The sequence below is a fragment of the Triturus cristatus genome, chromosome 3_2 (genome assembly GCF_964204655.1).
Source record: "Triturus cristatus chromosome 3_2, aTriCri1.1, whole genome shotgun sequence".
NCBI lineage: Eukaryota > Metazoa > Chordata > Amphibia > Caudata > Salamandridae > Triturus > Triturus cristatus.
The window spans coordinates 287,594,969-287,667,057 of record NC_140584.1 but is presented as its reverse complement, the minus strand read 5'-3'; positions in this window follow the sequence as shown (position 1 = coordinate 287,667,057).

Genomic DNA, 72,089 nt, shown 5'->3' with positions numbered 1-72,089 from the left:
GGGAGGGGCTGCATCCTTATGTATTCAATAGGACACTACATTCCTCTCTAAACCTAAAAGAAGGGTCAACGAGTTCAACCTGTGGAAACAAAACGACACAAACCAGATACCACAGAATCTATCAGTCTCTAGAGTCAATCGGCAGGACAGCAGTGGACGCATGGACTGATGAAGCTGGCTGCAACAGGATATCTGTGCTTGCATTCATAATTTACCCTGGTGTGAGACATGACATGAACACTGATTCAGAGAAGTCTGAGACCTTCTGGTGCCATACTGGATAGAGTCATGTCCGTAAAGTATAAACAGGGCCACTGAAATTTTGTGGCAGGAGAGGGCCAAATTATGTGGCAAGAAACGGAAAATTATGCAGCATAATACACCACATTTTGTAATTTTTTGTTGCACTTAATTAGTATCAGTTTAATTCCCAAATATAGCAATAAGCAACAGAAAAGTGACAAATCCAGCTTTGCAAACAGCCTTCCACTGTGCGCAACCAATGTCACTGCATTTTTAGTAACTTTTGAACTGTTTGGGCTAGAAACAATGTTTTTTACTAAAATCTGCAGAATATGTGGCAGATGATGGTTTATGTGGTAAACGTGGCAAAGCAATAATTATTTGAAATTTGCCATGGCCGTACAATCGCATAGTTCAAGTGGCCCTGAGTATAAAGTTGGTCCACTCTACTGATTCTGAGGATAGTTTGTGGTTGGCGTCAAATATACAAAACAGGTGCAACAGGATCGTTATTGGAGTACATTGCTCAGTTTGCTTTGGTGGTGTTGCTTGACTCACAGAAGACAGTCTTGTTGAGATTAAAAAAGATCATCCGTGACCTTCTCTGGTACTGCTGTGAGCCCCTACTTCTTCTGAGTACCCGTCAGGAGAGCAGTGTCAAGTCCATCTTTCATTTGTGGAGACCCCTTGGATTGGTCACCACAGGACTGCATGTGGTCTGCACGGGCCTGAATGTGTGCCTGGTCCGGGGCGCTGCAAGACAGTTGAGGAGCCACTGCCTAGTCATTCATGCGGCCCTACGGGTAGATGGGTCATGGTCAAGGTGTGCTACAGACAACAGTGTTAGGATGTAGCTGAGATAAGCAGATAGTTGCAGAATGATTGGTGCTTCTGAGTGTCAGGAGTGCATCTTGACTTTCAACAGTGACATCGGACCTCACGCTGGTTGCAAGATGCTCCACAGATAGTAGCGATGATGCCCTTTAAAGGGGCTGACTTGATGGAGTTGCCAGTAGGGCGAACCTGTACGACAGGTTTCGATGACTTGCCTTCCAGGTTACAGGAATATTTCCTTGGTTCGTCAACAGTTGGAGTAATGGTGACCAGATGGCCTTCTTAGCATTGTGAGTTGCTATGCTCTATGTCCTCTAGTTGTGCAAGGCACCTATTTCTCTTGGTGTGCATGCCATGGTTTGCTAGTCAGCTGGTGACTGTGCCTGGATGTTTGTGCTGGGAAGCTTGGGACAGAGACTTGGTTCAATCATGCATGCAGCTTACTCTTGGTTCTCGTGCTGGACTGTCACTTGGTTATTATAGCTTCACATCAGTGGCTTGCTTGTGTGGGTAGATGCACTCAGTCAGTGGCACAAGTCTGTTCAAGTGTGCCTTTCAGGCCTGGCCACTCTTGATCTTCTCTCCTCTGGGCTTGGTTGGTCATCAGGTTTCCAGTGTGAACCGAATAGTCACATTCCTTTCCTTTCATTCTTCTTGGTGCTCGGCACGTACATTCTCGACTACACCGGTGGGACTTCGATTTGCTTGCGTTTCTTCTTTCTATTCTGGGTGCTCCGTGTGCACTCTCTTCTTGAACCGGCAACAGGGCCTCTCAATGGTCAGCTGGCTTTGTGGTCAGGCCAACAGGCCTTGGGATACTTGGTTCAAGATTTGGGGCGATGGGGGCAGGCAAAGCTACTCTCTTATTCTCACGGACGGGTCCTCCGCTAAGGCAGAGGAGCATCACCCCACTGCTCTCAGAGCAGTAGAAAAATGAAAAGTAAAATGATAATAACAACATTATTATCATTTTATTTTTGGAAGCTACAGGGCTAGGTTGGGGGGGGGGGGTGAGGCTGGTGTCATAGAGAGGAGGAGTGGATTTTGCACAATAAGTGCGCATGATGGTTTGGCCAGCCGCCTTGGGCCAGCCAAACAGTCATGCACACTTTGCATGATCTCCACCGGCTTTATTGCACAGCAGTGGTGTTGTGAACCCCCGCTTTGACAGCTTAAGCAGGGGTGGTGTTGGCAATTATAGTCATTTATGACCCTGTCCTGGTGCAGCTTTGCAGACCAAAGCTTAAAAAAAAAATCTAAAGTAAAGGAAGACAATAAACAACTCAGTAATCAGGAGTTAACCACAGCAAAGAAATTAAAAGAAAAAAAGAGGGAATGAAAGAGAGTGGGAGAGAGGTTTGGAAGGAAGAGCAAAAGGAAGCACGTATAAAAATAAAGAAGGAACTGTGGATGAACTAATTAATGCAAGGGTGAAAGGACTGAGGGATGGAAGGGGTAAACAAGATTTATATGGGTGGGTGAAAGAAAGTGTATGTAATGATGAAAGGCTGGATGAATGGGTGGATGGATGAATAGACGCCTGGTTGGAAGGATGAAAGGATGAATTGGTGAATTGATAAAAGGAGGGTGAATTGGTAGATGTATGAAAATGAATGGATGAATGAATGGGTACAAGTATGGATAAATGGTTGGAAGTGAGAGTAGAAGGATGGATGCAAAAATGTAATGATGAGAGGGTAGATAGATGGAATGGTGAAAGGATGGATAGATGGATGAAAGCATGACAGGCTTAAGGGATGGAGAAATAGATGGACAGAAGGCTGGATTAACTGACCTCATCTTGAGTGGTTAGAGTTTACTCGCTTTGCTCACCTGACGGTGTTCGAGTAATGGATAAAAGTGGGGGTATTTTAATTTTGTAGCTACTCCCTTGCTACAGCCTGGGTGGAGAACATGCACAGGCTCCCACTCCCTGCCTGAGTGCCGAACCACAGCGCTCAGACCAATCACTACACCGCTGTGATGGTGAGAGCAGCATTATGATTGACTTAGAGGAGTGTGTGTGCTTCCTGCTTCCGGACTCGGAGTCAGGAAGAGAAGCAGAGAGACGACGTCGGAGAAGCGGAGGTGACGGTAAGTGTTTTTTAAAAATATTTTGTCGTTTTCAAGCTCCTCGCCACTCCCATTCCCTACATGCCACCACTGCTTATTCTTTTCTTCATCAAGCCACATCTTGCATGTTCCCACCTTAGGGATCTTTTTAGAGTCCCCACTCCCTAGACAGTGGGGAGCTTTGCTTCTGCCTCCCCTTCTCTGGATGGCGATGTGCTTGCGCCTTGAGGCCATGCAGTCATCAATTGTGGTTAGTGTGGGTCTGGCACAATGTGCCTTGAGGGTACAGGTAGATGGGGCCCCAGTGTCTGAACCAGAGTTTCCGGTGCGTGTACTTCCGTCCTCGTTTCAGTCTGGGCTCACATTCTCTGGGTCTCTTCCTTCCTGGGGTCATGCCCGCCAGGCTTTCTCGGAGAATCTGTGTGTCATCTCAGGGGGACGTGGTCGAGGGAAGGTGCTCGAGTCAGGCTCTTTGTTGGGTAGCAGCTGGTGATGCCTCCCTCTCTACATCGGGGGCTGAAGCAGAGTCGGAGTGCTGTTCTCCACTGGCGTAATGAAAATTGAGGCCCCCCCTTGCAAGGTACGGGAGGGGCCCCCTCTGAACTCAATCAGGGGCTCTCTGGCCAGAGTACAGTGCTGAGGGGGCCCCTTGGCGCTTGGGGCCCCCCGCACCGCAGGGGATGCGGGGGCCTTTGTTATGCCACTGCTGTTCTCCCATTGTGCCGCTTGGCTCCTCCAATCCCATGAGGCAATGGGCTTTGAGAATTTTCTTGGTAGAGCCATCCGTGGGTGCCCGGTGGTGGGGCTAATCAATGACATGGCATCCATGCCATGCAGTCATTCAGTGTCTGTGCACCCTCAGATGGCGCTCTGGGTGCAGCACCATGCAGAGCCTATCCATCTGTGGTGTCAGACCCTAGGTCAAAGTTTCTGGAGCAGGTCAGCTGTGGTCTGTGATTTGCCTGGGTGCTGTTGCAGGCTTTTCCACTCTTTTTCACTTGTATGTCTTGGCTGACTATCACCAACATGTTACTGTCCCCCCATGCCTATGCTACTTTGCTTCATGGCATGCGTGTCTCATTTGGTCTCTCCAATCCCTCTTTCTTGTCCAGCAGTGTTTCTGGGGGCACACCTAGTGTATAGCGTTAACAGGCAACCGTGATTGATTTTAGCCAAGTGCAAAATCACTAACAGGTGGAAGGCACCGAACGACCCCAGCATAACTAGATGGAAGCAAGAATTGGAGAAATAGGCAGGCTGCGAGAGCAGAATGCTTCTCAGGAATGCTAGAAGGGGTCTGGGTAACCTCGAGACAGCCAGGGCATGGGAGGCACTAGTAGTGGAGGTGGGGAGTGCTGACCGGGGATCTGGATCTACTACCCCAACATTGCCCTCACAACAGGGGAGACCTATGGGAAGGGACCAAGAAGGAGCGCTAGAGCTAGAACCCGGGGAAGCAAATCCTTAAAATAACAGATTAGTTCTAGATTGGAAGTAACCTCCGAAAAATGAATAACTACACAATAAATAGCATGAGGTGTGACAGCTTAGCTTACTCAGGATAATTTGACAACCTGCAGTGGGGGAGCGAGAGGGGGGAGTTTGGAGAAGTTGGGAGGTTGGAAATAAGACTGATTGTATGGGCTCTATGATATTGAGGGATTGCAACAAGCAGTCTGTAACATGTAATAAATGTTTGAAACCCCATGTTTGAATGTAAAGCACATTGTAAGATATATAAAAGGCAGCCACAGGCGCGCAATAAGGGAAATAAAATATGATTTCAAAAAAACAGGCAACTGTGATGGCGGCCCAGCAGCTGTCCTCTTGCTCCTCTCTTTATTAGGTCGAGCCTAGCGCAGCGTGCATGCGCTGCCCTGTGGGTAGGCTTCTTGTAAGCACTCCAAACTTCCCACAGACTTCTCCTTGTGATTTTGTGAACTCCCACACATTTTATTGGCCATTGCGTGGGGCTTTAAAAAATGAAAGCACGCAAATGGCCAAAGGCGAGTGTATGTCCCACCTCTCTTCCAAAAGTTAACTCCCACGGCCTAAGGCTCTCGGGAGCGAGACACGGCGCGCTGCATTCCTCATCGTGGATCAGGTTACTGCGGCCTCGCTTTTTATTCCAGCTGTCTTCTTTGTGCAGGTCCCTACCCTCTCAACCGTGTTTTTTGTCCCTTTACAGAGCGGTCGCTTTCGCTTTAGCGGCTGCGCTTGTTTCTCTTGTTTAATTAATGAACTTGGGCGCCGCTCTCCCTACCACGGCACCCGGTTTCATGGGATTTTTTAAAGTGACTGCAGTCTGTGGGAGAGCCCTCGTACTCTGTTGGGGGCAATGAATCACGTCAGGTTGCTCATGCAGTGCACTGCAGTCTGTGGGAGAGCCCGGGTGCTCTGCTGGGGCAGTGAATCGCTTCAGGTTGCTCGTGCAGTGCACTGCAGTCTGTGGGAGAGCCCGAGTGCTCTGCCGGGGGCAGTGAATTGCGTGAGGTTGCTTGTGCAGTCTGCAGTCTGTGGGCGAGCCTGGGTGCTCTGCTGGGGGCAGTGAATCGTGTCAGGTTGCTCTTGCAGGATGATCTGGTTGGAGTGGCGGGCTAAGGAGACGGGGACTCCCTCACCGACGGAGACCCCGAGAGCGGACCCGAGGAGGCAGGTAAAGCGTCCACTATGCCGCAGGCAGCAGTCCCTTTAACCCACCTCTTCATTGCAGAGGAGTGGGCACTTTTTAAAATGTTTTCAAAAAACAGTACCGTGGAATGAAACGCACCTCTCTCTCCACCCCGCCCCCTTTTAACCTGCCGCTCCAGGAAGGAGAGGGTCACACAGTGAATAGTCTCAATTCACCACTGGCCCCAGCGCCCCATTGCCATTTATAGCTCATCGATGGGAATCGATTTTTAAAACGCTACCCTGTGTGGTCCGAACCTTAGTGTGGATGCTAATGGGGGCTTTCCTCGCCGCCCTGCTAACTTTTTATTCATTGGCCATGTTTTGGTGTTGGGCCTCTGCTTTATTACAGGAGTTTGCAGGTGGTTCATATTACCGCCTTGATTGGGCCGCCTAGTGATTTAAGCGCTGTTTACGCCACTTGTCCAAACGCACACAGAGTGGGTATTGTTAAGTTGGGGCAACACGTGCACAGTGCCCTGTCACTCACAGAGAATGAATTTGCCTCTTCTGCACACAGGCGACCTACTTTTCTAGACACAGTGGGGAATTATCGGACAGGTGGGGGAAGAACAGGAAGAGGGAAGTGACAGACACTCAGGTAAGTCCTCATGTTATTGTACATGGACGCGCAGCTCACTGTACACTTACTGGAGTTTGTGGAAATATGTTACAAAGGCAAGGGAGGATCTTCAAGTGACCAGGAGGATGCGAACCATTCTCACGTCATCAGCAGCAAACACTTGTCTCCTAGACCAGGCCTCGCGTTATTACTGTTCCAACTCTCGCAGCCTTACACTTGCCGTGACCTCTTGGAAAATCCCCTGGTTTCCCTGTGCTATATCCCACTTTCGTTCTTCTACGCCAAGTGACAACATGACTAACCACTTATACGGTCCCAAAGGTGAGACCTATTGGCTATGCCAATGCTTGTTTTTACTCTTGGCACATAATGAATAGGTGCAGTACTACTGCTCACCAGTAGAGGTAGCATTTGGTGCTGAAGCTTCGCAGGCCTTGATGGATCAGGTAATTGTTCATGGGCCCTGGGCTGTTGGCAGCTTAGTTCAAGTGGACGTGACCTGCAGGATTTACAATCTGTTATTAATAGGCCTGCATGCTCTTTAAGCTACTGAGATGGTGCGCAGCACTCAAATTATTCTGCGTTCTTTTGTGTGGCGCCTTCTGCACCTTGTGTGCAGAGTTTGCTTCTCCTATGTGCCTGCGGTGATATCAGATGGCCATTGGCTCTCTGTGCCAATTGTGGCTTCTCTGTCAAGGTTTACCTTCCACCCAGCTGTGCGTGTGTTGTTACAAGCTACAGCTGCCTCTCTTGAGCTGCAGCAATAGAGCGGGGGTTCATATGAGTTCTCAAGGCAAGCAGGTGCTTCAGAAGGTTTCATACTTTTGCTTGAATGTCTCCCTTTGTCACTCGGTGTGCACGGATTACAAAAAAGGCAGGTCGCCTTCCTCTGGATTATTAGAAACAGTGTACTAGGGTTCCTGTTGTACACCCCGGGTGCCGAAAGGGCCCTGGCTGACCTACCGCATGCCCCACTGACCTAGGTTCATGGCTGCCTTTCAGCCCAGTGAGATGGGCCTTTCCTCCAAGCCTGCCATCCTGGAGAGCAGGCAGGGACGTGAAGCCCACCTGTGTCTGACGTCCGTTGTTGTGGAGCAAGCCCATCAGTGTCCATGTGACTGCCCTGTCCATCCAACCCAGGGAAACAGGTGCTCCTGCAGCAGACTCATGAAGGAGTGCAAAAGTTGGGTTTTGACGGGCGTGTGGCTTCTCCTCCTGCGCAGAAGGTGTGGCTACCTGGTAGATCCTGCCAGTAGGAAATACTTGTCTGGAAGATTAAGTCCTGCACATGTAAGTACACAGCCTGTACACTGAAACTGCAAATGGCTGATTAAATCAGTTACTGCTGTGGTAATTCTAGAGCTAATACATGCCGACGAGTGCTGACTTCCTAGGATGTGTCTATATATCAGATCAAGACCAAGCCTGGCTTGCCCAGCAATCAGCTCTAGATATTCTCGGGCCATTTGCAAATCCCCATGACGGCGATGATACATCTTGACGTGGGTATGAAACTGTCAAGAGGTAAATGGGTGGGGTCCATGCACAAAATTGAAGGATACAACATGGCTGGAAGGTCAGTCATCTATGAGGGTGAATCCCCTCTGTGGGACAGCCACCTAGGCACACCCGGGCCCTGCAGGGCACATTTCCTCCATGGTAGTTCGCCTCGACTGCCTCTCAGTCTGCTGGGAAGGTTTCAGGGTAGAAGGTGGCTCGCTGTTCCGTGGAGTGTGTCACAGCCCTGGCAGCAGCTTTCCCATGTCTGTGGAGTTGAGGAAGATTGACTGCTTCTGCGCCCTCCTATGACAACTGCCCTGTTCCCTCTTGAGATGCGCCAGGATGGGAAATGGGGACAGACTACCCTTCTCCATGTGCAACTCTTGACCGAGGCAGACTGGGCTCAGTGCTTCCTGAATGTGTTGCGCTGATGGGCGGGGAGGACCACACTGGATGCCAGGGGTCTACAGCAACTGCCCCTGACCCCTTGCAAGGTGTGCTGTGACCAGGAAGGGGGAAAGGGACCCCTGTTCCATATGCAACTAATGATTGGTATGTTCTGTGCTCAGTGCTCCCTGACTGTGTCACGCTGCCGGGCGGGCAGGCCCACAGCAGGTGCTTGGTATTTACGGCAATCTCAGTTAACCACCTGACCTATCTTGAAACATGGACCAAGGAGTGTAACCCATGCACAAGTCAGGGGGCAGATTGAAACCCTGTTGCGCAATGAAAGGTATGATCAGCGCACAGTGGATGAGGTGGGATCCTGCCATGGTCTTGAGGCAGGAGACTATCTTGCCAGTCTTGCCCCCTCTGCTGGGAAGGTGGAACATGATAGTGCGTGATAGGGGCTGAAAGATTGTGTACTGTTCCTGGGAAGAGGACGGTCGGCCTCGAATCTGGGGAACCTGGTTCGAGTCTCGGCAATGACGCTGAACATCCTGTGATTCTGGGCAAATAACTTAATCTCCCTGTGCCTAACAAAAATGAATGTGTCCTCATGTAACACAACTGGTACTATGTAGGGCGCTCTGATACCTGATACCAGGTCAAGTTTGCGCTACAATAAAACTCCATTAAAAAAAAAAGCCAAAGCCCAAGGAAACTCTGTTGGAGGTCTGTAGCGGCCCTGACGTGCAAATCGGTCTTTCAACCTGATTACAGAGAAAAACGTATCGAATTATCTAGTAGCTAATTCCTCCTAAGTATCTCTCAGGATAGCTGGCACTCAAAACCCCAGTTTTTATATGGTAAAGCAAATGATTGGAAATCTTAGGGCCAACACGATCTCAACCTAATTTCAAATTTTAAAGAGGGAAGAAACCTGGCTCACTGGAGTGGAGCTGGGCATCGAATGTGTGTGCCTGCTGGGCCACATTTGGTAAGCAGAACTGATGCTGGGTTAAGGCTCCCAATGCCAATGCTCGTCAGACCCCAGAAAGATGTTGGTTGATATAGAAGCAGGACGGTTTCCATGGAAGTTGGAATCTATTAAGGGGTTTGTAACAACTCACTTGTTGATTCAACTGGCCCTGAAAATGTATGGCACTGAAGTGTGGGGCCCATACCCGGCCATTGCTGAGAGCGCAGGGGCTAAGCCATGATGAGAGGAGGGGCACTGCAGTGCACATGAAAGCTTGGGCTGAGGGCCGGGTGGAATTGCCACAAGTGCAAATCTTGACGGTAGTGACAAATATTCAAACGAGAACTTTGAAGTCCGAAGTGGGGAATAGCTCCATGTGTACAGCAGTACAACATGGGTCAGTTGGTCTAAGAGATGGGCGAACGTCATTTGGGAGGGACTGGTGATGATCCCTGTTGCCCTTTGCTGATTGAAAGGGAGGCGTGTCTGGATCCCTAAACCCGGAGTGGTGGGGATGGGTGTCCTTGCAGCATCCAGTACACTAATGCAAATGCTAACAATCCAGCTGGAACTGGCAGGAGCCCTTGGGTGACTTCTCTTTTCTTTGAGATGGATAGGATGCCTTGGAATGAGCGTGCCCTGAGAGAGGGGACTGAGCCTTGAAGAGTGTCATGATTCTGGCAGCATCTGGTGAGCACTTGCTGGCTCTTGAAAATCCAGGGAAGATTGTGTAAATCTTTTGCCGGGTACACCCATGTCCACAGTAGGTTTGCCCCGGTAAACGGCCTCTGTCACGATGGGACAATGTAGATAAGGGAAATTGGCAAGTCAGATCCATAAATTTGGGCCAAGAATTGCCTCTAACATCTGGGTCAATAAGGCTGGGGCTTGTAGCAGGACTAGTCATGCTCTGCGGCTAGATGAGGCGTTGCTTTCTGGGGCGGCGGTGATTCTTGACATGAGCCCATCCTGTGGATCGCCCCAGCTCCCCAGGGCGCAGGGCTAGAATTCTCCCTCAGCTAACTTAGAACTGGTGCAAGCTAGGGGAATCCAACTGTTTAATTAGAAAAAGCATCGCAAAGGCCCAAGGTGGATCTGACGCAATGTGATTTCTGCCCAGTGCTCTGAATGTCAAAGCGAAAAAATTCAATAAAGCAGGAGTAAATAGTGGGAGTAACTATAACTCTATAAACCTCTTCTTGGTCACGATGGCCTTTACCTCTCAGTGGTTTCACTGATATAGCTATCTAGCTCTATGATACGAATCTCCTTGAGAACACATCTATGCAGACAGGCCAAACAAGATATCTACGGTGGTTGTGAGAATGATAGCAAGAAATGGCGAAGCTTACAATCTCAATTCCAGATGAGGTAGTTCCTGAATAATAAAAACCATGTACAAATGGCAAAAGGAAGTGCTTCTTTCACGCAAATCATTAACCTCTTTACTGATTTTGTGAACTTTACACCCAACTCTAAAAACACAGTGAATAACAACAAAATGAATCACAATTTGTCACCATGCTCACCCTATGTATTAATCGATAATGACGAAATTATCTAGCTTCATAATTTACTGAAATTACAGACACACTAAAACTGGAAAAACTGCCAGACGGTTATGAGGTCACTGAGAAACTCAATGACAAGAAAAGTAACTTCACGAAGAAAGTCACGTATTGGAGATATCCCAACCAAAAATAGATTTGCGATCTTTGTGGATACAGAATGGGAAACTTTAAGGATCTTAAAAAACATGTTTCCAACAAACACAGAGCATTCTACCTAAAAACGTATTGCTCAAAATGTGAGAAAAAAGCCAAGTTTCATAACATTGAATGTCACTATGCGAATTTCAAATGTAGAAAAAAAGAGAGCTACAATTCCTATGTAGATTTAGTGATTTAAGATTCACAGCAAAAACTGGAAGTGTCACATCCTTCACGACATGCACACCCAAAAGCACAAAATAATGCTGACCTCTAGGCTCTAGCAAGTAGTAAACCTTCAAAACTGTGGTCAAAAGATGAAATATTACTGCTAACTGAAATAGAAAAAGTTTATGAAAACAAACGGAATATAAATGTACACAAGGATTCCGATGCAAACCCATAATAACTAAACAGAGTAATCATGGGTTTGCATCAGAATGGTGTGCCTATTCGAGGCTGGCGCAACTAGGGGAAATTTTTTATTTCTCCCCTTTACTTCCTCTTTGCATGTGAGCTGCATTCTACAGTACACATACAAAGAGGAATAAGCCTCTAAGAATAGTTTTTGTGCAGGAAGATATCGCTTACTACATAAAACTATTCTGACCACAAGCCAGGCACCCTTTCATCATGGTACAAGGGCCTCTGCGATGGCACAAGACAGACACCAGTGCTACAAGAGTCTAGCAATGTGCCATATTTTAATAGATATGGTGCATTTCTGCCCTCTCTTTGGCAAAATGCAAAGCTGCACATTTTACTGCTGTGTTGTGTAGGATCAAAGTTTAGTAAAGATATCCCCAAATGTATTTGAACATTTGCCATCAGAAGAAGAAGGAAATGGACATCAGTTTAATTAAATGTTATTATGTTTGTGCACTAAAGAGTTTGGCAGGTATTTGTAATTTTAATCAGCCTTTGGCATAACCATTATTGTGACTTAATATTGCAGTGTAAGCATGTGTTATGTCCATAAGGACCTTTTGTTAAAGGCATACCCTTCTTTGCAGATGTTAGTTGTCCAAGTCCAAGTTTGTTGGACACACACTAGACTGCGTTCGTGAACGTGTCATGGAAAAGGATAGGGAAGGAAAGGCTCCAGCAGATGTACATGTTGCTTCTGAATTACTAATGTGTGAAGGTTTTAAATGGGCGGAGCATACGTAATGATGACAAAGAAATTATTAAAGGTATTGTTCAAAGACGTTTGCGGGTGTGCTAGTGCTGAACAACTATCCATTCCTAAACACTGTACAGTGGAGACAATGGTGACCCCTTATCAGGGTTCTCTTGTGAGGCCCCACATTCTGCCCCTTGTTTCCTCTGGCACTGCACATTATTTAATGTAGCAGTGTTCACAAAAATCACAGCTTTGGTGCTTTAGTGAGCACTGCCAGAGTGCAGGTCAGCCCTCCCGGCCTGATCCCCAGGCTCCTGATGACAGGAGGACCAGCAGGGGGTGGAGGAGGTTGAGCATCCATCCATCTACCGAGTGTTGTTTGAAAATACAGCACTCTGTAGGTGGATGTCTGGATTGTGCATTAGAGGGATGTAGTTCAACTACAATCCCTTCACACAGGCACAGTCCATTTTAGTTATCGGACACACTGGGCATGCCACAGACAGCACAGCATATCAGCTAAAATGTGGGTGTCAGAGGGCACTTCAGTGCATCCCTGAGGCCAATGACAAGCCACACAGAGCAGCTGGGGCAGGATACCCCGCACTATCCTAGCGTATTATAGGGCTGTGCTTCCAGTCCTAGCAAGAAGCCAGCAGTCGCCCGTCCATATAGACGAGGGGCCATGCCCCTCACCTTTTGCAGAGGCAAAGAGAATCTCTCAGGCCGAGCAAAGGTCAGCCTGACAGACACTCTTCTTGTTATAGTCAGGCAGCCAGGAGTTCGACATGCACTAAATGTGCAGGCTCCTGACTACCTGCGCTGAACTTTGCTGGGCTGAAGATTTGAGAGCCCTGTGAGCCTGACCTCCTCAGCCTGGCAAAAGTGCCTCAAGGCCCTCCCCCTCATGAGAAAGGGAGGCATCACTGATCACCTCGGATCTGGGCACTTCAGTTTTAAGCCCTACAGTGCCCAGGGCTGAGTGTCAATCAGTGACACCTTGTCACAGAGTTGGGTGGGGTCAGCAATCTCACTGACCCCATCCCACTTGTGACAAGTAAGGGGATGCTGCCTTCTCTCCGTGGCTGACCTTGGTAAGCCACAGAGAGAAGGCAGCAGTCCCAAAACTCCTGGGACCTCCGAAGCTTTCCTCTCGGGAGCAGCAGGGCAGGTACGTTTTCTCTTTTTGAATGTTTTGTGCATGCTTGCATGTTTGTATAAATGTATGGATTTGTTTTGAGTTTTTGAATTGGTGTGCGTGCATGTGTGAGTGAGTGTATATGTGTATGTATGTGTGGCCCGCCCACCCCCTTCCCTGCCAGAATCACCGACCGCCACTGCAAGAAGCTGGTAGAGTGATTGAGGTGGGTCTTCCCCTTTTACAGCAAGATCTTGCTGCTCTGTCTGGCTCCTTGTTGGGAATCCTGGTTTGCTAGTTGCAATGTCTAGAGCCAGATTCCTGCTTTGCTGCTACCATGAAGCCTCCGAGTTGCCAGCAAGGGAATCAAGGCAAGGAAACAAAAATGTTGTTTTTCTGTGCATGTGTGTAAGTGCTTACAAATATCTTTGTAAGTGATCGAAAGTGATTGAAATTGAGTGAAAGTATGTGTCTAAGTGGGTTTGGTAGTGTCACTGAGAGTGAAAGTAAGTGGAAATCTGAGTTTGATAGTGTGCACGAACATGTGAAATGGTGCAGCAGGTGAGCTTGCACCAGGGCCCAGAGTCAATGAATGTGGAAAGTTAGTATTTATAAGTGTTTGTAAGTGAGATTGAGACCCAGTGAGTATAAGTAAGTTTGTGCATAAGTGAGTGGGGGTGAATATGAGTGAGGATGAATAATTGAGTGACTGATTAAGGGGAAAGCGAGTGAATGTGAGAGGGAGTGAGTATGAGTGACAGAGTGTGTTTGTTTTCATGCTTTATGATTATGAATCCGCCTTTGGCCATAACATACTTAATATAAATGTGTTCTTATGGTAGCACCCAATGTAACATACTGATACTGGCCTATTGGAAATAATTCTTGGCAAAAGGAGGGGCACCCAGGGCAAAATGCAGGCCCGACCTTTAAGGGCCTAGGGAAGTAATTCTTGGCATAGGGGAACCTGTGGAAAAATGCTGGTACCTGCATACTGGATGAAGTTCTTGGCATGGGGCACCAATGGCAAAATGCTTGCGCTGGGGCATTGCAGGTAATTCTTGAATAAGGAAGGGCACTCAAGGCAAAATGCAGACCCTGAAATACTGGAAGTATTACTTGACATAAGGGGAGACTTCTACAATATACTGGTGCTGGCATACTGGATGTACTTTTGTGCCTCAGAGAGAGATGCTATGTTATATTGAGGTTCAGGGAGTGCATTGAGGTAAGCAAACCATGATAAAATACTGGAGGTAATTTTGGACATACGGGCCATTCCTGGTATATGGACAGTGTTAGAAATGGGGTCTCTAGTTGGCAGGGGTATATACCCTGGTCCAAGTAGGGACCACCGGTTCCGACAGGGTGTCTCAAAATACCCTAGACCACCCTCTGTTAGCTTGGCGCAGAGCAGGTGGGCTTAACTCAAGAGGCAATGTGTAAAGTATTTGTGTAACACCCACCACAACACAGCGAAACCCCACAAATAGACACTACATCAGTTGGTTATAAAATAAAAATATCTTTATCTCGAGTTTTAGGCAAGGTAAATTAATAAAAACATTCCACAGGAATCATGAGCTCTTAAATGACACTATTTGCTGACAGTGTCTTTGACAGACAATCTTGCAGGTGCAATGAGTCTGTTGGAACAACGTTTGTGAGATTAGTAGTTCAGTCTTAGGTCTGGATGCAAAGAAAACGCGTGCACGGACTCTCCCTGCCCCAGGCGTGGGGACGGTTACGAGAAAAACAGATCAGGCTCAAAATACGGTGGTCCTTTAGTGCTTGTCTCTAGTACGCAGGACCCTTCACTGTATAATCGGGTCTAAACCAAGTAAGGCGCTTTTATCAGCCGTAATACTGCTGTGCCTCTGAATCGGCTGACTCCGTGGTCAGCGCTGCCACACTATGCCCCCGAATGCCTTGAACTGTGGGACATAGCTTTTGTTCGTCAGGCTCCGGTACCGCAACTCTCCATGCACAGACTTTTATACCATTTGGCATTACATTGTTGACCTTTACCATGCATCTTTGTTGTTTTACATATATATTTATGAATCCCTAAAATTACCCTTACCTCTCTTTACCTTTAGCCACCCCTAAACCCTATATTCACCCATTCTCCCTTTACTTCTAGGCATCTCAAAGCCCTAAAATCACACTTACCTCCCATTACCTTTACCTATCCCTGAACCCAAAAATCACCCTTACCTCCCTTTCCCTTTACCCACCCCTAAAATCACCTTTCTTCTGTTCACCTTTACCTAAATTACTTAAAAAAAAAAAATAACATTAAAAGTAAATACTTACCTGGGTGGTAAAGTACTGTATGGTAATGGTACAAATATGTGCTTGATACTTACCCGCGTGGTAAAGGCCTTGTCTGGTAAACAGAGGCGGCTCGCATAGGGCGTGTTGGGGCGATGGGGCGGGGGGGGTAGTAAACTATTACGGAACAGACGCAAGTAATTATTACGTTCCTCCGTTCCGTCGTATGTCTGAGTTTATTACCCCCCAACCTGTCCCTCCCCGCCCACCACCCTGCAGCACGCCCTATGCGAGCCGCCACTGGTGGTAAAGGCTGCATGGTAAAAGCTGTTTTCCCTCTGGCGAGCATTCACTCCTGACCTGAGTTCATCTTAGCAAGCCCAGTCACATTTTTACCACTACCCCAGCACGTATCAAATATGTTTGTGCACTGAAGACCTTTTCTATAACATGGAATGTGACCCAGAGAGGGGATCTGTGGTTTGGAAAGCCACAACATGTGCACCTTCCTCACTGAGGGTCACTACGGTAAAATCACCGCACTGTGCTGACAGTGGTAGCAGCTATAAGATTCTAGCGACAAGACAGGCTTTTGTACTGTCTCTTCCAGGAAGAGTCATGTACTTTTTGAATTGGTCGGGCACTCCTCTGAAACCGGGAAATGGATGACGCATGGGTAGATGTTACTTCTGTGTGCAGAGGATGTGTGTGAGCCATGGTATATGTTACACATGGCAACAGAGGAATCAAATGTTGTTTTCCTGCACCCAAGTGGTACCTAAGATGGAGGGCAGAGAGATCCCCAGACAGCAAAGTAGATTCCAGGGCTCCTCAAGGACACATTCCAGAGATCCTTTGCAGTGGGCTATACTTTTGGGTGTTAAGAAAAGGAGACGGAGTTTGATTTAAGCTTACTGAGTTTCAAATGCTCTTTCTTTGACAACTGTTCAAAGAATGGCTACTCCCCACAATTAACAGGAAGGTAAGTTGTAGGTATTCCTCCAATGGTTTTGCTTCTGCCTAACAGGAGACTGTCAACTTCGGAGTATCTTCCTGTTGACACTTGAAGACAAAGACCATGGGTGGACCAGTCTGAGACGAATAAGCAGTAAGCATTGACAAAGCCAATAGATCAAGCCTTTTAGACTAACTAGCCTTGCCAATTGCTTGCAGCCACGCTGCACTGTATCCCTGGTAATGCTCAGCATGGCTAAAGATTTTTTTTAAAAGCTTTGACGCAAGTACCTACGTCAGACAGCTCGAGACTGCTCAAAAACACATACACTGTCATGGAATGCTTAACACAAAAGAAAAAAGTTTTTGAAAAGCAAGCAGTGGAAGCCGCAAAGCCAACCAATGGGAAAAAATTTAAAAATGCCATACTCCATGACAAAGGCAAACACAAGAGTGACAAACCGGGACATGAATAAGAAGCAGGCAAATGAGAGTGACAAGGAAAGCCAACCCTTGGTAAGTAATGGGTGAGCTACAAGCCCTGGTATGTTCTTGATTAACCACAATGTGTCTTACAACAAAAGGTGCATAAGCTGTTCAGTAGACTTTGAATAAATATATCATGCTAAACACTGAGGCCCTTATTATGATGTCGGGCGGAAAGCCATCTCACAGCTCATCAGGTGCTTTCCGCCTGACATCATGGTTTTCCATCTGACCGCCATATAATGATACTGGCGGTCAGAGGGAAACCCGCGGGTGAATTTCACTCCACTTCCGACGGGCTCACAGAGCCTGTCGGGGATGCAGGCGGAATTGTAATCCCAAATGACAGCGGAGCCAGCCAAGCCCGTTGGGATTACCATGTCGCTTTCTGCCTGCCCTTTCATGGCCGTCCGCCTGCCATGGAAAAGGCAGGTGAAAAGTGACTTTGAGGGCCACTAGCAGGGCCCCCTTCCCCTGGCCCTCCACTATGAGGCCTGGGGAGCACCTATAGTGGCCCCCTAAACATCCCTGCCCCATGTGGCAGACTCTGCATGGTGCCTGCCACACGGTGCAGGAATGTTTAAAAACATAAATTTTGTATTGCAACTTGTGCTGCAGCCCTTTTCCAGCCACCGCACAAGCTGCAATAGAAAAATAGATTTTTCCGACCCCCCATTGGGCATCCTAATACTGCAGGTGAAATCGGCAACTAATAGTCGGGCGGTTCCATTCCCGCTACAGTTTGAAGCTCATCTGACCAACATCGTTATCAGGCCCTGAGTGTTTGAAGTCGGGTCTGGAGGCACACAAACCCTCTGCAGCCTGTATTCATGATGTATGCTCATCTTAAATACCACCAAGAGGTGCTGGGAATTCGTGGAGAGATTTTCCAATCACAGAACACAGTGAAATAATGTCTGCATTTTAATGCTTCCCAAAGTGCTTTCATGCTTCCCAAAGTGCTTTCATGCTTCCCAAAGTGCTGTTTAATGACTGACTTATTATGGAAATAATACAAAATAATACAAAGGACTGCAAGAGGAGTTAAAAAAGTAATGCAACCAAGGGAAGGAAAATTGAAAGCATATGTGAAACCCTTATGCTATTTTTATTGTGGTATAATTAAAAACAAAATCAGAAGAATTGCATTGTAGAGACAGCAAACAGATAATCATGGAGCCTTTTTAGGTCAAAACCTACTGTGCAGATGTCTGATTGCAAAGACATATTGTGGTCATGCTGAAAGCTTCCTTAGGAATGTGTTCCACTCACTGCTTACCATTGGTTTGGTGTTTTGTAAATTACATTTGCTTGCTGTCTTTATGTTTTTTAGGCTGTCCAGCATGCCTTTGCCCCTTTCGTGGAGTATAGCCTGTTTACCACCTCTCTGACTGGCTCCTATTCTTCCACGAGTTCTCCCTTAATGAGAACTTGTATTTTCTTTGTCGGTAGGCACTCCAGAGAACTACATATGTTTTCAATTGTCTCCTATATACTATTTCACAGCAGTAAAGTGATGTATTTCTACAAGGACGTCAATCTCGCATGCCTGTGAGGAACAATGTTCTGTCTACTATCTTGTTTATTTTTGTCATTGCTCTTTACTAATAGCATAACTTAAACAATCCTCTTCCTCAATTTCAGGACCATGCCATAAGCGCTGGAATAGGAGAGTGGGGGTTACTGAAGCACTCCTAAAATAACTATGCTGGTGTTCAGTGGTGAATAAACAATAAACAGGCCATTGCATTTTGTTTTTATCTTGTCACATTTGCTGTGCAAAGACAGAGGTCAGATGTTAGGCTTTGTTTTCCAGGGAGCTTGCTGTTTACGTTTATTTTCCAGACTGCAATGTTAGAGTATTTATGTGATAATCTTGCTGGAGATATGAAAGGAAAGGCTTTAGGATGTTATTTTTGTTCTAGAACACAACAAAATGTAAATGCCTGTAAATTAACTATTCAAACATTTCAGAATATATCAGAATTAGGAAAGCACAAATTAATAAAAATTTTTGTAACTCTAAAGTGTGGTGCAAACAACTATTTTAATATGACTAAAACAAATCAATACTAGGCCTGGGCGGGGTTCGGGGAACTCCACAAAGTGACTGAAATCTCCACCAAGCTACGTGGAGTTCTGCAAGCAACAGAGTGCGTTAGGTCACAACGTTCATGCTGATTTTTAGCTCCAGGTGTTTGTCCCACGTTGGAAAATCAGCACGAATTTCACCATGCGCAGCGCAAGAAGGCGCTGCTTTTTTCTGCCGCTCGAGTAGAACAGCTGGCTGTTCACCACCTGGAGAATGGCTGAATAGACCTCAGAGTAAGAAGTGAGCGTCAATGGGTTTATCAGGTTCTGTGATTAAGACACTACACCTCGTTGGTTTCTTCAAAATTCTGAATTAAACGATACCCGACTGACTAGATTTCGCTAACCCACTATGATAGCAAGATCGATCTCAAAGCTTCATAAATTAACCGCTGAACAATGAGAGCAGTTGTTTGAAACATTCATATTGGAATATAAAAGAAAAATACATCCAGGGGTCAACTTTTAAATCTACTTGTCCTGAAGATGGTCTTATTAATGGAAATGTAAAGACCGAAACGTCGACCTTCACACTGTTTTCTGCAAAATTCTTGATTATTATTGTGAAAAAGTGTGTGAAATACTTTCAGTGAAGGAATCATTAAGTCAATCATCTCCTTCCAATATACTTATAATTGTCTGTATTTTGAGTACGCTTAATTCAATTTGATGATAAAGTTTGATTTCTTTTATATACACCCGTTTCTCTTCCTTTTTCTTTCTTTTCTTATCCCTCGTTCTTCATTCATGCTGATCTAGATGGATATATATATGTATGACTGATGCATAACTATATAAATCAATTGTTTTTCTAATATATATTGTGAAAGCAATTAAGTTCTTAGGTACACAACTATCCTATTCATAATAGAGATTAAAAATCATATAATTAAGTATTCAAACAAATCCCTTGAAGGCACCTCTTTACCCGTGTATCTAAATTTGCCCAAGCCCTCAAGGGTATATTGGGTTGTCCACTATTTTTATCACTATGCCTGAATGAAAGGCAAATGTGCCTTTCAGTTAATCTGCAAGTGTAAAGGATGCTTGGGAGCAGTTCTGGCTCTTTGTGAAGACAAAGGTGTGTTTTTTGAGTGGAAGGGCAATGAGTTAACAACTGGGCTGGGAAGTTCTTGCTTTTAATATTAACTGCATTTACACAGCACTTAGTGCCCCTAACGAGGTGTTGAAGGGACAGTTATGTAAAAAAAGAAAACGGCATTACATACGCTCTGGTATTATTAAAACCTACATTTTGAAAGCACCATTTTATCATAAAACTATTTGCACATTTTGCAGCATTCTATCTTACCCTGTGTGTAATGCAACTATAAAAAATGGACTTACATATTCACAGTGCTTTTCTGTCACAGGCTGTGAGTTCGTAGCGCTAAAAAAATACACATCACTATTCTCCACTGCACCAATCAAGATTTAATTATGTGGTTCTCTGGTTACACACAGACCTCTGCAGTGCATTAACTAATAAAGGTTTCATAACGTACTACAGTGCATTTCCCACTGAGCAATAGCTTTTTTAATTTACTTTTCATTTACGCTGCCCATTATTTTATATGTAGATACCTGATGGTGAAAGACCTAAAAAAAGTACAGAATATTTTGGACTTATTTATGAGAGGCTTGCATCGCCAGAGCATCACTTTTTTTGATGCTCCGGTGGCGCAAGCATCTAAACCATATCTATGAGGCAATGCAAAGTCACACTGCATGGCTTTGCATTGCCTCAAAGATATGGAGTAAGACATAGCAGTGAAAGTCACTGCGTTGCCTTACTCTGCGTCAAGGAGGTGTTCCATGGGCTTTGCGTGGGGATCCCACACAAAGCTCGTGGATTTTGATACTGACCCATATTTACAAATACATGTAAACCTGGGGCAGCTCCAAAAATGGAAGCCTCCCCAGTGGAGGCATAACGAGGAGAAATGTTTTCATTTCTCCTTGTTTTTTTCCTCTTTTCATGTGTGCTGCATTCCGCAGTGCACATAGAAATAGGACAATGCCCCTCAGGATTGTTTTGGTGAAGGAAGGTGCCTCTTCCCATACAAAAACAATCCTGCCTACCTTGGTGCTAGGCAGCAATTTGTGAAGGAAAAAGGACTGGAATGCACCGTATTTCATATATATGGTGCATTTCTGCCCTTTCACATTGGCATAGGGCAGCGCCGCAAGAAGACTTGCGGCGCTGCCCTACGCCAATTCCTCATAAATGAGGCCCTATAATTTTAGCTACATCTTTGGCTACACCCCTACGCTCAATGACCTTTGCTAAACACTGTTTAATATAATTTCCCCACAGTAAAAATTATTTGCTGTGGTAATTGGGGGCTGTTAGAAATGGAGGTCTCTAGTTGGCAATGGTTTGCACCTTTGTTCAAGTAGGGACCCTTCTTTCTAGTCAGGGTAAGAGGGATATGCTACTGAAAGAATAACCCTTGTTCACCCCCTTGGTAGCTTAGCACGAGCAGTGAGGCTTATTTCAGAAGTAGTGTGTAAAGGATTTGCACATAACCAACAGTAATACAGTGAAAACACTACAAAAGGACACCACACCAGTTTAGAAAAATATCCAATACTTTATATATGCAAAACAAGACCAAAACTATATAAATCCAACATACAGTACTTAAAAATATGCACTTTGCGGGGCGCTGGTGTCGGTCAGTCTGGACTGCGGTGTAGGACGGGGCAGTGTGTCGCAAGACGTACGAGCAGTGCCCCCAAGCCACGGTGCGGTCACGGCTGTCGAAGTCAGCGACGCGTCGGTGTGACCAGGGCAGTGAAGTGAAGCGAGGCGGTGCGGAGTGCGGTGCCCACAGGTCACGGTGCAAGCAGCAGCTCGGTGGCCATCGTCAGTGAGACCAGGGTTTCGGTGTGAGATGCAGCGATGCCCTCTGTGGTACCTTCAGGACACAGAGCCAGCGCCGGAGTCAGTGACTGAGTAAGTTGCTTTCCCCCCCTGTGGCAACTGAAACCACGGTTCCAGAGGCGTTATCCAGAGGTTGGTGAAGTCATTGCAGTCCCTGAGACTTCAGAACAGGAGGCAAGCTCTACTTCAAGCCCTTGGAGATAATCAGCAACAAGTGAAGAAAGTTCAGTCCAGTCCTTTCATTGGCCAAGGCAGAAGCAGCAACTGCAGGCCAAACCAACAAAGCAACAACAAAGCAAAGTTGCAGTACTCCTCTTGGCAGCTCTTCCAGCTCTTCTTCTTGGCAGGTTCCTTGATTCCAGCGAGTTCTAAAGTTCTGGCGTCTGGAACCCAATATGTATACTCAGTTTCTCTTTGTGCTTTTGAGCAGAAAGTGCCTGTGCCCAGCCCAAACCAGTTCCATCCTCTCTGGCCCAGCTTCCTGGCAGGAGGTGGAGACAGCATTGCCCAAGGCAGACCAGGCCCATTCAGGTGCAAGGAAATCTCCCACTACTATAAATACAGCCCAGGTCTATTCAGCCTAGCCCTGCCTCATCAAGGAAAGGCAGGACACACCTTGATCCCCCCCAGTGGCTGTCTGATGAGAATACAGATCCCCAAACCCTGTCACTTCAAAGCCAGACAGTCAATCCACAAACCCAGCAGAGGCACACAGGATGGCTAAGCAAGAAAATACATACTTTCTAAAAGTAGTATTTTCAAACACAGTAAATAAATATTATCTTTGCTAAAAGATGCAATTTTATATTTTGAGTTCAGGCATACTAAACCCCATTTCTCTATCTTGTCCCAATGGGAAGATATGTTTATAAGATGTTATAAGTAAAATCCCATTCTATCCTATGGGACAGATAGCCTTTCCATAGTGAAAAACACTGTAATTCACTACCAGGACATGTCACACACACCAGTACATGTCCTACCTTTAATATGCACGGCACCCTGTCCACAGGGGTACCTTGGACCTACCTTAGGGATGACTTACATTTAAGAAAAGTGAAGATTAGGGCCTGGCAAGTGGGTGTACTTGCCAGGTCGACATGGCAGTTACAAACCGTGCAGACACTGCAGTGGCAGGCCTGATAACCCTTTTCAGGGCCGCATGGGTGAGTGACACAATCAGTACTGCAGGCCCACCAGCAGCATTTGATTTACAGGCCGTGGCACCCTCAGTGCACTTTACTAGGGACTTACTGGTAAGTCAAACATGCCAATCATGGAAACACCAATCCATAATACAATTTTCAATAGGAGCACTTGCACTTTAACACTGAAAAGCAGTGAGAAAGTGCGCAGAGACACTGAACCAGCAAAAACAGAGTTAAAACTAGGAGATCAGAAAGGAAAAAAATAGGGGAAACATGCCAAAAGATGCCAGGTTTAACAGGGGCATTTATGGTTGTCAATAGATGTTGATGATGAGGAGAACCAGTTTCTAGAAAATTTTGGCAGAAGGGGTCCTTACGCCTAAAAAGGTTTGGCAAGGGGGTCTCAACATCAAAAAGTTTGAAGACCACTGCTCTACAGTATCTGCTCCACTCTATGCTACTCCACTCTACAACACTCCACACCACTTAACTCCACTCTGTCACTCTACTCTACTCTATGCCACTCCACTCCCCGACACTAGTCCACTCTATGCCACTCCACTGTACAACACTACTCCACTCTATGCCACTCCACTCTATGCCATTCTGCTCTTCACTACGCCACTCCACTCTATGATGCTCTAATCCACTCTACACCACTCTACTCCATTCTACACCAGTTCCCTCTATAGCACTCCACTCCACACCACTTTACTCTATGCCACACAACGCCACTCCAATCTACGCCACTTCAGTTTACAACACTCTACTCTATGCCACTGCATTCTACAACACTCTACTCCACTCCAATCCGCAATGCTCTACTCCACTTCGCTCCACTCCACTTTACTGCATGCTGCTCCAGTCCACCCTACTCAACTCTATGCCACTCATCTCACTCCACTCTACTACACTCTATGCCACTCCACAACACCCTATTCCACTAAACCACACTTCACTCTATGACACTCTACACTGTTCCACTCTACTCCAGAACACTCTACTCTACTCCACTCTACTCTACTCCACAACACTTCACACTACTCTACTTCACTCTGTGGCACTCCATTCTATGAAATTCTACTCCTCTCTACAATACTCTACACCACTCCACTCTGCAACACTCTATGCCACTCCACTCTGTGACACTCTACCCCACCCTACGTCAATCCACACCACTTTACACCACATAGGTGAGACCTATAGGCTTGGCCACTGCATGTTATATTTTACTACACATGATGTAAGCCATAAAAAAATGGGTTAAATGAAAATGTGAAAGTAAACTTCTGCTCTTATTTAAATTCACTCTTGTGGAAACGCACACACATGACGCCTCTCTTGGACCTCAGACAAGAAGTGGAAGGAGGAAATCTGCATCGGGCAGGGTGCCTAAAATGCTCCTCTGCGCACACAGCAAACATGAACACTGGAAAGGCACGTATGACAGCTTACAACTTCCATTAATCAGCCGAAGAACCGTTCCTAGCCCCTCCAAACTCACTGAAGCCACTTCAAGTCACAGAGTATTCCAAGTGTCAAAACTGAAGCTTTTTCAAGTGTTTAATGGAAAGAATGTTGGATGGGGCGGGAAGAAGTAGACATGCGGCAGAGCAGCTCAGAGTACTGGGTGACAGAAGTACATGAAGGAGGCAGCTCAAAAGCACAGACACACACACTCTTTCTCTCTTAACACAAAAGAACAAAATAGTTCCTGAAAAGCTAACTGCGTGAGCTGCGAAGGCAACCAATGAAAAGAGATGTTATGAGGCAATGCTCTATAGGAGGGACAAACACAAGATTGACATGCTGGGACACAAATAAGAAGCAGGCAAATGAGTGACAAGGAAAGGTAAATAATGGGCAGACTCCAAGCCCCTGTATTTTCTTGATGAGCCACAATATGTCTCGCAGCAGACAGCACCTGCGCTGTCTAGTAGGCTTCGACCTGAAAAGCAAAAACTTCCTTAAACCTGTCTCAGAATGGGCTGCCGTTATACATAAAAGGTGCATAATCTGTGGCCTCACACCAGTGACGACCGAAATACTCTCTGTGCTCCAGGGTTGGGGTAATTCCACAAATCAAGCTCAACCTCCCTGCGAATATTACTCACCTCATATGTGTGCCTCTGTCGGTGTGTGCGTACACGCATGTGTGTGTCTTTTCATGGAATGTCATCATGGGCATAGACTATTGCCTGGCAATTGTTACCACAGGATTAACCAGAACCGACCACTCAGATGCTGATGAAAGTTCCCTCCCAGGAAATGAGTGAGCAGTAGGGAAGCTGGAAGCAGATTGGCTAGCACAGGTGTAAAAGCTGATGTCTCCCTTCAAATGTCATATCTGCATGATTACTCACCATGGGTATGTGGTAGTACAATCATAATGAATCTCACTGGCATTACAGACGTGTCTTTCCCAGTTTTTCATGCATCCCTCAAGATTTCACTCTCTTTATGGATTAATGTGAGTGGTTGGGGTTATAGGGCCTGGTGTACGAAATTTGCATTCAGAACAAATGGTGGCAAATTGTACACCGACGTTTAGAGGATGGAAATTAATTTTGCGTACCGACCTATTAATAGGTAGGTTAACAAGTGTTTATAAGCATACAGGTGGATGCACAGAAGGACTAGACCACACTCGCAATGCATGTAATAAGCTGAACACCATGGAACTGTTATAAGAAAGGAGACCACGTGTTCTGCTACAGTACCATGCTTTGTTACGTAATAGATGTTATTAACTTATACTGTGATATGCGATGTTAGATAAGCAAAAACCAGTAAAGAAAGTATAAGAATAATACTAGGTTGGTTCACAAAATCTTCAATCGTAGTGGGACGCAATCTGTTTTACCTCATCAATTTTCATGTGGTAGGTCATAAATCGCGACTCACTATTACTGGATGCCATCACAGGAATAGTGGCCTGCTGGAGTCAGCAGACCAACATGTCTGTGGTGGCATTTTAAATAAAGTCAACTGTTCTTTTTGTAAATGCAACCCGTTTTCCTTAAATCAAACAGGGATACGTTTGAAAAGAAAAGGTTTTTTTTGTGCTTTGTTTGTTTAAGAGTTGGCAGTGTTCCTGTTGAACGCTGCCCTTCTCCCCAACAAACACTTTTTTTAGCATTTCCAAAGTTGAACGGAGCCCAAAAGAAGCCCCTTTCCATTTGCAAATGAGTTAACACCCCATTTGACTTGATGGTACATGTCAATGTTTTGTGACCAGATTTTGGTTGCAAAACATTGATACATACAATAATGAATGGGTATTTGGAAGGGGCACCCTAAACACACCCCATTTAAATAGCATTTGCTATGTGTTTCCAAACCCATTTTGCAATTTGGTAATGTGTTACCAAATCAGGAAATGGGTTTATTTACAGGTAAAGGATGAGCATCTTTGGAGTGCTCAGGGAAGCAGTAATTGATAGATGCTGATTCTCACCTGAAGTGATACTTGACATGATTGCAAACTTAGAGCAGGAGTTTGAATCACCTAAAACCTGCTCCCAGGCTGTCCATGCCCATGTCAAAATATTTTTACTGAACTCCATTTGCTGGCTACTATGCCTTTCCAGATAGTGACTGTTGGCATTGTGCTCATCTCTAAAGCCAATCAATAGTGCTGCTAGTCACTTATACTGAGACGACTCACCAGCATACATGTCAACAGGCCCGATTCCGACGGGAGACTCCAGCCTTTTAAAGCCCAAAATGGCCTATTTTAGCTGTCGCTCACCTGAAATTGCGTCAATAGAGGTCAATGGGAAAAATGAATTCTCTCAATTTTGTTTTCAAAATCTCCCGTTTTACAGGTTTAAAACGTGTATGCAGCAGACAGGTGCACCAGTTTATTGCCATGCCAAAGTCCATGGTAGAAAGGCAACAGGTAGGTGTCAAGGGAATTCAGTGTGTCGAAAGTACTCTTCCTAATGTCGAAGATTGTCCAAACAACAAGTTTATTCCTGGAATCACCCCTTGGTCGCAGCTCCAAAGGGAAGCTTTCACTTAACTGTCTCAGTAAACTGACTGAAAGGCAAAGAGAACCACAGAGCGTGGCGGGTTGGTAATAGGCTGCAATTTCAAAAGTAAACATTGCGCAAGACAAAGAACATGAGAGAAGTCACAGGACAACATGAGATAAAAGAGGCAAGACCTAGGACAAACAAAGAAGCACAAGGTGTGACACAAATGAAAAGGATGACGCCAGTGACTGGTGAACACAGAAGACATACATAGAAGGAACCGCGCAAATGCCTTTACCACGCATGCCTTTACAACGCAATATGCATTGTTAGAGCATGTATGGCAAAGACGTATGCATGGTTAAGACTTTTCAGGTAAGTGTACCCCGATCCCTGCCCCTGCCCTAAAACTGCCCCCCCAAGCTTCCACCCTGAGACCTAAAACGACCTACCTCTCTCCTGAAAACCAACCCCCTCCCCCTAAGACAGAGGTCTTCAAACTTTTTTAGGCCCAGCCCCCCCGGCAATATTTTTTTAGGAGCTGGGCCCCCCCCATCACAAAAATTTCTGGAAGTTGGGATTTAGCATCTTTGACAACCTGTTTAGCCCTGAGGTGTCAGCTGACAAATAATTTTCACAACAGCAAAACAACGTTAGCAGGGTTTGTAAAGTTAAGATTTGTGAGTTGAAAATCTAGCCCACAACCACTGAACTCATTCAACGCCCTCTGATGGGAAACTTTCTTTTGGGGACAACCACCAGAAGGTCAGTGCATGCACCCCCACCTTTCAGGACCACATATAATACCATGCAGCCTGATCTAGCGAACAAGCAGAATGATGCAGACCTGGCAACCACATCATTCTCAGGGCAAGGTCTTTGCTCTGAAAATACATCTCAATCAATTGAAATTCTCACTGCCATATACATTTATTTTGTATTATCATGTGAAAGCAGTATAGATACCATGGGCCCTGGTATAGGCAATGATAATGGCCTCCTTGACTAGAGCTGGAATAGGAAAACACATCAAGTATTGGGGTTTAATGGGCTAAAACTATTTTAAGGCTGTGCAGGAGGCTTCTTGACAGCACCATCACAAATGAACAGGAATGGGTGCAAAACTGCAACAAATGGCCTGAAAATGCCGTATTATGGAAAATACTATGGCAAATGGTTAAATGTAATTTTGCCCCAAGCTCTGAAAATAAATGCCTGCATCACAGCAGATTTTCAGAGGCCAAACTGCTGTTAGCTAAAATGCCAGGACTCACAGAGATAACTCTCAACTGAGACCACTGGACAACAAAGTGCAAGGCCGCTAGGTCATCAGCATTTGCACCGCGCAGTTATGCCTTGTGTAAGACCTCAAAGCTCTCTATTTTTTTTCAGTTTATTTTTATCCAATGGTTCCTTTTTGTCTAGCTATCAGGGTGTTCCTCTGCCTTTTAGAAAGATTCCCAGCAAAGAAAGCATCACCTGGACCTTGAGAAGGTTGACAGAAGCGACTCCAGATTTGTACCTTTTGGTGCGACCCATAATTAGTAGAATGGGAGTGACTCGGTGTCTGCAATCTGAAGGCCAGCACGTGGTAAAGTTTCTGGATATATCTTTCCGAGTCACTAATATTCCTTTCCCTTATGGTGGTGTTTAAACCCACCCAAGTTTAGTGAACCTTTCCCTGTTTCAAGTACGTGTACAGTCCATGGAACGGTTGCATGCCCTACGTGTGTGTGTATTTATGTGTGAAAGAATATCAGCTTGTCTGATAGTGTGAACACCTGTTGTACAAGTATTGTGCTGTGAGGCAAAACTCAATTTAAGTTTGGCAGTGGTAAAATAACAGAATATGGGGGAATAAGGAAATTATACTGCAGGAAAATGTTTAAACTTGACCTACGTCTAGACAGCTGTGCAATGAACAGATGTAAAAGGCAGCAGCTAGGACGCCAAAAGGCACCAGCAAGAAAAGCTAAGGCCAGGGAAGAAGCACCGTTCTCTCTGCAAAGCAGCATGTTTTTATGTTTCATTTTGTATAAAAGTGTAATTCGCTGCCATTTCCTGCCTTTATGCTGCTGTGTCTCAGATTAAAGGAATGTCAAAGTTGAAGCCTCCACATAGTTATTATTTGCTCTGACTGCTGCCTCCAATAGAGAGTCCTGTTTGCGATGGCCATGATTCACGAGAATAAACAGCAGTAAACGTGCGTCACATGTCGGAATGAATGTGGGGAAATCTTTCTGTGAAGCTCGCGCCCCACCTGGGATGTTTTCACGCCCCCCCCTGGGGGGCGCGCCCCACAGTTTGAAGACCTCTGCCCTAAGAACTACCACCCTATCCCTAAAAACTACCCTGATTCCACCCCTGAGCCCTAAAAACGACCCGACCCCCCCCCCCGAGCCCTAAAAACTTCAAGCCCTGAAAACAACACCAACCCCCCAAGCCCTGAAAACTACACCCAACCCTTAAAACCTACCCCCAGGCCCCTAAAACCTGGCCCCAGCCCCACTTACCTCACCATGTCCTCTCCCGATTTCTCCTGCTTGCACCCATTCCGGCAGCTATACCACGCACTGACTTAACCACGCATATGCATGGTTAAGGCAAGCGTGGTAGTGCTTGCATTGTTGGGACATGCATGGCTCTGCCCGTGTTGTTCCGTACGTTTTCCACATAGAAGATAATATTTACACGGCTAAGCATAACATGTTCAATAAAGAATGTACCAAATTAGCATAACATGTTCAACAATTAATGCATGATATTACTTACACAGTGCCATTGCCCACTTCTCTGGGGAATTTGGTGGCATTGTTTGCAACCATGTGGCACTTTAGTCACCCCACCACAGCAAACACTAATTCAAGAACAGAAACCTCTGGCACTCAATCAATGTGCAAGCTGCGTGCCATGCTAAGAGCATCTTCACTGATATGTGCGCTGCCTTTTCTGGAACCACATGCGAAACCTATATATTTCGAGTCACCTCTTGCATGTCAACTGATTGCTGTGGATTTTGGTGAAGTGGCTTCTCAGTAAGTGAAATAAACTCACACTGGCACTACATGTGTATCTGGGGCATAGAATCTCAGACACTGTCACTTATTCCTTCACCACATCACAATAGACACATACATTTAATTATGAAATAATTTGTGTATAGAAGAATGAAGTGTATTTTTAAGGCAATCACTTCTTGACAAATATCTCATGATTTTGTTGCAAGTAGTCTAGGTATGCCTTCTCTCCCCCATTCTCACCCCTTTCCGACTTCCATCTAGACAGCATCAGTAGGGCACAAAGACGTAAACGTTTGGTATTCTTAATTTGGGCTTTAGATGTCTTGAATTTATGGTGGAGGGATGTGCTTTGGATGTCTTGAATTTATGGTGGATGGATGTGCTTTAGATGTCTTGAATGTATGCTGGAGGGATGTGCTTTAGAAGTCTTGAATTTATGGTGGAGGGATGTACTTTAGATGTCTTGAATTTATGGTGGAGGGATGCGCTTTAGATGTCTTGAATTTATGGTGGAGGGATGCGCTATAGATGTCTTGAATTTATGGTGGATGGATGTGCTTTAGATGTCTTGAATGTATGGTGGAGGGATGTGCTTTAGATGTCTTGAATTTATGGTGGAGGGATGCGCTTTGGAGGGATGCGCTTTAGATGTCTTGAATTTATGGTGGAGGGATGCGCTTTAGATGTCTTGAATTTATGGTGGAGGGATGCGCTATAGATGTCTTGAATTTATGGTGGATGGATGTGCTTTAGATGTCTTGAAGGTATGGTGGAGGGATGTGCTTTACAGGTCTTGAATTTATGGTGGAGGGATGTACTTTAGATGTCTTGAATTTATGGTGAAGGGATGTGTTTGGATGTCTTGAATTTATGGTGGAGGGGTGTGCTTTAGATGTCTTGAATTTATGGTGGAGGGAAGTGCTTTAGATGTCTTGAATTTGTGGTGTAGGGTGTGCTACTGTATTCCCCAAAATGTATGTGCATGATTATTGCAACCTGTTACATGCTGCACAACAATGCAATGCAACAGGGCTTAAATGAAGAACTCACCCATGAACTATGGCCCTATCCAGGTTCCTGGAGTGGGACATAGAACAGAGGTCAGGGACTGCATGTATGTGATGAACTAGTGGATTCATTTTTCACCTGAGCTGTGAGTTTGGTTGCTGCATCCCTGTGGATGGACAGTGCCCAGTTAATGACAAATGGTGGACTTTGTCCCCTTCTGCATATACCATCCTGAGGCAATACCATTGGACTAAAATGATGTCACAATCATACAAGCAATTCTCATAGCGATAAGCGTACATTAAGTCATAACATTTGTTATCAGGCATTCTTTTATTATATATTGTAAACACAATCATTATCCCCATACAATATAACACTATTTATACAAACATTTTTAACCATTGAGTGTTGTTGCATATATTGTAAAACAAGTCCATTACAGACTTCTCTTTCTCTGCTATGTCTGTGGAGATCTCAGTGCACGAGGAAGAGATCTGTAAATTAGGGGCAGAGACCTCCACATGCCACAACAAACAGGAAAATACATACAGGAACATTCACCACAGCAGAAGTCTCCCCTTTCCTGCTACTCTTAGGTCCCAAAATTCCCCAAAATGTCAGAGAGACATGAAGGGATGGTCCCCGGCTATTCTGATGGAGAACTGTAAACAATTGTGAGGGGATTTCTCAGCCAAAAGGGGTCCTGACTCGAAACTGGGATATGCAGTGGGGGCAGATCTAAAGAGACATCGCTGCACACTACAGTGTATTAGATGTCCATATTGGCAGAGTGTCTCAAACAGGGAGGGCCATTGTCACTAGACGTGCCTGAGCGAATAGGAGTGCTGTGAGTAAACTCCCAGCCTCCTACCCTCCATGCTCGGCTGGACGCATTTGAGAAGCATTAAGTGGGTGCTTCTGATACGTATCTGATCATATAAGTGCACCTATATTCTGGAAGTGTGGTCCAATCATGTCTCCTTTGTACTATGTGTTTTCCGTTCATGTTATCTGTACTGTAGGTCATTCTGTCAGATGAATTCATTGGATGAGCCGTTTTTTGTTGCTTTAAATCTCATTATTTTTAGGTCTCGCCTGAGCCAGCGCATGCGCTGCTCTGCGAGACATTCAGTAAGTGGGGTTTTCAAAGTGCTACCACACGCTTTTGCTGGCCTCAGGCTTGCGGTTACGCGCGTGTGCACGCGTGCAGCCGCCATCTGCTCTTCATGGCTCATTAACTCTACACACACAACCCGCCCCCCCCTCTTCCTCATTAAGCATGAGATCACTTTCACTTTCGCTGCCATGTCATTTTCACGGCCGCGCAGCCAATGCTTGGTTTAAGGAGTGTTTTGCTTAGCGATGTTGCATTAATGTTTTTCTTTAACTTTTCTTACGCTATTCTGGGTTTAAATCCTAACCAAATAAGCATGTTTCTGCATCAGGCTTCATGGCTCTCGCACGGTCAGTGGTATTCCGTGTCTTACAACACTCCAGGGCACACCAGTGAAATGTTTCCATGAGGTCGGGCTTTTAAGAGTAACTGAGTAATGTAACGGAGTAACGTGTCAGAGGCCTTTGCTCACATCAGAAGCCTGGCACTTCCGATGCACACACGTCACTACACTCCCTCGCCTTAGTTAGGAGTCGCTACGGCTGGGACTCACCTGGTGACGTGTAACCAGCTATTTATAAACAACGCACCCAGTAACGAGCACGGCTCGGCAAAACGAGGCCAGAAGAGTTCAGCTATGTTTATTTATAGCGCCGCCGATATAATCCATCATCACGTTTTCATTTGGCGACCTTTGCTCTATGACCTCTGCCCCTCCCATTATTGCTGCTGACTATTTATCGATCACACGAGATGCATCGCCAGTTTTACAAATAAGCACAGCTTCACCGAACTCTCTCAACCCTACAAAGACGTGCTAACACACACACTTGTGGTACTAGAACGAAGACAACATACACTCCTAAAACAAGCCGACACATCAATATGGGAATACAATGGTCTATTTTACAAATAGCAGCGGAGCTGCACCCACCGCTTACTGGACAACTTAACTTCTCCTATCATGTGGATACATTACGCAGTATTTTTATTTTATCTAATTAATTATATCAATATGGCGTGTATATTTACCACGATTATTATTATAATTAATATTACTATCCGCGGCAGGCTTGAGTAGGACTAGATATAGAAGTGAAACGGGTACTCATCCGATGCGGGGACTGGAGTTAGAAAACGGTGTTGATATTTCTTAACATACGTGTCTCCCCCTCCAAAGCCCTGTAGGATGGAGATAGAATACATTTCCATTTGATTGGTGTAGCAGGTAGGGAGGAGGGGCAGATCTTCTTCCAAAGCACTTACAGTACACATGGTACCAGTCCCTCTCTGGCCCTGGTTCACATCATGCCCAAAGCGGGGGCACCCATGACTGATCAACTTAAGACCCATGCCAATTATTGCTTGTGCAGACAGAACTGTGTTCATACCCAGCACCATCATCCCTGCCCAAACGCTGGAGCGGCATTGCTACTGTCCCTCTCTTGCCCAGGTTCACATCAGACCCAAGCCAGGGGCATCCACAAATGATCAGCTCAAGTAGACCCAAGCCAATTCTAGTTTGAGAATAAGGATCTGTGCTCAGGTGTGCACCCTGACTCACTCTCACTGACTGACACTCACTCTCTCACTCTCATTGACAGACTCACTCTCACTGACAGACTCACTCTCACTCTCTCACTGACAGACTCTCTCACTGACAGACTCACTCACTCTCACTGACTGAGAGACTCACTCTCACTGACTGACATACTCTCACTGACAGACTCTCCCACTCTCTCTCACTGACTGACTGACAGACTCACTCTCACTGACTGACTCACTCACTCTCTCTCACTGACAGACTCACTCACTCTCACTGACTGACAGACTCACTCTCACTGACTGACAGACTCACTCTCACTGACAGCCTCACTCTCACTGACAGACTCTCTCACTGACAGACTCACTCTCACTGACAGACTCATTCTCACTGACAGACTCTCACTGATAGACTCTCACTGACAGAACCTCTCACTCTCTCACTGACAAACTCCCCCACTCTCTCTCATTGACTGACTGTCACTAACAGACTCACTCTCACTGACAGACTCACTCTCACTGACAGACACTCACTGACAGACTCACTCACTGACAGACTCACTCACTGACAGACTCTCCCACTCTATCTCACTGACTGACTGACTCACTCGCTCACTCTCACTGACAGACTGACTGACTCACTCTCACAGACAGACTCTCACTGACAGACTCACTGGCAGACTCTCACTGACAGACTCACTCTCACTGACAGACTCTCGCACTCTCTCTCACTGACTGACTGACTCATTTTCACTGACAGACTTTCACTGACTCACTCTCACTGATTCACTCTCTCATTGACTGACTGACTGACTCTCTCTCACTGACTCTCTCTCACTGACAAACTCTCACTGACAGACTCTCACTGACAGACTCTCTCACTCTCTCATTGACTGACTCTCCCACTCACTCTCACTGACTCACTCTCACTGACTCACTCTCACTGACAGACTCTCACTGACAGACTCTCTCACTCTCTCACTGACTGACTCTCACTGACATTCTCTCACTGACTGACTCACTCTCACTGACAGACTCTCACTGACAGACTCTCACTGACACTCTCACTGACTCACTCTCACTGACTCACTCTCTCTGACTCACTCTCTCTGACTCACTCTCACTGACTCACTCTCACTGACACTCTCACTGACTGAATCTCCCACTCTCTCTCACTGACTGACTCTCCCACCTTCTCTCACTGACTGACTCACTCTCACTGACTCACTCTCACTGACTCACTCTCACTTACTCACTCTCACTGGCTCACTCTCACTGACAGACTCTCACTGACAGACTCTCACTCTCACTGACTGACACTCTCTCACACTGACTGACTGACTCTCCCACTCTCTCTCACTGACTGACTGACTCTCCCAATCTCTCTCACTGACTGACTGACTCTCCCAATCTCTCTCACTGACTGACTGACTCACTCTCACTGACTGACTCTCCCACTCTCTCTCACTGACTGACTGACTCACTCTCACTGACAGACTCTCACTGACAGACTCTCACTAACAGACTCACTCTCTCTCACTGACTGACTCACTCACTATCACTGACTGACTCTCCCACTCTCTCTCACTGACTGACTGACTCACTCTCACTGACAGACTCTCACTTTTTTTTAAGTACTCCTGACAGGAGACACCAAATGTCAGGTATGTCCCTGTGCCCCAACTGTTTCAGTCCATCTAGATCAATAGGCCATGTTAGTAAAAAAAAAATCAGTATCCAATTTTAGCAAGTTAACCTCCAGACAACTCTCTTCTGCCCATCTCAAATGTTTCCCACATTAATTCCAGGTCCCTTCCTGAAAATCACCTGCATATTTCTGACTATATGAAAATAATTCCTCCTATTTTCTTCCTCACAGAGACCTGTTTAAGAGCTCCTCAGTAATAGACCTTGCTCTAGCGGTCCCAACGGGGTACTCTATTTGCAATGTAGACTGCCAAGTATGTCCAGGTGAATGAATCACCACCATTTTATTCCTCCCATCCTACTTGTTCCATCACCTGCAAATCTGTATAGGTTCCTGCAGAAGCCTGCAAATATATTATAACAAGCATTGGCATAGCTAATAGGTCTCGCCTTTGGGACCTTATAAGTGTTTAGCCATGCAACAGTTGATGTTGTTGCACCAAGAATATTATGCTGCATAACTAAATACTTATAATGTCCCAAAAGCGAGACCTATTGGCTATGCCAATGCTTGTTATAAACATGTTGACAGTTTGGTATTGGTATATTTGCAAAATACAACTTTACAATAAGAAGGTTCATAAACATACTGATTTTTTAAACGCCACTTGCGGTGTAATCTGACGGAGTTAGATATTACTAACACGGAGGCAGCTGTTTTCAGCCTATCCTTTACGAACCACTGCACCCTAACAGGTTTTTAGGTCTCGCCTAGCGTTGCTCTGCACATACGCAGCTCGCATGGCGAGATTTATTGTCAAGGAGGACTTTGAGAGAAGGGCTTCAAGCCCCGCCGCTTATTTCCATTGGCTTGCGTCACCGTTTATGGTAAGCGGTGGGCTGCCTTTGGAAATAAGCTTTCTTTGTTGCCTCCTTTTCACTTTTTTGTCCGGCCCACCCGGACTGGCTCATCTGCTTTCCTTCTGTCGTGAAGGTATTTCTTATCTTTGTGGGAGCCATATGTTTTCACTCAGCCCCGTAAACACGGGTCTGAGTGAAAACAGATGGCTAGCGCTTTTTTTGGCCTGTTTTCATTCCCTGGTCGGACTGTGCCTTTCCACCAAAAATTATCTTCTGAATGGTTCTGCATACGCAGTAGTCTTGTGAAGCGATAATGAAAAGCCGGCAGCCTACCCACTCCTGATGTCTATCGCTAAACAGCAGGGAAGCAGACCGTCGGGCCATTTCCACTTGCTTATGGTACCGCATCCGTGTCGAAGAGTCTAATAAGCAACTAATCTTCACCCACACCTCACGGAATGTACGTAGGTATTAGGGATGCAGAAACATCCTGGCCATTTTATCAAGAATTAAACTTTACCGGCTCCAAGCTGCAACCCACACACCGTGATATGGTATGCGGCTTGAACCATGTTTACAGACCACGGAAACCTCACAGCCAATCAGCAAATCGAAATTCTATGCAAATCACTAGGATTGGTTGAGGTGTCGAGAATGCTCCAATCCTATATCTCCTAAGATGTCACGTGTTCGCCCACTCCCACACATGTCCTCCTTCGTCGGATAGGCCGTCAAGCGATCTGGAAGTATTAAAATAACAAATGTTGGCTGTTGAAAGATCAAAACAACATTCAACAGACATTGGGTTGAGTTTGTGGATGGTCTTAGTAAGTAACACTCGTGGTTAATGTTCTCACTCTCCAGTCGAAAGTGACCGATATAACAGGTACGTGTAATCCTCGAGAAAGGATTCTTGAAAACTGTAACTTTAAATTTCTCAATACTTTTTACTTTTTTTAAATTAATTTGTATATTGTGTTTGTACAAATATCGGTAGCCCTGTTAAAGATGTCTGTTCACACTTTTATTCCGTTATCGCGATTATAGTAATTTTATTTTCGCTTATCTGTTTCATAGCTGTTCGCTTCTGCTTGATTTCTTCATATGCCATTTAATTAATAACCTGGTTTACCCACCTCGGTAATTTTGTTGAAATACGTGTTTAGTCTTGTATATTTGATATCGCCTGGACCTGTTTGGGAGTTTGTTTGGTGGACTTGATTAAATGCTGTGTGACTGCCATCAACATTCTGATCAGGTGCACCACCTACACTGGGATATTACAGCACCTAGTACACCTGCATTCAACACCTTTTTGAAGGGGTGACTCCTGTGTGATTGTCATGAACATAGTTACTTAGCCTGTGGCTGGGTTCCTCCAGTCAGCGATGACCTACTAGTTGATCGAAGAACTAACATAAACTTAACCATTTTGAAAATGGCCCAAAATAATGTTAAAATTGGAGGGAAAAAACTCTCCAGAAACCCACATAAATTGAGGGTCAGGGCATTAAAGAGGAGTGGTGCTATGAGGGGCATAGCTTTAAAATCACAGTCTGACTGTCAATATACATATTTATAAAAACAAATCTGCTGCCAAGAAATTTGGAACAAGGACGTATGTGACAGTAAATGTGTTCTAAATGAATTGGCCTCAAAAAGGCTGCATTTAAAAAAATCTTAGTGGGTTAAACCACCAGCTGCAGACATATTTGGTTGCCCAGCAATTTTGAGAGGTATTATAATAGCAATAAGATAACTCAAGTGGTTTGGTTAACATTGTTCTGGGGGAGTTCTGTGTTTTGTCCAGTCACAGTTTTGACTCGTAAAGTAGCACAGAGGGTTAATCTGCCTTCTGCAAAGCACATCCTGCAACATGCAGACCACAGATTTGTATTTTATGTGGAAAGGCATGTGTGCTATTACTTTTGACACTGAGATACATTTTTTTACTTCCTGTTCATAACTTGCCCTCCTTTTAATATAGCACAATAATCTATTTATCCCTGAGTTAAAGTATGTATTGGAAGCTTTTCCAGAGACGTATATAGTGTAAATTGTTTAGTGATATTTCCAGTCTTTAACCCCGCTACATTTCAGGTGCAAATTTGCTCTGAATTCTGCCAACTAAATCAAGCATGAACACAGTATGGCGTCCTTCTGCAATTCTTATTCCGTTCAAGGATCATGGAGCAAGAAATATTCAAAGCACTGCAGGAGCTTCACTCAGTCAGCACTCATAGAGGAACCTATTGCATATCAGACTTAATGCAGCTTTCGATGCAATGAACATGGTTGGACTGTGGATGCGTTGTGTTATAAGAGCATTATTTAACAAATACATTGGCAGTGCAGATTAGAACTGGAACAGCTACCCCTCAGTGTATACCACATTAGTTCTTGGGAGCACGGTAGTGGACCTGTTCTCTTTCTAATAGCTCCCCGTCCCCCCTCTCTATAGTGTGTGGTGATTAGAACTAAACCTTTTACACCACACATAGTGACTCAAGAATTGGAGAAGCAGAGTAGTTTCATTATGCATCCTTACATCACATGTCAGTTACAACCATGCTGTTTAATCTCCATATCTTGCATGCTTACAATTGAGTATATGCGTTTAAGGTTTGTCACTGTGATTTAGGTCAAATTCATTCCCCACCGATACATACATTCATAATAAATGTCGCTTTTGTGACTTTGGCTGGGAAAGCGTAGCTCATATAGTTTGTGGTTTGTCAAAATTTGAATCTGCACGTTTAATTTATGTGCTACTATCGAATTATTGATTAGGACTCCTCCCCTTTTTTTTACTGTCTTTCTACTGAGTGCTTATTAAATGCATGGGAAGTATTTTACTAACATTACAGTGTGGCACTGTCTAATCTATATGAATATTCAACACGATTTTTAATGAGCAGCCTCGTGACTAATGTGTTTATATTTTCTGAAGTGATTTCTGAGTCTGGCATGTAGTTAATTATTTTTGTTTCCATTAACGTGGTTTTAATTGCCCATCAATAAAGATGTAAACGTCGAGAGATTGATTAGAACAATAAGCTTCTGTTGGTGGAAAAAACATCTATTCACCAAACCTGAGAAGATTCTATTTTGGGCTGGACATTATGCTAATTTCTTCATAAAATAACATGGTTTTGTTTGGAGGAAGCCAGTTTAGCCAACATTAAGTTTGTTTGACAGCTAAACGTGTTCCTTTAATCAGCCAAGCCCGTGTGTGGGGACACAAGGAATACATTTTCAAAATATACGTGAAGTTGAAATTTGAGCGATAACTCATGCTAGCTGAAGGCTTGATGCGGAGGTTGCCTTGGTGTCAGTGTCCACTTGCTACTACTGCTGTTGTTTCTTGAGTCATATAAAGGCATTTAATCAAATATGCTAATAAAGCTTTTTATGATGTTCTCATTTCTGCTGCATGTGCCCTGAGAGCAGTATTGTTTTTCTGTTTTAATCAATGATGTCTGTGCCACTTGGGCAGTAGGTCTGCTGAACAAACCAGTGCAGCTCTGCTCTCTGTGACCTGAGATCATGACCTGAGGTTGTGAGACTTGCGTTGCTTTTAGTTTTTCAACCCTGCCCTTTTCAAGTAGATCTGCAGTTTCAATATATAACCGAGGCCCTGGTTGGGAGGGACACGATGGAGCTAGTAAGGGAAGTGGAATCTAGAAATGAGGAAATATGATGTATACAGCTTAAAAAATGATGGGGAGTGTGAAATTGCATGCTAATATTCGCTTTGAACAGGTGGTAATGCCTGCAGCATTTTAGCCACTTCCAAGATCAATACTACTTTCTTGAGAGCGGAAACTTCAATTGGAAGGGTTGTGGCGCCCCGGTCAGGGCGACTGACTCTGGAGATCACGGTTCGATCCTCGGCGCCGGAAACCGTTTAGCCCAGCAACATGTGACTCTGGGCAATAGCTTGCTTAATCTGCCCCACAGCGCCTGGAGACCCTTATGGGTGATTGTTCGCGCTTTACAAATGTGGATTATTAATGTTCTAAGAAGACATTGCTGATGCTTATAGCCTTTTACACTAGTTTTGAATGAAACAACAGCCCACTTGCTTGTTCTGCATGAGGCCAATATAATTTAAAAGCAGGTATTACCTATTACAGGACTTGGTGGAGAGAGCTAGAAATCTCTCTCAAAGACCTGAAAAAACATGGGGGCATATTATCAAGCACGGCGTTAAAATTATCGCCGCTTTAGCGGCAGAAAACTGCCGCTAAAGCGGCAATAATGGGCTTGATAATATGCCGCAGAGAATTCCAATTGAAGCCCATGTTGACACCAGAACATGGGCTTCTATGGGAATTCTCTGCGGCATATTATCAAGCCCATTATCGCCGCTTTAGCGGAAGTTTTCTGCCGCCAAAGCGGCGATAATTGTAACGCCATTTCTTGATAATATGCCCCATGGTGAGTGTTCAGGATCTGGAACAACTCTGCTAATTAAGCAGCTAGCAAAGAAGTTGCACAGGTAACAAGCAGCTCCCTGAACGAAGCGAGGACTTGAGAACCAGTAGGACAGGAGAATTCAGGCAATGATGTTCCACCAGGACCATCTGGCACGAACAGGATGCCTTCCAAGCAACATGCACAAGAGAGCAGCAGATCACACTTCACTAGAGAATACGTGGTTAGCGTGCAAGAGAACATGTGCAGCCTAGATCTTTCTTGAAAAAGCAGAAGGAAATGCTAACACAGGGAATGCGAACACAAGGATGGATATCTGCTGTCCTCGTAGGTCTAAATCCCTGCGTGCTGCCATTCGTAGGGGTTGTAAAATGCTTCCACCCTCATGAATGTTAACGAGGAAGGAGGTATTGCATCTCCTTTGAATTTACATTTTGAAATGCAACAGAAAAATACATTAGTCGCATTGTTGAATTAAGGCCAGGTTGCAAACGACTCAGTGCTTTTGCACACCAACTGATATTGTTGTACATGGACTTCGTACACTTACAATTACTTTTTGTAACACTGGGAATTCGAATATACATTTTGAAGGTGTAAAGGCGAAGCAGAAGTAAGCAGTAATCAGGGACACTGTTTTATTAGGGAAAAGGGAGCAGACAGTTATACAGCAAGCATTTGCAATGCAATAGGTCTCGCATTTACGCTAGTTTGAGCTACTGACATTGTAAATGACAATACCTTTTTTTGTTTGTTTTCGTTTTTTTAAACATAAATAAAAGGCATTGTCATTTATAATGCCAATAGCTCAAACTCGCTTAAATGCGGGACCTATTGCATTGCAAATGCTTGTTTAATATATCGTCCACCCGGTCCAGCTCTCAGTTTTGTCAGTTTAATAATGGACATGACTTCTGATTATGTTGCGCGTTATCGAAATTTCTTTAATAATAAGGCACCTTAATATCCATATTGGCAAAGATAATAGCCCCGTAACTAGGCTCCCGACTGAAGACCTCAGGTTGTTCAAGCTTAAGCAGCTCGTACGAGCGCCTACACATCCTGCACCCAATTTTTACTAACTCCACACAGGTTGCAGCGGGTCTCCCTATCCCCATGGCATGGTGGGATCACTTTTTTGTCCTATTACCAAATCTCTGAAATCCCTCTGTCAATAGCACAATTTCATAGAAGGAGAGCACGCAAATGGTCCCTCATCACGCCACAAGCCTTTACGGCGGCTCTGAATCAGGAAACCTTAGAACTCAATTCTTGTCCTCATACTGCAAACTGTCAAGCAATAGGTTGGATTAACCAGGTTCTGGATTCTTTGGCCCCCATGAAATCTATTACTAGCATGCTTTCCAAACCTTCGGCGGAATGGTTTAAGGAGGCACTGCCAGCAAAGAAGAAAAGGTGCAAGCGGATGGAACGCATATGGCGGAAAGATTATGATGAATGCAATAAAATAGTCTACCTAGATGCATTGAAAGATTATGACAGATCTGAGGCACACACGTGCTAAATTTTAAGCCCATAAAATTGAGCAGTCAAAAAATTCCTCAAAGAATCTTTTTCAGATAGTTAAATCACTGACCTACTTATAACGCACGGCTGTGTCAACCCCACCCTCCACTGCCCATAGTGCAAAAATCTGCAACACTCCCCCTCCCTCCCACAGCAATAACCTGGATAAATAAACAGACCAGACACTTTTTTAGTGGAGAAGATTGCTGCAGGTTTATTTGCATAACAAATATGCCAACATGGTGGGTTATCTTACAGGCGATCCCAGGGCAGGCAGCCCCTGGCCGCCTGCCCACCTGATGTGCCAAATTACACCTTGGCCCTAGCCAAATGGTGTTTACAGATTTGGGGGAGGGGATAGCCCCTCCCACCGGTGGACCGCCAGTCCACCCCCTTACTCACGCTCCCAGAAGGGAGACGGAGCGTTGCAGGCAACCCCAGGTTGCTCAGGTCCACAACCGCCCGTAGGACTAACGGGGCGCCGCCGCTACTCCAGGGTCCAATGCGCAGGGGTGTAACACAGCCCCCGCAGCCTCCGCGGTGCGGTGGGGCCCAGAGCTGCAGGGGCCCCCTCAGCAAAGTACTGAGGCCTGAGAGCTCCGGGTTAAATCCGGAGTGGCTTCACGTGCTCGTACCAGGATCCGAAGGAAACTGAGCAGCAGAGTAGTAAGGTCAACAATATGTTAATATAGGGCACTGAGTAAAATGCACTGTGTGTGTCCCCGTGAATTCAACTCAATTTTCGCATTATCTTCCCACGTGTCTCCAGCTCCCACTGTCTTCCAGTTCCTTCCACTCTTAGCACTTGGTGACCCTGGGTCTAGCATCAAATGCAATCATCATGAAACATTAACAATTTGAGCACAGTTGAGCAAGTAAAAAAGTAATGCTACGTGCAATAAAATTATTGTGAAAAGGAATATCACTACAGCGCAGACAGATAAGAAATGGACTACTGCAATCTACACAACAAGATAAGCCACACTTCGAGTTTACACACACACTCAAAAAGGAAGTTGGAACCGCGGGTCCACAGATTATTATGTTGGTCCCACCCACCAGCAGCACCCACTCAGGAAAACAAAAAGTGCAGGCGAGCAGCACATCTGAAAGCCGATTCCTTTCACAACCCATCACTTGCTGGAATGGCACAAGAAAGGACACCAGTATAGGTGTGGTGAAAGAATGTACTTACTACCAGACCTCCATGCTGGAATACGCCTCTCCTATTCTGCTTAAAACACTCCATTGCAATCTCAATGCAATTTTTACTGCTGGTCACTTTAGGGAACAGATCTCTACTATATTGCCTTCAACTGTAGCTGCATGTTGATGTTCTTATCTCGAGCTCATTGATACATATGGAATGAAGGGAAGTAACGCAATCTATGCCTTCTGCTCTGAATGCTTCCTATGCGTGAATCTATGCGTTTTTTACATCAATGAATCTCATTAGAACTGTTTTTGTGGCAAACGTTACATTAAAATAGTTTAATGCATCTTTAACTCGACTCGAACATAGCATTGAAAAAATGATGAAATATAAATCAACTGGTGGAAAAATCTAATTGAGAAAATGTTTAAATAAGCACCAGTCAATATCACCAGATTTTAGAACTAAAACTGATTTCACAATTTAACTTTTTAAAAGTTCATTTTTATTTGTACATTTTCCATGTGGAGGTAATAATATGCATTTCCTCTTTCACCAGCGCTCTCTGTTTATTAAATTCTGCAAGGCTCTCCCCTCTAGTTCTAAGTGAAAAAACAGGAGTGGTGTGAATCAGGCACAGGTGCAGATTACAAACCCGAACAGTTTGTGTGATAAGTCTTTCAGGTCTTACCGGCTCACTAGAGTTTCTCAGTTTGTTGTGTTCAGGGCTTGCTGGACCATCTCAGCCCCTCGGGCAGGTCTGCGCACTCCAAAGAGTGGCAGCGCACCAGGAGGCAATACTCAGGCCTCCTCTGCCTTGAGCACTGGGCCATGTTCAGAGAGGAAGCAGTCCTTGTTTAGCTTGGTCCCAACTAGACTGTTGGCAAGCGTCTGGGGCCTTGGGTATTGCCAATGGACCCACATCACTAATGGGTGGCCTCAAATGTACACCGCAATAGGGCCTTCTGACACTCAGGGGTTACAGCCGTCACATGGGCTGAAATTTGGCAGAACACAACTTCTGCAGTTTCAAACTCACATGGCAAATAACTTGGCAGGTTGGGTTGTTTCAGATTTGCGGTTCACGCTTGGATCTGTCGGGAGAGTCTTTGAGGCCCTTGGATGCCTGGTTCCTCCTGGAGCACTCTCGAGCAGGCTGTTTTTCTGGACGCCCATTGCTATTGGGGGATGCACTGCACCTCCTCCTTTTTAGACAGTCTCCCCTCCTGCAAGGTAAGCAGGCTCCTTTCCTCTCTCAGCTGGCAGGCAGGCTTACAGGTATTTCAGGACGAGTGCACAGCTTCTCAAGCAAGAGATCCTGGCGAGGTGATGTCCCCTCATCTCTGGGAGAGTAGCTGTCAGGCAAACACCGGCACTAGTTGCACAGCACCTGTCTGCATACTCTGAAAATCATGCCCTTCCTTGGCCATAGAGAACTTTGAACTGGGAGAAGGGAGGCCCCACATTTTTTATAAACAACTAGCAGTCATGGGTCGCAAATCTACTGCTGACACTGTAGAAGCAGTTAGGATGGTTTTCCTTTCAATTGTCCTTTCCAGGCTGTTCTCCATATGCAGCCGTTGTGTAGAGTGAGGCCTCTTACAGCAGGGTACGCTCCAACGTGGCTCACCAACAATCGACCCACAAAGTGGATGTGAGGTTTCTGCACCTGGCTTTCATCATCAGTCCAAATCAAGGAGAAATTAGGGAAAGACTAATGGACAGGCCTTACTTAAAGGTTTCTCTCCTTCACAATAGAGTCTGTGGGGGCCCCCTCCATGTACTGTGCAGGGGGCCCCCTCAACTTTCGTAACACCACTGCCAACGCGAGGACCTCCCTGGGGACATTTGGTCTTTGCACTCTTGTGGTGCTCATGCAGAGGGTACCCCTATGTACCTTACAGCCTCATGATCACCCTGTAACTCCGCCACAGCACTGGGTGTGGCCACCGTCACCCCAGGGCCCCCCACCACGATAGGCCCAGTTACCTACACCCTGCTGATTCCAAGGCCTCCCCCAGATCAAGCAAGAACAGGTCCATACCCACTTTGGACAGGTGTATCCCATCTTCCTCAAAAAACCCTGTGGACTTGGCGTGCATTAGCCCATGCCGGATGAAGCCAAACCCCCTTTGTTCAGTGAATTTACGCATGACGCTGTTAACCCTCCTGCGCGAGGTCTCCATGGCTTCCCCAGACCGTACCCCCTGCCACACCTGCCAAAGGGTTATTTCCGACCACCATAATTCACAGGACCCCAGTTGGTTGCTCAACTCACACATTGTGTACCTCATTTCTTGCAGCAGTGCCCTTCGCCCCAGAGATGCCAGATCATTCCCTCCCAGGTGAATAACCAACACATTGGGCGGAGAGTCCTCCCCCCCCCCCCCCAGTCTCTGCTGCAGGTTGTTTAGCAAACAGTTCCAGCGCATGCCTGGGAATCTCAGCCAAATAATCTCTCTGACGGTAAGGCTGTGTCTCCATTTTCTGCTTTCTGCCCACCGTGACACACGCAGGACACCAGAATGGCCAATCACCCAGACCTTTGTTCCTGGCAAATAAAGAAGTGAAGGTTTGCAAACGTGTTTTATTGAAGACTGCACACCATGACAACATCTAAAATTGCACTGTATTACACTCCACTGCAAACCACCGGCATCTGGTGCCGCAACATATCCCCTCGTGCACCCCTAACACACCAGTGCCTACACACTTCCCCAAATCCCCTGGTCTTACTGTGTGACCTCAGGACCGGATGTATCTCTTGTAACACTGGGACTCCCACCGCCCCAGTTGTTTGATGCGCTCAGCTGGCAAGCCAACCCTAAAGGCCGTTGTAGCTGCCCCTATCTGGAATAAGTGGCTGCAAAAGCATTTGCCCTGGACCTTGTTGCCTGACAACTCCAAACAAACCGGCATGATGCGCTGAACTTGAAACTTTGTGAGGGGCGTACTGTCTGCATGCACCAGCAAGTAACCTTCTGTCACTGGGCGCAGTGCCAGGTAAGCCGAGATTAGGCGCACTGGGCAATACTTTGCAATTTCCGGTTTGTGCAGCGAGATCACCCTCCACTGCTCGGTCCGAATTCGATCTTCTTAACAATATAGTGAGGGCGTCCCCAGACAGTTCTGCGTCCTGCTTGTTCCAGGCCACCCCAGACGTGTCCTGCTAAGACCTGGCTACCAGCTCGCCAATTCTGAGGGCACTGAAAAGGCCAGGCTAAAGGTGGCCGGAAAAAAAGAGGGCCGCTTCAAAAGCTGAATGGGTTGCCATGTGCACCCAGTCCAGCATCCCTTGCAGAGTCTCAAAATCTATAGGGGACTTGTTGTCTGGTGCCCGTGGCTCACTCCTAGCCCAGCCCTTAAGTAACGCCCTAATCAGGAATGATTTTGTGGGATCGTCCTGCCCTCTTAATCTGGCATGGTGACTGATTGCTGACAGGTGGCCCGCAATCCACGGGTGGCTTTTCCCCTGATCCTTTGCCCATACAATGAGCATTTGTATCCTGCTCTCTAGCAATGCCCTTCCTTCCTCCCAGGCTCCAGCCACTGCACACAACTTGGCCACACAAGCTCTATAAAACGTACTGTTCCTAGGTGCTAGGGACAGCTCGCCCAGCCCCCTCAATCGCCTTTCAGCTTCAGAAGGAACCAAAGGTGGGGTGGAAATGGGGTCTCTTCTCTCGCTCTCGGCCACGTCTACCGGAACCTGCGCCACTGAAAACGAGAGAGAGCATTAGCCGCCGTGTTCTGCACCCCCTGAATGTGTTGTGCCCTGCATTCAATATTGTTAAACAAGCAAGCCTGCACTAGTTCCCTCAATAGACACAAGACTAAGGGACAAGACGCCGACTGGGAATTGATGGCCTGCACCACAGCCAGGTTGTCAGACCAGAACAAGACCCTTTTCACTGCCAGCACTGCAGGCCACAGGTGAAAATCTATGACTATCGGGAACAACTCCAAGACTGTAATGTTGCCTGTGACCTTCTTCTTGTGCCACACATTGGGCCATTTCTGCGCGCACCACTTTCTGTTTAGCATCACCCCGAAGCCTTCTCTACCTGACGCATCTGTGAATAGCGCTAGTTCAGAGCCATTGAAGCTCGCCAAGAAGGTGGCCCACATGCTCAGGTCTTCTTTCATCCCATTGCTTAACCTGACCAGGTGGTGCTTCTTCTTGACCTTAGCCGTTGCCTTGGCTCTCCTCCGCGCAAACACCCTCCCTGCTGGTATTACTCTGGCCGCAAAGTTTAGCTTTCCTAGGAGGCTCTGTAAGAATCCCGGGGAGGCCTTGTCCTGGCTTAAGGCTAACTGGATATGAAGTGCCAGGTCCTGGGCCTTGTCTGGTGGCAGCCTGAACTCCCCTGCTATGGTGTCAAGTTCAATCCCCAAGACCTGCGCCGGACCCTCCGTCTTCCCTAGCGCTAGAGGGACCCCCAGATGACTGGTCAGCTTTTCAAAGTCCCCGAGGGCCTTCCTGCAATCCTGCATGCCCTCCCACCCTATGAAAAGGAAGCCGTCCAGGTAATGTGTCACCCCTACAACCCCGTAGCTTGATTGGAGAGCCCACTGCAGGAAACTGCTGAAAGCTTCAAAGTGGGCACAGGAAACCGCACAACCCATGGGCATGCATCTGTCGTAAAAGTACTTGCCCTCCAGCTTGAAACCCAGCAGGTGTTGGCTGCTTGGGTGAACTGGTAGGAAGCGAAAAGCTGATTTGATGTCTGCTTTGGCTAACCAGGCCCACTTGCCCGCCCTCCTGACTAAGTCCAACACTATGTCCAGGGTACTATACGCCACAGAGCAGGATCCCTCTTCCAGCCCATGGTTGACCGAGTTTTCCTCCGGGTATGACAGGTGGAGAATTAGGCGGAATGCCCCAGGCTCCTTCTTGGGCACTACTCCCAGGGGAGAGACCACAAAGTTTTCCAGCGGGGGCCGCAGGAAAGAGCCCGCCACCCTGCCTAAGGCCCTCTCCTAATCCACCTTGGCTCTGACTACTGCCCGTAGTTCCCTAGCTGATTTAAGATTGTCGGCCTCCCTACTTTCCAGGGGGCCCTCATAAGGGATCTTGAAGCCTTTGCTAAAACCGGCCAGCAGCAAGAGACTGTCTTGTTTGTTTGGGTACTGTCTGACGAGAGGCAAGAGGTTGGTCATGCAGACAGGCGGCAGGCCCTTGGCTGTGCGCAAGTGGACCGGGGCATGGCCCGTGGCAGGGAAGGGCGACAAAGGTGTTGCAAATTGCCGTTGCGGGGACAAAGGATGCGCTGCACCTGAGAAAAAGGGGGGGGGGTCGTGTGTTTCTGAGGTGCCCCCCACAACCTCCGCTATCCTACTTGCCTTTGGCGGCGGGCTGGCACTCTTGCTGTGTGTGACAAGAGACTGTGGGGTGAGGCCCTCCACATCTGTTGCAAGCGTGCTTGCACGTTTTGCCCCAAGAGCACAAGCCAGAGTTGAACAAACGACACGTCCCCAGGGGAGACCTTCTGAAATCCCCTCTCTAGCTTCCACTCGCTCTGTTCCCTCCCCGAAAAGACTGCTTGGCACCGCGCGTGTCCACTTGAAAAGAACCTTTGCCTGTCGCCCAGCCCGCCTGAACTTTGGACTGCGCCCCTGTGCTCTGTTGTGTGCGAGACCCCATGTGATCTAACCATAGCTGTACCTTCTTTTGATCCCACATCATCTCAGGACACATGGACATCTTTTTCCTGAATTCCCTGTCGTAATTCAACCAGCCCAGTCCCCCCCACTTAATTGCCTCGTTGTGAATCAACCTGCCGTATTGTAACAGCCCTTGACCCAACTCTGGTTGTTTTTCCAAAATGACGGCGGACAAGATAGAAAACGCATCCTACCAATTCTCAATGCTCTTCTCAGGCCATGCCTGGAACTTGACTTTCTTGTTTTCCTCTTTCATCACAGCTTTTCTAGCATCTATGCCATCCTGGCCGAGCAAGCAGAGAGAAAATGTCTATCAATTTGCACCTCCAAATTGCTTCCTTGGCCGCCTGGGGTACCTGCCAGGCTAGGTAGCAACGGCCGGACAGCATCGGGGCTGCTGTGACAAGCCGGGTGGGAGCGGGAGGCGTGCTTAGCTGAAGTGGAATAACAACTGCGGGCAGGGGAATGGCTGAAGATGGGAGTGATCCTGTCGGGAGGTCCCCGTTGCCGGCTGGGGGACTAACACTAACAATGCTGTGAGGAGTTGGTGCCCCCATCCCGGCGGCCGACGTGCCCGCTGTACCCGCCACTGTCCCCGGGCATTGTGTCGTTGACGGGGGGACGGGGGGGGGGAGATGACAGCGAACTCCCCCCAGAGGCCGTGGATGACTTGCATAACCCTGGTGTGGTTGCACCCTCCTTCGATACCACTGGAGCGGCCGTGGTGTGGGCCCTTCGTTGCGCCTGCTGCACACGCCCTTGGCTTGCCCACACAACCGCAGCCGTAAGCGCCCCTCCCTCTCCTATGGGTATTATGCTGCCCAGCTGCGGGGAGCTGTTGCCAGTCTGACCTGCCCTGAACTCCGCCATAAAGTTCCTCAAAGTGTCAGTGAGCTTGCCCAGATCTTCTTGGGTGGCGGAGTTCCCTGCACCCACCATACTGTATGGAGGGGTAGCCGGCCCCATGGGCAGGGGAGAGACCAGCGTTGGGCAAGACTCCTTGGGAGCGGGCGGCGCCCTGGTTTTGGCAGGTGCCGGGTCTGCCGGAATGTCCTACGATGTAGGCTTGGGGACACGCTTGGGCCTCGAGGGCCCAGACTCTGCATTGTGTTCCTGCTCTGGGGTAGGGGCCTCGCTGACAATACCCGAGTCCTCCGGATCGACCGCTCTCAAGAGACCCGTGGCCCATGCCAGTCCCTTGGCCTTGGCCATCTGGATAAATGCTGCCCACTGTGCGTCTTGGGAGGTGTCCGGCAAAGAGTCCTCAACCTGGGATGACTGCGAGAAAAGTGGGGGAGAGCCCTGGCTATCCATGCCGAACTGCCAGTCCCAAGGCCCACCCAATCTGAGGAGACAAATATAGGTGTTAGAAAAGTACACTGGACTTCACACTGTGTCAGGTTGGACCACCAAGAACCTAATGACGCCAGCTTCTCTGCCCCTGCCCCAATCCTGGTACTTACCTAATCAGGAAAGGGTGTCGGACTTTATGCTTGCATGCATTCTAATGCCGATACGGTGGGTACTTCTGCGTGCGAGGAGGAATAGGAGAAGGTTAGCATGTGCCTCAGGTACGTCCTGGGTCCCCTCCCCTGGGTGCCGGGCACCCCGCACTTCAAGTAGCACATGTGGCCCCACGTTCAGCCCGAAAGCCTCCCCACTGGTGAGCGCCCTGGCCATACCTGATCCTCTCCCCCGCAACTCCCTCTCTGTGTGTTGCCAGAAAGCTTGTTCCAATGGGTCCTGCAAATAGACAAAAATTTACACTCCATTTCTGGTGGCGCTGGCCCAGAAACCCTGCAACACTGGCCACAGTGCCCCAGTGTGCCCTATACCCTGTACCTGAGCTGAGCCTTGCACAGACCGGCCCGCGAGGCGTTGGACGGCGAACGGAATACCCTGTGTGAGTCTGGAAAAGAAAACAGACACTCATAAACAACAGCCCCTCCCTACTAGTTACTTGCCTCTGTCCAGGCGGTAGGTCAAACCTTGCCTTAGGCTGTGCGTTGAATGGCGAACAATAATCCCTGTGAGTCTGGAACAGAAAACAGACAATCAAGACAACAGCCCCCCTACTTGTTACTTCCCCTGTCCCTGCGGTGGTCATCTTTCACCTTATCGGTGCCACCCGGTGGCCAGGACCCCCCCGCTGACGCCCGCTAGCATCGCTTGAGCAAGGCATGGAAACACCTGGATTTGAACATGTAACCTACAGGTTGAGAATCAGATACCTTCACCACTAGGCCACTGTCTCCCCCAAGACAACGTGGCTAACGCACCGCAACAACAAAGCCTGGCATGTGTGAGGGCAGCAACGGGGGGACCTGGCCCTGAAAGCGCGCCGCTCACTGCCCTCCACCCCCACGCAATACAACAGGCCCCCTCAGGCCAAGGCCTACTAACCAGCCCACCGAATGAACAGCCATGGTGTGGGAGCTGGAACGCCCACCGTACCCCCTCCTGCCGCTTCCGTATATAAACTATTAACCGCTGCGGGGCCCTGCAGTCGGTGAGAGCACAAGCAACCCCTGGCCCGGCGTGAGGAGGAGCCTGCATGTCGACCACGCGGCCTGGCGGGGCAAGGCCTAACCACCAGTAGCCTGCTTGATCAGCCACGGGAAGGGAGCTGGAGCGCCCGGTGCCCCCCTCTCGTGACTCAATATTTCGTGATCCTCTCCATACTACCAACTGTGAGGGCAAATCAACACCCTGTGGTGCCCGCTCAAGGTGGGCTCGCGGCCTCCTGTCCATCGAACAGGTCCCACCTTACTGTGGCACCCTGTGCTGCAACCCGGTGTGTGCCATGCAGCAGAGGCATAGGCAGGCCCGACCCGGGACCGGGCAAGGCCTCACCCCACATGCTGCCAGCCAAGTGTGTTGAGCAGCTCCCTGCTCCGGACTGCATGACCCCCACCGGAACAGAGCTCCCTGCAGGGAGAGCCTTGTTGCAGGGATTCTGCTCATGCACAGAACTATGTGCAGGAAGCCAGGACCTCAGTGAATTGCTGTGTACCAAACACTCACCTCAGAACCCAGAACCCCTATCCGACCAGCATCAGTGTCCCATTTGTTATCCGTATTATCTCGGAGGTCCCAATGTATAGACAACCCAGAACAAGCGACTTAGAGTACTCTCAAGAATGGTGGGAATCAGAAATACCTGTTCATAATTATTCTCATATCAGTCCACAACAAGAGTAATCAGAGACACGATAAAGTTTAAAAGGTTTATTTTATAAACTATGTGTCCTAAGATGCAGTACTTTGGCTAACATAAGCAGACAAATGATTAAAATCAAAACCATCAGCATTGTTACAATACCATAGAAAATGAAAGGAGAAATCGTAGTATAAATGGCAGTGGATTACAGCCACCTTCCTTTCGCTAGTAAACTAATATTATTAGACTAGTAGAAGGTCTCTAGGCTTGAATGGGGAACCCCATACCGTGAAGATCAGCTTAGTTGAATCACATCACAGGATCAGGTGTGCTCTGCTCCTGGGAAAGCTCTTCTTCCGAATGTATGTAAAGCATGCAGTCTGCAATATTAAAAGCACTTGACTTTCAGGTATTTGCAGCTGCGTGCATGTTATGGCTAAATAGTGGGCCGATCAACCTGAACTCAAAAACATGCATTGTCTGGCGACCCAGACTGTTTCTTTACACAATGTTCAGACCAAGGTCGCAGCGCACATCTAGGGATGTGAACAACAGACAGTTCTCATGTGAAGAAAAAGGCGAGCAAGCAGTTTTCAAATAATAACATGTATCTGCAGTGTCGTGTGCAAAGGCAGCAAAAGTGGCAAGATGGCTTTCTAACATCTAACGCGATTATGCCAACATAGCAATGTATGTATCTAAATCGCAGCCCTCACTACAGCCTCAGAAGCACCCGCTGCACCCCCCACATACCCGCTCCCTTACGGGCCACCAAGCTGCCCCAAGGATGGAGACCAAGTGCCGGGGGAGGCCTCCGTGAGCCCTGCTGCCCTCCCCCACCATGACCGGTCGAATCCCTAAACCCCCACGGTGAGATCAGGAGGAGCGACGAAGAAAGGAGTCCCCCACGACAGACCCATGCGGTCCAAGAGCACCTGCAACTCAAAGGCCCCCGGCTTGTGCGGCCACTGTGCCTCACCTCGCCCCCGAGAGGAGTCTCCTTGCCACTACCAATTCAGATCCGGCGCACACGGTGTGAGCGCTGTCCTACCTCCTCCCCTCATTAGGACAGACCACCAGGAAGGTCGGGCTGCCCTGCCCTGGATATAACCTGAGGAGATCGGGCCGGGGGGGGGGGGCAGAATGCACTCGCCGCATGGCAGGACAGCAGCGGCAAACCCACCATCCCGAAGCCTCGTGCACACGTGGGTCGAAGCCCCCGAAGAGGTATTGCCGGACCCGTGGGCCAAAGACGGGTCGTGTCCCGCGATGAGCCAGGGGCGCTCCGGATGCCTCCCCGGTCAGCCCGATGCTGGGCTCGACCAGGGGAGGAGTGCTGCTGCCCTGGCCCCATAGGTGCTGACCCCCCCAACACCACCCCCCCGAGTGGCGAACTGCCACCACGGCAGAAGCCGGGCCTAGCCGTCAGGCTTTGAGAGGGGGGGGTACACACTCACCGCAAAGTAAGCAGCTCCGAGGGGATACATTCAAATGCCATCAGGGCAGTGGACAAAGAGGGTGCCCAGCAGGGTGGGAGAGGTATATGTACCTCCCCCACGCTCCCTCCTGCCCAGAACTGACGTGCACGCGGACCCTAGGGGGTCGCAAACACTGGACGGCTGCCTCCTGTGCCCTCATGAGTGCACTAAGGGGGGCCACCCACTTAGGAGGGTCCCCTTCGTGGACCTGGGGCAGCCCGCATTGTGATCAGATTGCTCTATACTTCTTTCAGAAGATAAACACCATCTATACTTCCTTTCCCAAGAGTGCTAGGAACTTCCTGTTTCCCGTACCTGACCCATCATCAATTTTCTAACCTGAAAACCATTTCGGAGGCTTAGACTTGCTGCCTAATGTCGAACGTAAAATGCGGATCACCATTGGATCTCGCTTCTCTTGCCATATTAGAGCGAGGCAGGGAAGCGTTTACCCCTGTGCTCAGAAACATGTTAAATCTTTCTTTCCCATCAGGGCGGTATTCCTCCGATTGGAAACACGCCATGGTAATTCCACTCTTGAAGAAATTATCATTAGATCCTTCTATACCTGAGAATCTGAGACCCATATCTCTGTTGCCTTTCTTTGCGAAACTTGCGGAAAAATTAGTCAATCAACAGCTGATGAATTTTTTTGGGAGAGAAAGCACTTCTACATGAGTCTCAATCTTGTTTCAGGCCACTCTTTCGTACAGAATAGGCTCTCTTATTCGCATCAGAGACATTGCAACTCGTGGTGGATGAAGGTAAGACAGATGCATTAGTCATGCTTGACCTAAGCCCAGCTTTCGATACAGTCTCACATGGACTGCTATTAAAAAGGTTACGGAACTCCGGGGTGGGGAGCTCAGTGCTGGGCTAGATTGCGGACTTCTTGCAGGGTGACACTTTTCAGGTCATCTAAAAGCCCTGCACCTCAAAAATACTGTTGTTGCAACAGGGAGTGCCTCAGGGCTCGGCCTTGAGCCCGACCCTATTTAATCTATACATGCAACCTCTATTTCAAACTTATTCAGGGCAATGGTGTCAAAACAGTATCTTATGCCGATGGCACCCAGCGGATTATAAGGTTGGTTCAGGATAACAACAAAGCCGCGGATGACTTCAAACGATGTCTGGTAGATCTAGCTAACTGGATAAATGACAGTTGTCTTAGACTGAATGCAAATTAAACAGTCGTTTTGATGGTAGGGAAACAACCATCTATGTGGTCCACTTTGTGGTGGCCAAAGAAGCTAGGCCCCGTGCCTGTTCCTAAACCTAAGGTGAGAAACCTTGTAATCTGGTTCAATTCCACTTTATCTTTTGAAGACCAAATCTCGACTCTTGTTGGTACCTCTTTTGGAACATTCAAAATGATTCGGAAGATCTTGGGGCTTCTACCAGATCATGCTAAGAAAAATAGTAGTCCAAGCCCTTGTAGTATCGCGGATGGACTACTGTAACGTACTCTATTTGGGGGCCTCCAAGGGCAGGTTCAAAATACTCCAAAGGGTACACAATGCAGCACCACGACTGCTCGTGAATATTCACAGACGTGCTCCGATCGGGCCAGCCCTGGTAAAACTTAATTGGCTCCCTGTTGAGGAGAAGATCTCTTGCAAAGCCATGTGCTTTGTACACAGAATTATTAACAAGAAAGGCCCCTGTTATCTTTACTCCTTGATTAAACCTTATCTTCCAAGTCAGTGTTTGAGATCATCTGGACTGACCAGAATTCCTAAGTTACCCAGAAATATGTCTTGGTGGCAGTTCTTTCTGGTTTTTGGCTGCCAATGGAATTGGATTCCACTCAATCTCAGATTAGGACCCTCTGAAGTCCTCTTCCGGAAACATCTGCAAACCTGACTCTTTAGAAATGACCTTGTCCATTAAGAATGCAGGGACGCCCATTATCTGACTGGCAGCTGGAACCCAGTGGGGGGACACTCCGGACTGGAGTAACCAAGTGCTTCACAAAACACCAAAATACCATAACATAACATGCTAAGAAATCGATGAAGAAACGTTGTATGGCTTCTATCAAGTTTATGAACGTTTTTGTGTATTTGTGCAAAACCTTTATAATATGTCTACTTTACAATGTATTATAAGCAGATCTTATATTGACAAAACATGTTTCTGTCTTACTGACATCACAAATGGTCATCGTTTATTGCTCAACTTATAACGACCACGTACAAAGGTTGACCATCACATGCCCAGAAACTAGCCATGCTTGCTTTACCCTTCATGTTTGCATTGTTCAGCATTCCATCCATCATTTGTCTCTGTTGCTATTGTCACCCTAAGTGGGAAGGGTATGCCCAGACGTGGGTCTCGTTCTTACTGTGCCACTGGTTCCAAGTTATCCTGGAAGATGAGGGGTGAAACCCCGAAACCGGTTCTAGGATGCTTGTATCCGATCCAGGGAGGACCTGGCTTGGCAGTTCGGGCTGGACTGTTTCCATGAGGCACAGGGTCAGGACTTATTTGCATTAAACTGGGGTGGCATGGTGAGCAAAATAATGATGATGGATTCAACCCAGATCTCTTGATTGGGGGTGAATGTTTTGATTTGTTCTGCATTCCGTCCATCAATTGTGTGTCTTTTGCTTTACCCTTCAGTCAACAGTTTTACCATTCACTCATATATAGGTCCCTGTTTGAAAACATAGGTGTATATAAGGCTGACATTGTACAAGTTATTCTTTCAATCCAATGTGCAGTTCTGTCGTTGTACTGTGTGTGATGTTACCTATCCTTTGGGTGCATTTTCCACAGTCCTATACAAAAAAGACTGGACACGCAGGTTTTTTCCACGGTTGGAAGCAGACAACATGGACTGGTAGCTGAGCTGGAAGGGCTAGCATGACCTAAACATACCCATATGACTTCATTCGTAGAAAGAAGTCAACACTGTGGTTCTGGTTTAATGATTTTCAATAAGGGCTCATGTTGGTTTCACTTTTGGACTTTAAGTAACAAGTTTTAAATGTAGACAACACATGAGTTGGCAAAGGGGAGTAGATTGCGAGTAAATGCCAATCTTTATCACATTGAATGTAGATATCTTCTTCATAAGTAATTGTATGCAGTTTACGTTTTGGACATATACACACATCAATTCTTTATTTATTAACCAATTACTTTTTAAAGGACACAAATTATGAGGCAAAAGTCGAGCTGTACCTGGGGCCAACAACGACAAAGTCCTTGGATGTTAGGTGGCTGCAATGTGGACACAAGAAATTACTATCACCAGTGAGAAGGATGAACCAAGCATCGGCACAGAGAATGCACCCACCCGGAAACTCACCTGCCGTACACCAAAAAGACAGCGGTGGAGGCTCTTGAGCCCACAGATGGGCTGGAAGATAAGGACATCACATGTCAGTAGGAGGTGGACAATGGGGCTTCTTATGGTCCTGAAGAAGATCTAACAATGGTGTCCCGATAGCAGGCCGCAACTTCATCTAGGCCTTCAGTCATCACTCCAGAGGCACAATACTAATAGGGCCTCTCGCTGCATCCCTGTGTTACCTCTTCCTTCTTTAAGTGTCCGCCCGGAAGAGCAGCAGCCGGGGAAAGAATTCGCTCCACCACCACTGACCCCTTAGGTGTTGACCCCAACATAAATGTGTCACAATGGCTGCTTTCAAGGAAGCCATAAGGGAGAGAGTTACTGGCCAACTAGCAATCTCTCAGGGTGTAACAGACCAGAATGGCCAGATGAGTGCCTTCGAAGATAAGCTAATTGACAATGTACGCTTCCGACCTGTCTAACTATCCCACCCTCACCTGTTACCACATTTCCCCAATTTCCCATTCCAGTTGCACCCCAAAACTCACCCCAGTGTATTTATTTCCGTAGGTGGTGACTTGTCCTGCCATACATGCAACCTGGCGTGTCTGAGAAGGTCCACACCACAGACACTCCATCTGGGCTGGCAGAGTGCCTTTCATTATTTTTTGGACATTTACTTTTATTTCATACTTTGACTTTTATTTAGGACATTTCTACTACGATTGGGGCTTTTTAGGTCAGACTAATGGTATTTGATTTTAGATTGTTACACTTGTCCCATGTAAATAGAAGTTATGTTCCCAACATGTTTTTATCATTTGTCCAACTCCTCCTAGTTCATATTTCCCTCTTTTGTTTGCCCAGTATCCACAAAGTGACTAGACTCCACTTTCTAAGAAAGTTATTCTTTAAAATAATATAAATGTTTCAGTTGAAAAGTAATATCAATAATGGGTGGAATATCTTTTTTAGGTAAGTAGCTATACATGTTGCTGTACATAATGGTATGACATTAGTGGAAAATTCCAACAGCTACAGAATATGTAGAACACATTCATATATAAAAGTTCAACACTAAATTAATATAGCCACACACACACACACAGACACATAAAAACAACCACAAGTGGATGTTTCGTGCAAATGTGATTTATTTTCAAATGTATTCCACGACAATAAAAATGACAAAGGTATATATTCACAAGTAGCAGTTTAAATCATAAGATGTATATATAGTATTCAAATGTTAAGTTGAAAATGTGTGCATGATGGGAAGATGGTGTCATGGCGCCAAGTGATGTGTCGGAGCTCTCTGGCTAAAGTGGGACCCTGACCCAGCCCTTTGTCCTGCTCCTGGTGTTGGCGGTGTGTGGGGGCTTTGACCGCAGGCTCGAGACAGAGCGGGTCATGGCCTCGGGCCGAGGTGGCGGGCTGGCCCCTCGCTCCCCGCACAGGTATGGAGCCTTCCCTAGGATTATTGGAGAACCTGCCCGGCTTATTCGGCGCACGGCCGGGTCCATCCAGCGCGGCTGCAGAGGGCACCGCCGAGGGTCAGAGGAGTCCCAGCTTGCAGCCAGTTTCAGCGTCATCCGGATTTACTGCTTGGGGAGACAGTGCCAGGTTGCTGAGGTACCAGTTACCACACCCCCTCTGTACAAACGAGCATACACACCAACTCTGCTCACAAATGATATTAAACAGCAGCAGCCAAACTTGCTGCAATTATTTTCTTTTTTTATCAGCCATAATTAAGCAAGAGCGGCCCGTGGCAGCCCTGGGGGCACCGGACTGGCATTGGCATTGGCGTTGTGGGAGTCCCTGGGCAGCAGACCTTGCTTCTGGTCGTCCTGCTCACATATTTTTCCTGGTATGCCTCCTAAATCATCGTCCAGAGGGGGTGCCCTACTAAACACCGGTGTTTTGCAAAAATCTTTTTTATCTCAGCCTGGGGCGAGGAAGAAAAATCAGTGTGGAGAGGGGAACCCAGGCCTTGGTACTGGGAGGACCTCTGTTACTGGCAGTACTGGGACCCCCTTCAGTAAAGACGGGCCTCTGTTCCCAGTACTCCCTGTTGGATCCACTCAGGGGGCCGCCAGGTACTCAGACCAGATGTACCTCTGAGAGGGGGTGTACCCAGGAAGGGGGGCTGTACCTGCGATCTTCTACCGGCTACCTCTTCTACCTCGCCGAGGAGCTTGGATATATTTATTACCCCTCGGCAATGTGGTACTTCTACTTATGGAGACAGGTGGGGGAGTCTCCTTCAAAAGGAATTCGCTACCAGCATAGAGGTTAGTGAAATGGGGTCTCTGACTCTATCAGCTGGTGCTGGGGGTTCAGTCCCCCCTCAGCCTGATCTCTCCAGCTCAACAAGCGAGCAGTCATGGCCGGAGGTGTTGGTAACCGGAACTACTCTGATGGAGCAATCCGGGCCTTTCCTTGCTCTCTCTGGGAGTCTGACAGAGGCAGGCTCTTATCCGGAAAATCTTGATGTTGGTGCATCTGCATCCAAGAACAAGACCGAGACCAAGCCTTCAACGTATCATATAGAGGATGGGGCACTCTCAAACAGTAAGGGTCATGACGCAGCGGATCCCAGCTCCACCGTCACCAGCATTGAGGACCTAATGACTAAAGTTTTTGGGCAGGGTACTTTTGATCCTGTGACTACATCAGAGGAGGAGCTGCTCTGGGATCCTGATGGCACCAAACTTACCCCTACAAACCTACACCCGCCTGCCTCTGCCCTCAGGGGTGCTTTTGTCTCCGCCCCTATGCCCACAGCAGGAGAATCAGGGGGTCTCCCCCCTGTTTGCTCACCTTGTCTGCCATCTCAATCACCAGAGGTGACTAAGTCTGGTCCTCCTACCTTAGGCTCAATTTACAATCTCCAATTGCGACTGAGGGAAGAGTATCGAAAGCATTCACTGGCTCTAAAAACCATTCACTTAAAGACACAAGTAGTCCTGACTAAACTTTCAAGGAATATGGACACCCTCAACTTACGGCTGGGGAAAGTTGAGAAAGCACAGGAAAACCTCCAAGCTACTCTTGCTGTAGTTAAGACACAGGACTCACACCAGGAATCCATGATGACAATGCTTTCATCAACGTCAAAGATCTGGACATCTCGCCGGAACAACCTTAGGGTTTTTGGGGTGCCAGAAGGAGTAGCGGGGGATGATCCCAGAAGGAGTGGGGGGGGATGATCCCAGAGGCTATGTAGTTTGGTTGCTCAGGGACGCCTTTTCCTGCCTTGGGAGAGTGGGATATGGGCAGCATGATTCAAAGAGCCCATCGCTATCCATTCCGTCCTCCACGTGAGGGATCACACCCATGCTACCAACGGGCCATCTGGATGTACGCGGGAAACTTCTTGCTCCGACAACAGATCTACAGGGCTGCTCGTCCTAGATTACCAGTGAAAGCGTGCGGAGTGGATTTCTTCATCCTTTCAGACTTTGCTCATGAAACTGTGGCTCGGCATTAGCAAAAAAGAGAGCATATTCTGGCACACCAGAAGCTTGGGGCCTCAATCTCATTACTGGAGCCGGCAATTCTGCTAATCCGACATTTTACTTTCTGATCTGAACGAAGAGCTGACGAAGCATGGCTTAGCCCTCTCCAAACACTCTGGGATTCTCCCGGCGGAGCAGAAAGACAAGCATACAGAAAGGAGTGTTTATTTTCTAACCTGGAAAATCCTTCTCGGGACTGCGAGGACCAGAGCGCTGTGCGCTACTATCATTGGCAGCACCTGGGACACTCTTCCTGACCCCTCCCCCGAAAGCACAAAACGCCTCGCGGCCCCCGCTTCGCGGGAGCCGCTCGCAGGCTTCTTTTATTTTCTCATCCTCAGACACTCTGGGATTCTTCCGGCGGAGCAGAAAGACAAGCATACAGAAAGGAGTGTTTATTTTTTAACCTGGAAAATCCTTCTCGGGACTGCGAGGACCAGAGCGCTGTGTGCTACTATCATTGGCAGCACCTGGGACACTCTTCCTGACCCCTCCCCCGAAAGCACAAAACGCCTCGCGGCCCCCGCTTCGCGGGAGCCGCTCGCAGGCTTCTTTTATTTTCTCATCCTCAGACACTCTGGGATTCTCCCGGCGGAGCAGAAAGACAAGCATACAGAAAGGAGTGTTTATTTTTTAACCTGGAAAATCCTTCTCAGGACTGCGAGGACCAGAGCGCTGTGCGCTACTATCATTGGCAGCACCTGGGACACTCTTCCTGACCCCTCCTCCTTCCTACTTTAGACACGCCCACTCACGCGTGAGCGGGACGCGAGCGGGGCCCAGACCGGGGCGAAGCCCGGGCAAAGGGCGGGCCCTCTGTGGCACTCAGAGGCACGAGGAGACCGGACCGGGCCCATACACTAATATACTGTTGAGGACTACCTGGGTATTTATCCTGCTCGTTTATTGTTATGGCCGCAATTTTGGATTAACATTTACTTTTAAATGTAGGGGGTAGTAATAAAGGAACATTAGATGATTATTTCACTAGGGTTGCTTCAGATATTGGAAGGGAGAGCGTACTCGCTGAGCGTAGGGCGGAGCGGCGTCGCTCTATTGAATGCATGAAAAATAGACCGTCTTTGGAATTCTTGCACCAAACTATTCCTTCTGATGCAAGCTCCCTTATTGGAACTCAGGATTCATCATTTACAGACAACGTTCCCATACTTTTACGAGATTCCCCCCCTCAACCTGATATTTTTAACAGTTCGTATATAAATAATAATATATCTCCCTCTAGCAATTCTATCATAGGAATTGATATGATTACAGAACCCCTTCTATCGGCGGTTAAGGTTGTTAAAAAGAAGGTTCGGAAAGCAGCTATGTCTAAAGCTCAAGGGCCACCTCCTACTAAAAGAAGAAAGAGGGTAGGTGACCCACAAAGAAGTAAGATTAACCATTCTGATTTTGGGAAAACGTCAAGGGCCACTGTAACTATTGTACCTACGTCAAAGTCCAGTGTACCAATTATTCCAACTTTAGCGGTTCCCATGGAAATAGCTTCAATCCCAAAAGTTCCAGTATTAGCCGCATCTCCTTCATTTGACCCAGTTACCCCTCTATACTGTCCGCCTAAGGAAGCACTGTCCGCTGCCCCTTTTGAGAGTATCGAACGATTAATAAGGTCATTCGTACTACCTATAATAGAGAGGTTAAAAAAGATTGAGCAACGGTTGGGGAATCTAGAATTGGCCATTAGTAATAACGCGGGGGTACTTAAGGACCTTGCAAATCCAGTGCCCCCCTTTGTAGCACCAGCGATACCTCCTATCCCTGCTACCCATAATGGTATAAGTAAAATTAGTATGTCCACTACTAGTAGTCAATTTAGGGTTATATCCCCCAAATTAGTTCAACAATCAGTACAGCATGATCCTGGTGAAGCCCCAAAGGGAGGGAATCAATCTCTTATAGGAATTATGCAAGATGAGAGGGGAAGCACTAGCCCAGTTAGGACAGTGGATCATAAGAGGCGTCAAGTTGAATTACCCCCAGAAGCGGTTCCTTATGTGGTAGTGCTTACGGGAGTTCCGATACTAGAGAAGGGTAGGAGGGAAGGGTTCTCTCAGCTAAAAAACAAAACTATGCACTGGCGTAGCCAAAATAGACCCCTTCCTTTCAATTTCATTGGTGAGATCCTGCATGTTCGACGACTCCCTTGGCTGGGACGCAGAGCCAAAGATATTGAGGGGGACCTAATTGTTATTAACTTTAGAGACCCTAGAGCTGTTAATTATATTTTGAATTATACTCCAGGGAAAACTAGCGCTTCTATTGTGCCTTGTGAATTGACATATTTTTATTCGAGATCTCTAGCGACCCCTATGACGTACCCCGGGGTTATAGCTCGATCGCAGATAAAACTGCCTGTACCACTTATATCTTCTAACAACCGGCATACAATCTATGCACCCAACTCCATGGCTACTGAAAACGCATCTGGATGGGACACTGTACCTTTTAGGAGCTACAGAAACGGAATTAGGAGGACAGATTATCGGTTACCATTTACCCCGTTGGAAGTTACAAATAGATTTGATGCCTTTTCAGGCTTTGATGATTGCGATTGACAGGGGGGACCTCCTAACGACAAGCCTCCCACTATCGAGTATCAGGCTGTGAATGCCAAGCCAATCCCTCCAGTGCAAACTCTGTTATTAGAACAATTTATCTACCCTGTAATTGCCCCTTCCTCTACTGACCGTCATTTATTGAACTGTAAGAATGAGTCGGCAACAGAAACTAGTCCTGTTGTGACTAATGATTTCTCTGGTTCCCTGGACTATGATTCAACTAGTCGAGATTTGCCGACTGCCCATGTTAAAATCCTCTCCTGGAATGTGGCGGGACTTAAGAGCAAACTGCCCATTCCTGAGTGGGGCTCCTTTATGGCCCTACATGACATCTGTATGTTGCAGGAAACTTGGGCATTAAAAAGAAGCATAGCCCAGGGATTTGCTACGTATGATATTTTGGCAAGTAAGGGCGAGAAGGGCAGACCTCTGGGGGGATTGTCTATATGGGTTGGCACGCACTTGGGAGTTAAGGCATCGCAAATTCCAACTAATTCGCTGGATGTCCAGTGCGTACTGCTGACTATACCAAAAGGGCCAAACATTGCCCTGATTAATGTTTACTCAAGGCCAGTTAGGCGGGGCCTCGAGTCAGAGGCTATTGAAACTTTGTTGACCCTCATCCAGTCAATGGACTCCTCTACTGTGTTAATACTGGGAGGCGATTTCAATTGTCATTTCGAGCCACTCATGGATACGAATTTGGGTGGCTTGGATGATGTTGATTCACTGTGAGCCATCCCTGAGCCATTGACTATTCGGGTCAAGGCTTGGACCCCTTTAGTTTTACAACTGCAGTCACTTGCGCTCACAACCTCATTACGAGCATGCAACGGGAGGGTGGAGCCTGATAGACCAGGGAAAGTCACATTTAACCGATTAAATCAGTCCTCAATAATCGATTATATTTTCATAGAGGCTAGGCATTGGGATAGGGTGTACGAGTTTAGGGTCATTGAAAGATCTGACAGTGACCATAACGCCCTGGTACTCTCACTTAAGATGGGGAGCTTTGGGTTGAAATGCCAAATCTCGGATGATCACTGTGTCACTGTGCCTTTAACTATCACAAATTGTAGGCGTAGGGTTAAATGGCCAGATCTTCAGATGTCCGACAGCAAACTTGCTGCACTATATGAGATTATCATCCCATTTATCGAAGAGATGGGGAAATTTGGCCATCTAGGCAGGGCATCTGAAATACATAATAAATTGGTCACAGCAATTAAAGATATTCTTTGCCCTGAGAGAAGGGCAAATCGGCCACGGACCACGTCCTTCCAGTGGTATAATGCCTCTTGTCGGAATACCAGAAAGGCTCTTTTCAGAGTTTTAAAAACTAATAACAGGGAGGCCATTAAGGCACACCGTTCTGTGTATAAAAAGGCACTCCTCGTTGCAAAAAGGGAATGGGAGGCTGCTAAGTGGGAGAATTTGGGATCCGCACTTAGCAACAAAAATTCCAAATTATTTTGGTCTATAGTTGCAACTGGACTTAGTGGGCATATCCCTGCACCCGCCCCCAACATTGCCCCTTCTATCTGGGAAAGTCATTTCTGTGCTCTCTATGGCATTTCTGAGCCTGGTGGTACGTCTGATAACATCATTGAACCCCAGCAATCCCAAAGTGTTATTGGGGCGGAAGAGCATGGACGGTCAATTGCTGCCCGTCCATGCCTTTTTGCAGATGAATTAATCACCTTGTCCGAGGTAGAGGCAGCACTAGGAAATTTGCTCCCAAATAAGTCTCCAGGTTTGGATAAATTGCCAGGGGACCTGTTTGGGACGCAACCAAAAATATGGGCCCCTTATTTGGTTGCTTTATTTAATGGTATTTTGCAGGGTGACGATCTGCCTCCCACTTGGTTAGGAGCAGAAATCGTGCCTATTTTAAAAAAGGGATGCCCATTAACCCCCTCTAACTACAGACCCATCAGTTTAATTGACACATCACAAAAGCTGATGGGGAGGGTTATCCTTGATAGGATCCTCGGGTGGATTGAGGAAAAGGGGATATTGTCTACACTCCAGGCAGGATTTAGGTCTGGCACCTCCACTTTAGACCAGATATTTCGCCTGCAGGTCCTGTATTGGAAAACAGCAAAAGTGGAGGGTGGCAGCCTCTACCTTGTGTTTGTGGACCTGCGGGCTGCATTTGATCTGGTCCCGCGTGGAAAACTTTGGAGAGTGCTAGCAGACATAGGCCTCCCGCCCTACTTGTTAGCCATTCTTTCGAGGCTCCATTTAAATAATTTTGCGCAGGTTAGGTGTGGAAGGTATGGTGAACTCACAGACCAATTCCCTGTCTTAAAAGGAGTTCGTCAAGGGTGCGTGTTGGCACCAACTCTGTTTAGCCTTTCTATAAATGGCCTCATAGAACATCTGAATGGTGTGATAAATAACGATGCCCCTAGATTGGCTACAGGTAGAGTGCCCACTCTGATGTTCGCAGACGACACATTGTTGCTGTCTAGAACATCATCGGGCATTCAAAACATTCTTGATGGTTTTGTGGAGTTTTGTGACCTTCGGGGGTTGGAAATCAATATAGGAAAAACAAAGTTTATGATCTTCAACCCCCCCCAAGCGTGTACGTCCAAACCCAGTACTTTATGGTACTCCCCTGGAAAGGGTCAAAACATTTATTTATTTGGGTGTCACTCTTACTGAGAATTTTGACTGGCATAAGCAGATCGCCAAATCTACGCTTAGGCTATCTCAGCTAGCGGGGGGATTAAGTAAAGTTTTTAAGGAATCTACTTATAGGCCGGTTCCCCAGCACTTAAAATATATAGCCATCAAGCAAGAATGGCAGCAATTTATGGGGCTGAACTGTGGGGGCATAAGCAGACTACGGATCTTAAAAAGGTGGAGCAGTCTTTTGCTAGAAACTTAGTTGGGCTACCGCCTAGTACGCCATTAATCCCTCTTAGATTTGATCTTGGCTTGTCCCCAATAGAGGAGATCATAAGTGCTAGACCAATTATGTATTGGAAGAGGTTGTGGTCCGTTCCTGAATTAGCTGATTACAGAGCAGAATTTTCTGAGATTTGGCCTACATTTAAATACAAAACGATTCCATGGCTTCAGTACATTAGTACAGTTAGTACACGGCTCGGCTTTTCCGGATTATGGGATACTCCCGAGACCTGTTGCACTGGGATATCTAAGAATATACTCCTCTCTCAGATACGTGTGTTAAACCATCAAACATTAATGAGCTCTACATCACTGGGTAGGCTGACATATGAGTTCCTCTCAGTAAAACTAGAGCCTAAGGCTGAGGAATTCATGGACCTAATTGAACCCCCAGCAGCTCGAAAGCTATATATTCAGCTAAGGCACGGTACTCTTCCTATAAGGTCCCTTACCTCCAAATGGTCCAAATCCAATATTGAAACTTGCCCCGCATGCACCCATAAAATTGAGAATATTCCCCATGTACTGTTCTTTTGCCCTGCCTATTCTGCAATTAGAAAATGCTGGATGACCCCTATCTGTAAGAACTTGGGACTTTTGCACTTTACGCAGGCTTGTAGGATATTGACCTATGATACTTATCCTCCTATTGTGTTTGCGGTTTCTCGCTATTTGTTTTACATGTGGCGTAGGAGGCGGAATTTTTTAACTTAATCGTTGTGTTTATCGTTTTTTTAATGTTATGTATTGTGATAACTTACAGCTGAACCTCTTTTTAAACATTTATGATCATTTAGTGTTTTAATTTTTGTGTTGATACAGTTTATATGCACTTTTTATAGTCTGTTGACCGAAATAAAGTTATTACAAACAAGCTAATCCGATTCGAGGGGCAAACCTACTCTCACTTTGACGCCCCAAAGATCGAGGAGCTGCTGAATAAGTGGCCTGGTGGAAATAAGGGGAAAGATGGTCTAGCTTGATTATGTTTTTCTTTTTTCCTTTCTCCTTTTCTTTGAAGATAGTGATCGAGAGGCTGACGCTGATGCCAGTTTTCTAGGCTTACTTTGCTCCCTCAAGCGAATATTTAGTCCGCCCTTTCTCTTTCTCTCCACCATTCCCCTTCCCCACCTTTTTTTTCTTTCTCTCCTTCTAGTCCTTCTATGTCTCTATTAGCTTGTTTATGGATCAGTGCCTGGGCCACGGGGCAGCTAGCTGGGTTTTGCTAGCCTGTTTTTCAGGTTTTGCTTAGGCTAGACTATAACATTGGTTAAGATGTATCGAGATTCTGGGCTGACTTGGTTTAGTTTATATTTTGCTAGATTAGTCGCTTGTGAGCTGTATCCTTGGTCTGAGCTTCTTCGGGCTCTCCGCACTCACGACTTCTGTGGTGCTTAAGATTCTTTTTTGGTTGGTGTTTAGCCCTCTTTATGGGCTTTGTTTCGGGGGTAGGGTGCCAGGGTTGAATGTGGGTCGGGGTTAGGGTTTGGGTTAAGGGGGATGTTTGGGGTCACTGTTTTCTTTGCTTGGTTCTTTTTACTGAGGGGCTTGGGGGGGATTCTCCTCTAAAATTTAAAAGCAAGGTCTTGCGTGTTTGTCTGTGGCTGGTAAAATCGGGGTCAAGTAGTACTCTGTTTTGCTACTTTTACAAAGGGCATGCTGAATGCTTTTTTTGAGTATGTCAAGTGTTAACCAGGGGGCTGGTCTTGACTGGTGGATCCATAATCTGTCTTGGAATATCAATGGTTTGATGGCTTCCCACAAGCATAAGCTAATTAGAATAGTGGTACAATATCTTCTTCTCCATCTAGTAGGTCTTCAGGAACCACCACAGGTCTCTCTTTTGGAAGACTTGGACTTCCAGGTTCTTGGCTCGGTCTGTTTCCCATCTTCCCAGAGAGGGATTGCCTTGTTAGCTCAGAATAAGAGCTGGGCTCTCATCGTTCACGGTTTTGATGTTGGAGGCAAAGGCTTGTTGCTACGGTTAAGATGGTCCAACTTTGTTTTACGCTATGTATACTGAATGGGATGAATAATAATGACCCTGCAGTACTTAATAGTTTGTTGTCTGAGCTGCACCAATGACCGGAACCTCTCATAGTTTGCGGTGACTTTAATGTCACTCTTAACCCACACATGGATTCTTTCTACGGGATCAGGGGGGCTAACACCCTTTAGGGGAATACGCATGGCTCAAAAAAACTGACTAGAGATGCCTTGCTACAATTGATTGAATCCTATGCTCTGGTGGATGTTTGGCGTCACGCTCGGACGAGAGAGCACAGGTTTACATACTTCTCTGGCCCTCATAAATCTTTCTTTCAGATTCATATGTTCCCTTGTTAGTCATTCTCTCATGTCCTATCTTGGTATATCCCTGAATCCTAGGGTCATTTCGGACCACAACTCATTGTCTCTTTTTATTCGGGTGGAGGGTGCTTAATCTAACACGATGCCACGCCCTTGTATGTTCGAGCGGCAACTCCTCTTAGAGCAAGCGTTTATTCTTTCCTTGTAGAAGGCGGCAAGGCTTTTCTTGGAGAGTAATATGGGTTTGACTTCTATTCTCATAGTATGGGACACGTTTAAAGATTTCTGTAGGAGCCATACTATACATTATTATTCTTTTCATCAGAAACAGGCTGTTCAGATCGAGGCTGCGACACCCTCACCCTTTTAGACTCCCACCTGGCCAACTCTGCAATTGCCTAGGACTGGGGATCATTTGCTTCCCTAATGGATGAGTTGTTAATAAATCAGGCTTCTCTACTGGAGTAATTGCTTGATAACTTTATTAAAAAGGCTTGGGCCAAACAACTAACTTTTTTTGAAAATCGGGAGGCAATGGGCCGTCTCCTTTCCTTTCAGGTCCGCGATAGAACTAGTGCATTTATTATCATGAGGATTAAGAACTCTCATGGAGATACAGTGACCGACCGATCCCTCATTTGAGAGGAATTTCATAGTTTTTATCAAAACCTCTATGACAAGGATGTTTTTCTCTCCATGGAGCAAATGGCCCAGTTTCTTCGAGTTCACCACCATTGGAAGCTGTCTACCATACAGCAAGACCAGCTAGAAGGTCCTATATTGGCTTCTGAAATTTAAATGGCAATCGGCCAGCTTTTATTATTATTCTCTGTGCTATGCTTTATTCTATTTGCTACATCCAACTGCCTCTTTAATCTTTGCCTTTCAATTAGATTGATCTGTATTTTGTATTTTTGCAGTGTATCCATGACCGCAATAAAAAAAAAAAGAAAATGTGTGGATGAGTGTGTGAGGCGTTGTCTATTTAGTGTTTATGTGGATAGTGTCCATGGGGCGTGGGAAGTTATTGTTTACATCTACACAACACTAAGGAAAGTGTAAAATGTGCGCTTATTGATGGTGCAAGTGGATTGTTGTCAGGTTTTGTGGGTGGTGAAATTGAAATGTTGCCAGAGTATGTGGGATGGTCACGTGGATTGGTGTCAGGGTTTATGGATGGGCTGGGCCTGACTTGTTGTTGTGGTGCATTATTTTAGTTCTGAGCATGCCTTGACCCTGTAAGTTGACATTGGCACTTATTTGTTACAACCTTTATCATCTGCATGGACAAAGCATGTTGTCTTGCACTCTTATTCCTCTATAAACTAATATGTTTCTGCTGTAGACGAGAAATATTTCTCAATCTTTTCCAAGACACTGATCATCCGCTCAATCAATCAAAAAAGTTCCTTCTGGTGGGCATGCTGACCCCCATTGGGCAAATTCTCCCTACCCCAATGGCTGTTGTTGGGTAAAGTTATCCTCCCCGGGGACATGAATTGTCCATAGCTAACTTCCACACCCGAGGCCATCTGGCACAGCCAAAAGGATGTCTGTCATGGAGAGGGTTGACAGCTGAGTTGTTGTAGGGCAGGGGATTATTGAATTTGTGAGAGGTCTTCCTCACCAGAAGTCCTCTTCCTCAGATGATTGAGAGACGACTGGAGTTGCACCTGTGTGGAAGGGGTGTGCAGGTAAGTCAACTGGTGTACCTATTGGTTGAGGGGAGTATGGAGGGGACCATGCAGATTAGCTGTTAGCTGGGGAATTTCACCCTCAGTAGAGTCCTTGTAGGAAGACTGCTGGCCAGCTGTGAGATAGTGCTTAAGAATGGACCACGGAAGGACCCAACAGTGTCCCCACCTCCTCCTCCTCCTCCTCAGCAGCGGTGGCCACTCGCTGTGAAATATCAGTTTGAAGGAGGATCGCCCTTGTCAGGTTCTCAGTTCCCAGGATCTGCAACAGGAAGATAAAATGAGTTGTAATTCAGACAATAAAGACTGTGTAAAGTCCATCATGAGACTTGTTTCACATTAGCTGTCAGCAGAAGTCACAGTTTCACAGAGTCACATGACAGAAGTTAAACATATGAAGTTAATATTTGATACATTCAAGGTCATACAAATGATAAAAGAAGGCATCTCACCTGCTACTGCCACAGATGTTCCCTTGGTGGATAAACTCCTAAATGTCAGCTGCTGGACCAGTGACCATGAAGACGGTGGTCGTGATGTCTTCCCTGGACCAGCAGCTAGAGAGAAGAGCAATGCGAAAGTTGAGTTATATGAATATGGGACGGAGGAAAACATGTTTTGTTGACACAACTGGTACAAAGGGATATAGATATAAATGAAATATAAGCCACATTTAATTCACAAAGATAAAAGTATAAAAAGAGCATACATTGTTAAGAAATGAGAAACGATCCTTAACAGTACAAATGATAACATACAATAGTGGATGTGAAATGGTCACAGAATTACCAGAGTGATGGATGGTAGAGGGAGATATGGTGCTGCCAGCATATTTCCCTGAGAGGGGTTGGTCACAAGGGGGACGCCAAAGGCTGTTCCATCACTGTCAACAGAGACATACACAGATTAATGAAATATGCAAGCAAACAGTATGAAGGTACAGAAACATGGGTGGAGCGCAATACACCAACAACAATGCAGGATCCTCACCCAGATGGTATAAGCTGGGAGAAAAGTGTCATTGTTGTGGTGACATTACAATGACATATCAGAGCATTAGGTATAATGACCAGATATTTCCATCAATGGTTGATCACAGTGATGGCATAAATGGATATACGGAGGAGTGATGAGCCATGAACGTGTTCCACATGAAGTTGCAAAATGTATGGGAGCATATATTGACCGGACGATACAGACACGCGGCCTATCGATTTGACAGTTAGACCTTTTGTTAAAATCAGAACAAATTGTTGCCTAAATGTTGTCATATTATAATCAAATATACAAATCCTGACACTCATGTAGAGAGATATAGTTAAGTAAAGCACAGAGGAGCAGGAGGTAAAGGTGCCAGTCCCGCCCAGCCGTCTTTTGTCTGTGAACAGCCATGAGTTGGTGCAGTGCTAGGGGTAGCACTAGAGGTGGCAGTAGGTGGTAGATGAGACGACAACACAGAACCTGTAAAGTAGATTAAGAGGACCATAACATGACAATGTGAGTTAGAGGTGAGTGAAGGGGCTCAGCAATTTGAAACATGAAAGATAATTTGCACAGTTAAGGTTGAAGAAACAAATGTTAGGAGATAGACTATGGTGCAGTGCTGAGATTGAGAGCTTGGCGATATACCTACGTGTATTGTAGGGACATGTGTGGCGATGGGCCCAGTGTGTTGCCGTGCCACAGTTGGAAGAAATCCTGCCCCAGTCATTGCAGCCAAGGTTCTTAACAATGGGAGTGTATGAAAGAAAAGAGTGTATGGAGATTAATATGAACAGTTTACTCTTTAAAGAGGGTTTGATAGAGGCTGTGTTTTAATAACTGTGTGGGTTGGGGATCGGACAGAGTGGATAGTGGTTGTAGGAGAACTTGTTGGACTAGAGGGGTGATGAGTACCTGGCCTGACTATGCGGTTCTCATGAGGACGCATGCTCTAAAGCAACTCAGGGTGCCTTGTGGAGAGAGCACCCTCTTTGAGGGGGAGGGACGGCGATGAGGACCAGCGGTGGAAACATGAAATATAGAGTATGGTAGATTGAATTACCAGAATACTGTAGCCAAAATATTGACAGGTAAGTATGTATGGTTAAGTGACATT